This window comes from Mandrillus leucophaeus, unplaced genomic scaffold (assembly GCF_000951045.1).
Source record: "Mandrillus leucophaeus isolate KB7577 unplaced genomic scaffold, Mleu.le_1.0 Scaffold436, whole genome shotgun sequence".
In the NCBI taxonomy this organism is placed as follows: Eukaryota; Metazoa; Chordata; class Mammalia; order Primates; family Cercopithecidae; genus Mandrillus; species Mandrillus leucophaeus.
The window spans coordinates 678,121-731,073 of NW_012104654.1; the positions used below are offsets into that span (position 1 = coordinate 678,121).

The window sequence follows — 52,953 nt, forward strand, 5'->3', positions numbered from 1 at the left end:
AGCACGAAAGGGTTCCCTTTTCTCCACCTCCCCGCTAACACTTGTTACTCTTTGTCTTTTTGATTATAGCCATTCTATCAGGTCTGAGGTGATATCTCATTGTGGTATTAATTTGCATATCCCTGGGGATTCATGATAGTGAACATTTTTTTCATAAACTTGCTGGCCATTTGTTGTCTTCTTCTGAGAAATATTGATTTAGGTCTTTCGCCCATCTTAAAATCAGATTATTTGTTTTCTTGCTATTTAGTTGTTTGCATGTCTTATGTATTTTGAATATTCACCCCTTATTAGAGACATGGTTTGCAAATACTTTCTTCCATTCTGTAGATTGTCTCTTTCTTCTCTTGATTGTTTCCTTTGCTATGCAGAAGCATTTTGGTTGAGGTAATCTCATTTGCCTATTTTTGCTTTTGTTGTCTGTGCTTTTGGGGTCTGCTCCAAAAAGCCATTGCCTAGACTGATGTCATAGAGATTTCCCTTTACCTTTTTCCCATTGTTTTACATCCTCTGTTTCTTATTTCATGACTTTTGCCACAGTTTGCAGAACAGGTGAAACACATAAAAATTACAAAAACAATCCAGTTGGAAAATATAAAAGAAAGATTTAACTCATAATCTGAGAGAAATTTAAAAATATTTAGGTAGAAAGCTAGCAGAGGCTACGATTTCATGGCTGAAACTCTTAAAACTATAGATCAAATTCATCAATGACTTCCATATTGCTAAGTCCAAAGTACATCTTTCTACCTTTATCTTACTAAACTTTATTTTGCAATTTCAAAATATGAAAAAGGTGGAAGAATAGTAAAAAAAAAAAAAAACAAAAAAAAACAAAAAAAAAAACCCTCTCATATGCCCTTCCTCCAGAATCACTAATTGTTACTGTAAAAACGTTTGTACAAATACACACACATCATGATTTTATTCTGAACCATTTAAGAGTAAGTTGCAGACATTTTGGCTTTTTACCCTTAAATACTTCAGTCTGTACTTTTTAAAGATGATTCCCTTACATAGCTACTATATAATTTTTTAAATCAAGAAATTTAAAATTGATATAATGCTATTATCTAACAGACAGTATTTAAATTTTGCAAATAGTGTCCTTTATAGCATTTTATTTCCTGATCCAAGATCCAATCCAACAACATACATTGCCTTTAGTTGTCGTAGTTCTTTAGTACCCTATACTTTGGAACACTTCCTCAACCTTTTCTTGTTTATTGTGACATTGACATTTTTGAATAGTATAGGTCAATTATTCTGTAGAAAATTTCTCCAGTTGAGTTTGTATGTTGTTTCCCCAGGATTATTTTTCAATTTATACATTTCTGGGGAGCAAGGATCCCAGAAGAAACTCTTTGTCCTTCTTAGTGTATCACATGAGGAGGTTCACTGCTATGGGGATGCTACTGTTTGTCTAATTACCGTGTGACATTACGTGTGTATATTTAATTAAGGTGGTGTCCCTGAAAGCTGATGTCTGTGTCCTTCCTTTGAACACATCACATCCAATCTTTTTTTTTTTCATTTTTTTTAGCATTTTCTCATTTTCTAGTTCAATAAGATATTGCAGATTTATCACATATGTTCCCTGCCCCAATGCTAGAACCAACAATTTCTTCAAAAAGGGTTGGTTTCTTTTAGTAGGGAATGGTTTTAGAACTCAAAATTTAGGTGCTAAATGTGTTCATTGTATGGGGATGCCACTGTTTTCTAGGCCTTTTCATAAGTTCATCATGATACCTTCAATTCCAATCTAGCAATCCAATACCACAGTGTTCTTCCTTTCCTTTCCCTTACCCTTTCCCTTTCTCTTTCCTATATTTGTTTTACCCTTCCCCATATTTGTTTTACCCTTCCCCATATTTGTTTTACCCTTCCCCAATCTTGATTATCCTGGCTTCCAAAAACATTGATATATTTGTTCATTTGCTCAACGTTTAGCTTATCTTTTAAAACTTTCCCTTTCCAAACATTGTCTCTTTGCCTCTGTTTTATCACTCTACAGGTTCTCTTCCAGCTGAAGTTTGTCTTGAGTCTTCTTTGTTGGCCTCTCCTTGTAGATCTGGCCCTTAAATATGGGAGTGCCTTCAGAATGGGTTTTGGTCTCCCTTCCTTACCCTTCCCTTCCTACACATGTCACATTGTGCCTAGGTCCCTTACCACCTTTAAGCTGGTGATTCACAAATTGATGACTCTAGGCCTGCCCTCTTCTCTGAACTGCAGACTCATTGATAACTTAGTACGTCCACTTAGATATTAAGCTTGACATGCCCCTGATTTTCTATTCTACCCACAAATCTGTTCCCCTCTCTATTTACATTTTAGGAAATGGCACCATTATCCAGCTGGTTGTTCAAACTGAAACCAGTTAATCTTTGATTTCTCCTTTTTATTTACTCTCCTCACTATATTAATTCCAACTTAAAATCCCATGAATGCGGCTGGGCACAGTCACTCACACCTGTAATCCCAGCACTTTGGGAGGGTGAGGCAGGTGGATCGCTTGAGATCAGGAGTTTGAGGCAATATGGTGAAAGCCTATCTCTACTAAAAATACAAAAATTAGGCAGGTGTGGCGGTGTGCACTTGTAGTCTCCACTACTCCTTCTTGGGAGGCTGAGGTGGGAGGATGGTTTGAGCCTGTGAAGCGGAGGTTGCAGTGAGCCTAGACCATGCCACTGCACTCCAGCCTGCACAACAGTGGTGACATTCTGTCTCAAAAAAAGAAATCCTATGAGTGAGATATATCCCTCCAGAATATATCTCAGTTTTTCTGCTTCTCATCCTTATTACCATCTTCCTAGTCTAAGCCACTAGCATCTCTTGCATGAACTCTCATAATAGCCTCCTAAATGGTATCCTACCATCTATTCTTACATTCCTCTAAATTTTTCTTCAGAATGTACTTGCTAGTGCCTTGAAAATCCAAATTACCTACCAAGATTTTGTGAAAACTTCCAAGACCTGCCTTTTTGTCCAAATATATCCCATACCTCTCTTGCACTTCTACTGGCTAGCTTCTTTCTGCTTTTAAAAAGTAACCCATCTCCTCTTTTACCCCCTACACTGGGCCTTTGCACTTGCTGCTGCCCCTGGTGGGAAAGCTTCCTCCAGCTCATCTCACGACTGCCTCACATTCATCGCCAGGCTCCACTGAGCTCTTCCATGACAACCCTATCTGGAATAGCTTTAACACATCACTCTGTTTTAGTTATTGCTCCCAGCACAGCCTGTGATCATCTCGCTTCATTATATGTTTATTGGCTTAATATTTGCCTTATTCACTAGAAAGCAAACTCTTCAAAAGCAAGAACAAGAGCTATTTTGTCTTATTTGTCCCTGTATATTCAGTGCCTGCCTCCCACACTACATGACTCATCATAAGCACCCAAGAAATGTGTTGAATAAATGATTCAGGAGAGGCTGGTTAGCACTGTGCAGGGAAAGTGCCTTGCCTGTGATCTCTACCAGTAGACACTGGATATGGCTCCCTTGTGAAGATACAAGCTAATTAGCATCTAACACCATCAGATACCCAAATCATGTAAATACTTCTTGTTCTGACTCTGAGCCTTCTGATTATAATTTGTGTTTCCATGTAGCTTGTGCAGGAAGTTAATGGACTTTTAGAGCTGTGGACATCTGGTAACTTTGGTACTTCTATTTTAAGTCTAAGATTGGTAAGCTGGCATTCTTGTTCTATCATTAGTATTGTTGGCTTGGTTATCTGAGGGACGTTAATGGTAGCTGCAAACTATACTTCTAATCCTGCAAAGGTGAAGAATAGATGATGGTGGCGAATTTTACCAAGGTGATATCAGCCTGATAGACAGCCCATTCATGCTGGCAGGGAAGTGCACCCAGGCTGCCGACACCCAGAGTGGGAGGGAATGGACATCCAAAAGGGTGGGCTAAGGACTGGCACCCAGTTGGTGGAATAGGTGCCCAGGGCCCTACAGAGGGCATGGTCAGGGGAGGCACACATGGAGGGCACTCAGGAATGGGGCAAGGTGGAACTCCAGGGGTCGGCCAGTGCATGGTACTCAGGGGTAGGTGCCCAGGGGATTAAGAAAAAAAGAAAAAAAAAAGAATGAGTATTGTTGGAATTTAGAAGAGAGGGATCCAAAGTATGTATTGATCAAAACTGTGTGCTAGGCATTATTCTAGGTGCTTAGAAAACACCACAAAGCAGATAAGTATTACTACTATAGAGCTTTCTTTTTAGTGTGTTAGAAGGACAATGGGCAAAAAGTGTAATACATGGAACTAACAATAATAATGTGAGATTGTAAGCGCTGTGGAATACAACAAAAAGTAGAGCAGGATAAAGGGGGCTGAGATTCCTGAGAGTGGCAGATGGCAGTGTTAAACAGCATGGTATGTATAGGCATTATTAAAAAGGTGAAATTTGAGCAAAGACTTGTAGGAAGTGAAGCGTTGGTCACATATCATTTAACAAAAGAGTGTTCCATGTAGAGGAAATGGCTAGTGCAAGGCTCTGAGGTGGGAGTGTGCCTGGAAGATATAAGGTACAACCAAGAGGCTTATGTGGTGACAGCAGAGTGGTATAAGCATGAAAAATAGTAGTAGGAGAGGAGATCAGAGACATGAAAAGGTGGGGGTGGGAACAGATCATGTGGCCTTCTAGGCCATCATAAGGACTTTGACTTTTATTCTGTAGTGGAGAGCCTCTATGAGCTCCTAAACGTAGTTGAGCTACAATCTGATTCATATTTTTTTTAATAAAGTATCTGTTTAATGGTAAAAGTTAAAAATCATCCGATTCATTTATCCTTTCTGTAGAGATAACCTTACCAAAGGGGTTATACTATGTATAGTGTATTATAGAAAGCTGTTACTCTGTTGGAAACTATTTGGATGAATATCACCAATTTTTGTGATTTTCTTTTTTTCCATGGTTGACACAATCCCTTTTTGATTGATAATTCCTTTTTTTAGATGTGCCAACATTTTAAATTTATAGTCAAGGTTAGCTATTAACTGAAGCCTGGGATTCATTCTGTTGCTTTAAGATGACTGGTCATTTCACCCTCAAAATATAATTCATTACTATCCTATTCTTGGAAGTGAGAAGAAAATTTTTTTTTTCCTTTTTGTATATCTCTCTTGCAATACATTTTGTATGTGATGACTGCAGTTTAATTCCCAAAGGATAATCTTCTTTTCCTAATATATTTTTTATTTTACTTTAAGTTCTGGGATACAAGCAAAGAATATGCAGGTTTGTTACACAGGTATACATATGCCATGGTGGTTTGCTGAACCTATCAACCCATCATTTAGGCTTTAAGTCCTGCATGCATTTCCTGGGATGTGAGACTGGTTCAACATATGCAAATCAGTAAATGTAATCCATCATGTAAACAGAACCAATGACAAAAGCCACATGATTATGTCAATAGATGCAGAAAAGGCCTTCAATAAAATTCAACATCATTCATGTTAAAAACTCTCAATAAACTAGGTATTGATAAAACATATCTCAAAATAATAAGAGCTATTTATGACAAACCCATAGCCAGTATCATACTGAATGGGCAAAAGCTGGAAACACTCCCTTTGGAAACCGGCACAAGACAAGATGCCCTCTCTCACCACTCCTGTTCAACACAGTATTGGAAGTTCTGGCCAGGGCAATCAGGCAAGAGAAAGAAATAAAGAGTATTCAAATAGGAAGAGAAGAAGTCAAACTGTCTCTGTTTGCAGATGACATGATCCTATATCTAGAAAACCCCATCCTCTCAGACCCAAAACTCCTTAAGCTGGTAAGCAACTTCAGCAAAGTCTCAGGATTCAAAATCAATGTGCAAAAAACACAAACATTCTTATATACCAACAATAGACAAGCAGAGAGCCAAACCATGAATGAACTCCCATTCACAATTGCTACAAAGAGAATAAAATACCTAGGAATACAGCTGAAAAGGGACATGAAGGACTCTTCAGGGAGAACTACAAACTACTGCTCAAGGAAATAAGAGAGGACACAAACAAATGGAAAAACATTCCATGTTCATGAATAGGAAGAATAAATGTGAAAATGGCCATACAGCCCAAAGTAATTTATAGATTCAATGCCATTTCCATCAAACTACCATTGACTTTCTTCACAGAATTAGAAAAAAATTACTTTACGTTTCATATGGAACCAAAGAAGAGCCTATATAGCCAAGACAATCCTAAGCAAAAAGAACAAAGCTGGAGGCATCACGCTACCTTACTTAAAATTATACTACAAGGCTACAGTAACCAAAACAGCATGGTACTGGTACCAAAACAGAGATATAGACCAATGGAACAGAACAGAGAACTCAGAAATAACACCACACATCTACAACCATCTGATCTTCATCAAACCTGACAAAAACAAGCAATGGGGAAAGGATCCCCTATTTAATAAATGGTGCTGGGAAAACTGACTAGCCATATAAAGAAAACTGAAACTGGACCCCTTCCTTACACCTGATTTACATTTTAAAAGAGGGTATCACTTTGGCTACCATTTCAGTCCATTTGTGTTTCCATAAAGGAATACCCGAGGCAGGATAATTTATAAAGAAAATAAGTTTATTTGGCTCATAGTTCTTCTGGCTGTACAAGAAGCATGGTGGCAACATCTGTTTCTGATGAGGGCCTCATGAAACTTCTATTCATGGCAGAAGGTGAAGGGAAGTTGGCCTACACAGATCGCACGGTGAGAGACGAAGCAAGAGAATGAAGAGGGAAGTCCAGGATGCTTGTCAACAATCAACTGTCGTGGAAACTAACAGAGTGAGACTCATTCATTGTGAGGATGGCACAAAGCAATTCATGAGGGATCCACTCTCATGACCCAATACCTCCTGTTAGAATCTATATTGGGGATAAAATTTCAACATGACATTTAGAAATTTCAAACAAATATACAAACCACAGTAGCTACTATCCTAAGAATAGTCTGTAAGACGCCAAGGATAAAGAAGGGAGGCTACTTAGGAGGCTCTACAATAATCCAGAAGATAGTAGAGGCTTGGACCCAGAGAGTAATGGTAAAATTTGGCTTCTGGTAAATCCAGAAAACCATTTTGAAGGTAGAGCTATCAGGACTTCCTGTGATTGAGCATGGAGTGTAAAAGAAAAAGAAGGTAAGGATGACTCCAGGAATTTTGGTTTGAGTGAATGGAAAGACGAAATTCCTGTTTATTGAGATTTTGTTGGAGGAGCAGGTAGGAGATATGGGAATTGAGAGATAAGTTTGAAACATGCTAATTCACGCGTCTCAGCCGTTTAAGTGCAAATTGCAAGTAGGATAGGGGAATCTTCAGTTTGGAAGAGATGACTGACCTGGAGATATAAATTAGGGGATTACTTGCATATAGATGGACTGGGTGGAGTCATGAGTAGCTATAGACGACAATCAAGGACAGATCCCTCGTGTACTACAATATTATAAGGGTGTAAGAGGATAAATCAGCACAGAGACTAAAAAATAGTAAAGCACTTCATGGGGATGAAGTAGGAAGAAAACCATGGAAGTCTCATGCCCTAAAAGGCAGGTGAAGTAAGTGTATCAGAGAAAAGGAAATGATTGGCTATGTTGTTATGGACTGAATGTTTGCTCCCCCTACCCAAATTAATATTTTGAAAACTAATCCCCAATGTGATGCTGTCTTAGTTAGCTTTGTGTTGCTATAAAGGAATACCTGAGATAGTTTATAAAGAAAAGAGGTTTATTTGGCTCATAATTCTGCTGGCTGGAAGGTTCAAGATTGGACATCTGGCGAGGGCCCCAGGCAGCTTCTACTCATGGTGGAAGGCAAAAGGGGGCTGGCATATACAGAGATCACATGGTGAGAGAGGAAGCAAGAGAAGTGGGGAGGTGCCAGGCAGTTTTCAACAATCAGCTCTCGCAGGAACTAAGAGCAAGAGAACTCACTCACCCCAAGGGAAGGCATTAATCTATTCATGAGAGATCCACCCTCATGACCCAGATACTTACTAGGCTCCACATCCAACATTAGTACGAAATTTTAACATAAGGTTAAGTTGGGATGAACGTCCAAACCACAGCAGGCTTTAGGAGGTGGGGCCTTTGGGAGGTGATTAGGTCATTAGGGTAGTAACCTCATGAATAGGATTAGTGTCCTTCTAAAAAAAGCATCTGAGAGCTGCCTAGCCCCTTCCACCATGTGGAGATACAGTGAAAAGGCACCATCTACGAACCAAGAAATGTGTTCTTACCTAACACTGAATCTGCTGCCACTTTGATCTTGGACTTCCCAGTTTCTAGAATAGTGATAAATAAATCTCTGTTGTTTCTAAGCTACTACTCAACGGTACTTTGTTATAGTAGCACGAAGGGCCTAAGACGTATGTCAAATGCTACTGATAGGTCAAGTCAGCATGAGGACTGAGGGCTCATCATGGGATTTTGCAAACATGGTGGTAATTTTGGGGACTGTAGATGAAAACGTAATTTTGGTGGCATTGCTAAAGTATGACTTATGTGTGTTGCTCTTGAGCAAGACACACTAGGGTTTGTGGCTGCTTTCCCAGAGATGGGTAGCCCACCTACAAAGGAGGAGGCTGCCAGGACTCTGCAAAACCTTTGCTATGGCCTCTCTGTATAGAAATCATGCTTCTTTGTACCAATAAACTGAGAGACTTGTGATTAGATGTCTCTGTGGGCTCCCTTTTTCTGCCCAGAAGAAATTAATATGAGGGGCAGAACAGCTGCTCACTGTTGGGAGAGTCACCAGTTTGCTTCCAGAAACTCAGCTGCAAGCTTGGGTAACCTTTCTGTGTCCTCTGCAGACTGAGTAAGCTTTCAGCTCTGGGCCAGGACTGTTTTAGAGTTAAAGATGTTAGTTTTAAGGCCAGCAAAGGAGCAAATGGAAGTTACACATTATTTCCCAGTTGCATCTGGTAGGGTGTAGATGGAGGAATAGCTCTTTATCCTATTTCTGTCTCTTGGAGTCTCATAATGTTCATCTCCCTGAAATAAAAAGAAATAAGTAATGGTTTGGCCAAGAGAGGAAAGGCCACCTCACTGTGTAAGATCTATCGAGGCTTCAGTGAGATGAAGTTTGAAGACATAGTGTAGGGCAGTGGTTGTCAAAGTATGGTCCCTAGATCAGTAGCATCAGCCTCACCTGAGAACTTGTTAGAACTAAGACTTACTGAGTCACAAACTCTGGAGATGGTCCCCAGCAATCTTTTTTGTTTGTTGGTTTTGTTTTGTTTTGTTTTGTTTTTTTGAGAGCGTCTTGCTCTGTCACCCCAGCTAGAGTGCAGTGGCACGATCTTGGCTCACTGCAGCCTCTGCTTCCCCTTCCTGGGTTCAAGTGATTCTCTGGCCTCAGCCTCTGGAGTAGCTGGGACCACAGGCAGGTGCCACCATGCCTGGCTAATTTTTGTATTTTTAGTGGAGATGAGATTTCACCATGTTGGCCAGGCTGGTGTCGAACTCCTGACTTCAAGTGATCTGCCCACCTTGGCCTCCCAAGTAGCTGGGATTACAGGTGTGAGCCACCATGCCCGGCCCCAGCAATCTGTTTTAACAAGTGATTCTGATTCATGCTAATGTCAAAAATCATGGTCTAGAATTGAAGTAAGTTGATGGCATTTACTGACTGGAATTGGGGAAGATAGAACAAATATAACAGTCAGTATAGATTTTAAGCCTGGCTGAGTCAGAAAAGTCAGTTTGTCTAGGGGCTGAGTGTGGTTGTTCATGCTTGCAGTCCCAGCTACTCAGGAGGCTGAAGCGGGAGGATCACTTGAGTCCAGGAGTTCAAGACCAGCCTGGGTAACATAGCTAGATCCCATCTACAAAAATAAATTAGCTAGGTGTAGTGGCATGTTCCTGTAGTCCCAGATACTTGAGAGGCTGAGGTGGGAAGGTGGCTTGAGCCCAGGAATTCTAGGTTGCACTGAGCCACAGTTGTGACGCTTCACTCCAGGCTGGGTGCAGAGCGAGAATTTGTCTCTAAAAAACAAATGATCTAAATATATTCCTTATTAATTCACTTAAAACGAATAGTTGAAAGGTATTTCTCTATTAAGTTAAATAGCTGTTAGCTATAAGCATATATAGCCACATATATAAGTATGCAGCCATTGTCTATAAGTAATAGAACCCATCATTAACATGGACTTAAAACCTAGTGTTATTTATTGTTTGTTAGACAGAAGTTCTGGAGTTGATCCAGGGTTGGTTCAGAGGCTCTTTGAAGTCATCAAGGCCTCAGGATTAGGCGCCAGGCTTTTTCTGTCTTTCTTTACTGCTACCCTCCTATGCTGGTGATGTCTCTTCTCATGGCTACAAAATGGTTGCTGAAGCTGTGAGCATTATATCTCAGTAGGACAGCATTTAAGCAGGAAGGAAGTAGGTGGGAGCCAAAGTGCTTTCTCCTTGCATACCATTTATTCTCTCTCTCTCATGCAGACCTCCAGAACACTTATCTATCAGTGTCCAAAATTGGGCCGTATGCCTACCCCTAGACCAATCACTGGCAAATGGGACTAAATTAGATCTCACCATTTATTGGGCCCATCAGCCATCCCAACAAAATCAGACTTCTGTTGGTCACGAGAATGAAGCCGGGCTGTAAGGAGGGCAACTAATAGTGCTTGCTATAGCTACAAAGATTTATAGATGCTTAACTCATATTTCAGTGACCAATTAATTACTTTATACACATAATGCCTTTCTCCAAACAATACTCTAATTTTTCTACAGAATATTCCTCCCTCATGGCTTTACCATGATAGCTTTAACAACATAGAGAAACTACTTACAATAACCTCACATTAAAGTTACTTTTAACGGGAAAATCAGACTTGAGATTTCCCAAGTTGGCCTATTATATATAACAGGCTACCATAAGAACTAGTGCATCAGTCAAAAAAAAACAACAACATAAAAAACACACAAAAAAAACAAAAAAAACTCCCTGTGCCCCATGTATTAGTCCATTTTCATGTTCCTGACAAAGACATACCCGAGGTTGGGCAATTTACAAAAGAAAGAGGTTTAATTGAACTCACAGTTCCACAGGGTGGGGAGGCCTCTCAATCATAGTGGATAGCAAGGAGGAACAAGTCACATCTTATGTGGATGGCGGCAGGCAAAGAGAGAGGTTGGGCAGGCAAACTCATTTTTAAAGCCATCAGATCTTGTGAGACTTATTCACTATCATGAGAACAGCATGAAAGACCCGCCCCCATGATTCCATTATCTCCCACCGGATCCCTCCCACAACACATGGGAATTATGGGAGCTACAAGATGAAATTTGGGTAGAGACACAGAGTCAAACCAGATCACCCTGAAAAATATTTTTGAAGTGGCATCATTATTATTTCTAAATAAATAGCAAACACTTAACACTTTCCTCCCAGTGTAATTCCATATATTAATTTGGGACAAATGTGTGGTAGTAGATATGGTGATTAAAATCAATCCATTCTACTCTCCTATAGGAGTCTATTCTAGAGCATTCTTGTCATCCTATGGTGGTCCAAACATATGGCAGTTCATATTCATGCTGGAAGTACAGACTTCTGGGGATGGGGATGAGTATGTCCCAAAAAGGGACAAAACTCTGTCTAGATCTCCTCTAGCCCTCTCCTAGATGTCCACCAATTGGAGAAGAAGCTCATTATCTCATTGTTCACAACTTGGCACTCATGGGAAGAAAATCACTAAGAGGCAGGCCACTACATTGAAAGATGATGTGTTCGTGGTTGTGTTCTTTGTTCCAGCCTTTCTATCTGGTTATGGGTAACAAGTGAGTCACATGACTGATTCAAGGGATATGGAGCAGGAAGTTTAGCTTAGGCTTCTTGGTCTGAATCACGGTTTCCAATCTTGCTTAGTTTTCTCATAAGAAGCCCTGCATGTTGAGGGGCAAAATCGCCATGTGCTTAGCTCTGTGAGAAGCGCCATTTGATTTTCCATCCAGGTATTGTTCTCTGTGGTCACATTCCTTGGGTTGAGGACCCCACAAAGTCAGGCAATGGTATTGGTAGGATTAGGGCACAAAATCAATGTCCTTAACACAGATATCAAGCTTTCTTCACAATAACATCACATGAAGTGCTGACTTTGGAAACAAGCAAAAGTCAGTAATGGGTTTGAAACTACCCATTGCATTATAATGGTGCAGAAGCAATGCAGAAGATGCATCTGCAATTTCCCTGAATTTTCAGAATATGATTCATATCTTAAGAGTTATTAAGCATACAGAGAAAGCACAGATATCAGCAGCTTTTCACATGACTCCTGGGCTTTCAAAAGTTCCTAATTGGCATTTGTAAAGGGTCTTATTAGCTGGAAAATATCTGAGCATACTGGTTTGGCTATTACTGCTTTAATAAAAGACTGTAATTTTTACTTAAACCATGCAATTATATAGTAAAAATATTATGCTTTTCTTTCAAAATTCATTTTATTCAGGCCATATCTGTTGTCAAGGAGCAGAAACCTATTCAATCTGAGCTTTAAAAAAGTGTGATTTATTATACAGACACTTAAACAAAGCACATCCAGGGAAAAATGGTACAGAGGTAGGTCTTATGAAGGTGGTGAACCCAATCTAGCTCTGAAGAGCTCACAGGCACATAGTTCACTACCATCAACCTGACCCAGTCACCAACTTACTCATTGGTCTCAGTTCAATTTTTTTTTTTTGAGAGAGAGAGAAAATATGATTGGTTATCCTTGAGTGAGGTACATCTGTTTGGCTTAATTAGTTGAGACCAAGGTGGTGAGGACATTTGAGCAAACATGGTCACTTAGGTGCAGGTCTTAGGTATGGCTGGTGGAAGGAAGCAGGTTCTCTCAGAAGATGTATGGGCAGATGCAATGACTGACAACTCTATTTTAATGTAGTATAAAAGATAGCATTTGACACCAAAATATTTCTGAGAAAATGCAATTATTATTAAACAAACATGAGTGGATACAAGTAACACAAAATAACTGAACTCTGACCTTTATGTTGTCACAGTGATTTAATTGCCTTGCATGGTATTATCTAAGACTGACATAAATCTTTCAAATTATTCTTCCTTCAATATAGACATTTATGTAAATTCTTTCTATATTTATTATGCTACCAAGTAATTATGTATTTCATCCAATTTGATCTGTTAGGATTCCACAGTTTTGCCTTCAAAGCCTGTAAAAGGAAAAGAAATGAAAATATATAACTATTTCCAAAACATGTTAGTAGCATATGTTTTTATTAGCTTTTTTGTTTGCTGGATTCCTGTATTCATGATTCAATAGCTGAGAAAGTGCATGCGTGAGAGTGATTCTATGGGGAAATAAAGCCACGAGATCATAGCTAGGTATTTTCATATAGCAAAACTAACTGTGGCCTCTTCCCTGGCCACAAGCTATTTTATGTGCTCTCTCCTGGCACCTTGCTTTTCATTCCAAATCGTGTATGCAGCTATGTTGTCAGCTCCATTTCTGCTCTTGGCTTTGCTGCTCCTCTATGCACCAATTCTAATTCTCCCGATTAGCCCCATTCTTAAGTCCATCATACCATACATTTCAGAATGAAAGGTGCATGAGATTTTGTTCATTTTATTGGACATTTAAATAAAAGGGTGGGGGCTTAGGTGAATATCCTGACTGGTCAACCACAAAGAAACCTACATCAGCTTTGTTTTCAACTCAGTTATATACTTGGGAACTCTGGACATGCAGATTCCTTGTGTCAATTTCCTTACTTATTCATCTTGAGGGAAGGATTAGGTTCTCAAAGGTTTGGTTGCAAAAGTGGGAAGCAGGCCAGGCAGGTGGCTCATGCCTGTAATTCTAGCACTTTAGAAGGCCAAAGTGGATGGTCACTTGGGTCCAGGAGTTTAAGACCAGCCTGGGCAACACTGTGATACCCTAGATCTACAAAAAAAAATTAGTTGGGTGTGGTGGTGCATGCCTGTGGTCCCAATTACCTGAGGGGCTGAGTTGAGAGGATCACAAGTCTAGGAGGCTGAGGTTGCAGTGAGCTGTGACTGTACCACTGCACTTCAGCCTGGGCAACAGAGCAGACCCTGTCTTTAAAAAAAAAAAAAAAAAAAAAAAAAAAAAACAGTAGGAAGCTAGGATCCAGGAGAGTAAGCAACCAAGGCTGGGTCCTTGGGGAATGTGGGAAGTGGGGAGGGTTTGACAAGAATAGTATTGCAAGGAAACTTGATCCTCTACTACCCAGTTCCACTTGTAGAACAAGAAAATATTAGTTAATGTTTTGTCTACCACCTACCATTTAGGAACTCAAGACTCTGTGGCTTTTCAAAGGTGGTTTGAGGAATCTGATTTAGAAAATCTGCTGCAGCAAATAGAGTTAAAGGAATAGTTTTTACTATGTAAAGCACAATAATTTTTGCAGTTATTTTCATTTTCTTCTATCTTGTTCCTTCCACTCTGAAGTTTCTCTGAATGCATTGCTCTCCTAGGAGTTACAAGATGCTAGACCACTGTTATATAAAGTCTCAACCATGATGATGACTTATCCATGTTCTGAGTGGACAATATGAACAAGCAGATGTTCAGTCAACTGCTCAGTATAGCATCTTTCTACCAACATCCCTATGAAGCCTCCTTCCCTGGCCCCCATAAACCACTAGGCAACTTCTCAATGATTGCTAGCTTCCTTCTAAATAGACAGTTTCAGGTGAAGTTGTAAAAATGGAAACAGACTAAATTATTATTTTTTGGATATACAGTTTGTACAGGAAGCTTTAGAAAAAATACAGTCCTCTACATAAATATGTGCAAGCACTCACATTATATGTATACACTTGACCCTTGAACAATGTGGAGATTAGGGACACCATTCCTCTGTGTCATCAATTATCTACATACAACTTTTGACTCCCCCCAAAACTTAACTAATAGCCCACTGTTGACCAGAAGTCTTGCCAATAACAAAACAGTTGATTAACATATATTTTGTATGTTATATGTATCATATACTGCATTCTAACAATAAAAGCTAGAGAAAAGAAAATGTTATTAAGAAAATCATAAGGAAGAGAAAATATATTTACTATTCATTAAGTGGAAATAGATCATGATAAGGTTCTTCATCCTCATTTTCTTTATGTTGACAAGGCTGGGGAGGAGTAGGAGGAAAGAGGAGGCGTTGGTCTTGCTGTCTTAGGGATGGCAGAGGTGGAAGAAAATCTGCGTAATAAGTGGACCTGCACAGTTCAAACTCATGCTGTTCATGGGTCAACAGCATATGTGTGTGTGTGTATTTATGTAATACATTATAAATTATATATATGATGAGATATATATATACACATAATGAGACAAAAATTCCCAGATTTTCGCTGTTAAGGAGAATTCTAACTTGGCCTTCTCAGTCTCTTCCTCTCACCTATCTTCTGAGAAAGATGCTGTCTTGCCATATTGGTTATTTGGGCTTGATAATAAAGAATTGAGAAGAAAAGGGAAAGGTGAGAAGCAACAGACACAAGGGACTGGCGCTGAAGTTAGAGTATTTTGGGAGAGTTTGAGGTGAATATGACAAGGAAGCAGTTTGAGTGATTAAAAAAAAAAAGTTGACATTTTTGTGCCCATTTCAAAGTGTCTGTGAAGCATATGAAGTTATTTAAGACTTGCTTTGGTTGCTAGGCCATAACATTATTCCCTAACAACTGGACAATATGAGTCGTGATTATTAGCAATATAGACACTGTTTATAACCCCACTGACTTACCGTCTGACATAACTGGATTTTTTTCTTCATGAGGGACTAGATCTTTATGTTCTGAAATCAAAATTAAATTAAACATGCTGGATTTAGAATATAACCAACAACCTGACTAGGTCATGAGATGTTCTAAGTCAATGTTTTTCAAACTTCAGTGACTATGACCCACAATAAAAGATGTATTTTACATTATAGTCCAGTGTGCACATTTGTGTACATATTAATGAAACAAAATTACATGAAATAATACTTATCCTTTTCTAATTGTGATGGTTAATACTGAGTGCCAACTTGATTGGATTGAAGGATGCAAAGTATTGATCCTGGGTGTGTCTGTGAGGGTGCTGCCAAAGGAGATTAACATTTGAGTCAGTGGGCTGGGGAAGACAGACCCACCCTTAATCTGGTGGGCACAATCTAATCACCTGTCAGCAAATATAAAGCAGGAAGAAAAATGTGAAAACGTGAGAACTGCCCAGCCTCCCAGCCTTCATTTTTCTCCCATGCTAGATGCTTCCTGCCCTCAAACATTGGACTCCAAGTTTTTCAGTTTTGAGATGTGGACTGGCTCTCCTTGCTCCTCAAGCTTGCAGACAGCCTATTGTGGGACCTTGTGATCATGTAAGTTAATACTTAACAAAGTCCCCTTTATTTATACAGATGTATCCTATTAGTTCTGTCCCTCTAGGGAACCTTGACTATATAGATTTTGGTACCAGGAGTGGTTCTAGAGAAACAGAATATTAAGAATGGAGTTCTTTTGTTGGTTTTTGAGTTTCTGGAGTTGGCTGGTTAGTATGATTAGACCCCCAAATGCTAAGGACTCTACTTCTAATAGTATGGAGAACAGTGATAGTCCTTGGCATGAACTGTTTAACGAGTTACACAAAATAAATGCATTTGACACTCCTGATTCACTGCTCATGAGAGGCAGGGAGTTTAATGACTCTATACATAATACCTTTGACCATATGTGGTGAACAAGGGAACATAATGAAGCTGGTTAGTTGCTCCTAAGTTCAGTAGACAAAGTGATGAAAGAAAATGATGAACTCAGAGATTCTGTCTCCTGGCTACAGAAGCAGATACTGAGCCTCAAATCTGCAAAGATTGCCCTAAGTGAGTCTTATCTCCTGTAGAGAAATAGCTGAAATTGTGGAAAAACAGACACAAGCTCTTATCATGTGAGTGGCTGAAAGGTGCAGTGAAAGGTGCATGCACAGCCTTGCCAATTGTCTCCTGTTAAAATGAGGGCATTAATTGGAAAAGAATGGGACCCTGCAACTTGGGAAGGAGACATGTGGGAGAACCCTGATGAAGCTGGGGATACTGAGTTTGTAAACTCTGATGAACTTTTTTGCCGGAAGGAACAGCTTCCCCATACCAGTAGCAGCAACATCCCCTCCCCGACCCATGCTGTCATCAGTCTTTCCACCTTTGTCTGAGGAGATAAACCCTGTGCTTCCTGAGGCAAGAGTGATGGCCTCCCCTGAGGCAGTTGCCAGGCAAGATAATGTTGATTCTCCTCAGGAGCCACCCCTAACACCCTTGTTTGCTTCTAGACCTATAACTTGACTAAAGTCTCAGTGGGCCTCTAGAGGTGAGATTGAGAGTATGACCCATGAAGAAGTGTGCTACACTCAAAAAGAGCTGCTTGATGTCTCTAATTTTTTTTTTTTTTTTTTCCAGGCTGGAGTGCAGCAAGCTCCGCCTTCTGGGTTCACGCCATTCTCCTGTCTCAGCCTCCTGAGTAGCTGGGACTACAGGTGCCTGCCACCAAGCCCAGTTAATTTTTTTTTTTTTTTTTGTATTTTTAGTAGAGACAGGGTTTCACCATGTTAGCCAGGATGGTCTCGATCTCCTGACCTTGTGATCCGCCTGCCTCGGCCTCCCAAAGTGCTGGGATTACAGGCGTGAGCCACTGCGCCCAGTTGATGTCTCTAATTTATATAAACAGAAATCTGGAGAACAGGCATGGGAATGGATATTAAGGGTATGGGATAATAGTGGAAGGAACATAGAGTTGGATCAGGCTGAATTTATTGACTTGGGACCACTAAGTAGGGACTCTGCATTTAATGTTGCAGCTCAGGAAGTTAAAAAAGGTTCTAGTAGTTTATTTGCTTGGTTAGCTGAAATATGGATTAAAAGATGGCCCACTGTGAGTGAGATGGAAATGCCTGATCTCCCTTGGTTTAATGGAAGGGATCCAAAGGCTTAGGGAGATTGGCATGGTGGAGTGGATTAGTCACTTTAGACCTAGTCATCCCAGCTGGGAGGGTACAGAAGATATACCCTTGACCAATGCCTTGTGAAATAGATTTGTGAGGGTAGCACCTGCATCTTTGAAGAGCCCCATAATTGCTCTACTCTGTATGTCAGATCTAACAGTGGGAACCATAGTCACTCAACTACAAAACTTAAATACATTGGGAATAACTGGATCCCAACGTGGCAGGGGCCAAGTTGTGGCACTTAACTAACCGTCAAAGGCAAGGTGGGGCCAGGCGTGGTGGCTCACACCTGTAATCCCAGCACTTTGGGAGTCCGAGGTGGGTGGATCACAAGGTCAGGAGATTGTGACCAGCCTGGCTAACATGGTGAAACCCTGTCTCTACTAAAAATACAAAACATTAGCTGGGCATGGTGGCAGGCACCTGTAGTCCCAGCTACTTGGTAGGCTGAGGCCGGAGAATGGCGTGAACCTGGGAGGCGGAGCTTGCAGTGAGCTGAAATCATGCCACTGCATTCCAGCCTGGGCAACAGAGCCAGACTCCATCTCAAAAGAAAAAAAAAAAAGGTGGGGTGGGTATAACTGTCATAATGGACAGCAGAGACAAAGCAGCAATCAGAATAGTCTGACTTGTGTAGAGCTCTGGCATTGGCTAATTAATCATGGTGTTCCTAGAAGTGAAATTGACAGGAAGCCTACTGCATTCCTACTTAATTTATATATGGAGAAAACTTCTAGGCTGAATAGATAAAAGACTCATTTGAATTATAAAACAGAGAATCATGGCCCCTCAATCAATTTCCAGATTTGAGCCAGTTTACAGACCCTGAACCCTTTGAATGAAGGGGAGACCGAGCCCCCTTGAGGGAGGACCCCACTACATTACTGACAATTTATGCAGTGAATCTTTCTCCCATCTTTCCCCAAGGAGACCTCTGACCATTTACCAGAGTAACTGTGCAATAGGGAAAGGGATATAATCAGACATTTCAAGGACTACTGGACACTGGCTCTGAGCTGACATTGATTCCAGGGGATCCAAAACATAATTGTGGTCTTCCAGTTAAAGTAGGGGCTTATGGAGGTCAGGTAATTCATGGAATTTCAGCTCAGGTCTGACTTACAGAGGGTCCAGTGGGTCCCTGGACTCATCCTGTGGTCATTTCCCCAGTGCTGGAATGCATAATTGGCATAGACATACTTAGCAGCTGGCAGAAACCCCACATTGGCTCCCTGACTGGTAGGGTGAGGGCTATTATGATGGAAAAGGCCAAATGGAAGCCATCAGGGCTGCCTCTACCTGGAAAAATAGTATATCAAAAACAATAACATATCTCTAGAGGGATCGCAGAGATTAGTGCCACTATCAAGGACTTGAAAGATGCAGGGGTGGTCATTCCCACCACATCCGCGTTCAACTCTACCATTTGGCCTGTGCAGAAGACAGATGGATCTTGGAGAATGACGGTAGATTATCGTAAGCTTAACTAAGTGGTAACTCCAGTTGCAGCTGCCTGTACTAGATGCTCATTGCTTGAGCAAATTAACACATCTCCTGGTATCTGGTATGCAGCCATTGACTCAAAAAATGCCTTTTTCTCCATTCCTGTCCATAAGGCCCACCAGAAGCAATTTGCCTTCAGTTGACAAGGCCAGCAATGTACCTTTACTGTCCTACCTCAGGAGTATATCAACTCCCAGGCTTTGTGTCATAATCTTATTCGGAGCGACCTTGATCACTTTTCACTTCCACAAGATATCGCACTGGTTCATTACACTGATGACATTATGCTGACTAGATCCATTGAGCAAGAAGTAGCAAACACACTGGACTTATTGGTGAGACATTTACATGCCGGAAGATAAGAAATAAATTTGACTAAAATTCAGGGACCTTCTACTTCAGTAAAATTTCTAGGGGTCCAGTGGTGTGGGGTCTATGGAGATATTCCTTCTAAGGTGAAGGATAAGTTGCTGCATTAGGCCCCTCCTACAAACAAGAAAGAGGCATAATGCCCAGTGGTCCTATTTGGATTTTGGAGGCAACACATTCCTCATTTGGGTGTGTTACTTCCACTCATTTATTGAGTGACCTGAAAGGCTGGCTGCCAGTTTTGAGTGGGGTCCAGAACAGGAGACGGCTCTGCAACAGATCCAGGCTGCTGTGCAAGCTGCTCTGCCACTTGGGCCATATGACCCAGCAGATCCAATGGTGCTTGAGATGTCAGTGATAGATAGGGATGCTGTCTGGAGCCTTTGGCAGGCCCCCATAGGTGAATCACAGTAGAGGCCTCTAGGATTTTGGAGCAAGGCTCTGCCATCTTCTGCAGATAACTATTGTCCCTTTGAGAGACAGCTCTTGGCCTGTTACTGGGCTTTGGTGGAAACTGAACATTTGACTATGGGTCATCAAGTCACCATGTGACCTGAACTGCCTGTCGTGAACTGGGTGCTTTCTGACTCATCTAGCAATAAAGTGGGTCATGCTCAGCAGCATTCCATCATCAAATGGAAGTGGTATATATGTGATTGGGCTCAAGTATGTCCTGGAGGCATAAGTATGTTCCACGAGGAAGTGGCTCAAATGCCCATGGTCTCCACTCCTGCCACCCTGCCTTCTCTTCCCCAGCCTGCACTGATGGCCTCATGGGGAGTTCCCTATGATCAGGTGACAGAGGAAGAGAAGACTAGGGCCTGGTTCACAGACGGTTCTGCACGAGATGCAGGCACCACCCGAAAGTGGACAGCTGCAGCACTACAGCCCCTTTTCAGGACATCCCTGAAGGACAGCGGTGAAGGGAAATCTTCCCAGTGGGCAGAACTTCGAGCAGTGTAACGTGCACTTTGCATGGAAGGAAAAATAGCTAGATGTGCAATTATATACTGATTCATGGGCTGTAGCCAGTGGTTTAGCTGGATGGTCAGGGACTTGGAAAAAGCATGACTGGAAAATTGGTGATAAAGAAATTTGGGAAGAGGTATGTGGATGGACCTCTCTGAATGGTCAAAAACTGAAGATATTTGCATCCTATGTGAGTGCTCACCAACGGGTGACCTCAGCAGAGGAGTATTTTGATAATCAAGTGGATAGGATGACCTGTTCTGTGGACACCACTGAGCCTTCTTCCCCAGCCACTTCTGTCATTGCCCGATGGGCCCATGAACAAAGCGGCCATGGTGGCAGGGATGGAGGTTACGCATGGGCTCAGCAACATGGACTTCCACTCACCAAGGCTGATGTGGCTACAGCCACTGCTGAATGCCCCATTTGCCAGCAGCAGAGACCAACACTGAGCCCTCGATATGGCACCATTCCTCGGGGTGATCAGCCAGCTACCTGGTGGCAGGTTGATTATACTGGACCTCTTCCTTCATGGAAAGGGCAGAGGTTTGTCCTCACTGGAATAGATGCTTACACCAAATATAGGTTTGCCTATCCTACACACAATGCTTCTGCCATGACTACCATCCATGGACTAATGGAAAGCCTTATCCACTGGCATGGTATTCCACACAGCATTGCCTCTGACCAAGGCACTCACTTTACAGCTAAAGAAGTGGGGCAGTGTGTTCAGGCTCATGCAATTCGCTGGCCTTACCATGTTCTCCATCATCCTGAAGCAGCTGGATTGATAGAACGGTGGAATGGCCTTTTGAAGTCACAGTTACAATGCCAACTAGGTGACAATACTTTGCAGGGCTGGGGCAAAGTTCTCCAGAAGGCCGTGTATGATCTGAATCAGCGTCCAATATATGATACTGTTTCTCCCATAGCCAGGAATCACAGGTCTAGGAATCAAGGGGTGGAAGTGGAAATGGCACCACTCACTGTCACCTCTAGTGATCCATTAGCAACATTTTTGCTTCCTGTTCCTGTGACATTATGTTCTGCTGGCCTAGAGGTCTTAGTTCCAGAGGGAAGAACACTGTCACCAGGAGATACAACCATTCCATTAAACTGGAAGTTAAGATTGCCACCTGGACACTTCGGGCTCCTCCTACCTTTCAGTCAACAGGCTAAGAAAGGAGTTACAGTGTTAGCTGGGGTGACTGACCCAGACTATCAAGATGAAATCAGTTTACTACTCCATAATGGAGGTAAGGAAGAGTATGCATGGAATACAGGAGATTCATTAGGGCCTATCTTAGTATTACTATGCCCTGTGATTAAGGCCAGTGGGAAACTACAATAGCCCAATCCAGGCAGGACTACAAATGGTCCAGACCCCTCAGGAATGAAGGCTTGGGTCGCTCCACCAGGGAAAAAACTACGACCTGCTGAGGTGCTTGCTGAAGGCAAAGAGAATATAGAATGTGTAGTAGAAGATAGTCATTAATACCAGCTACAACCATGTGAGCAGCTGCAGAAATGAGGACTGTAAATGTCATGAGTGTTTCCTCCTTTTGTTAAAAACATGTTTGTGCATGTATACACTTAGAAAATATCTTCATTTCATTTCCTTTTGTTTTATCATGTGAAATAAGATTTATTGACTTCATATTACCATTTTAAGTATTGTTAACTTTATGTAACAGTATTTGGGTTGGAAATTAGTGCGTTTCCAGTTGTGTGAAGGATAGTTGTATTATGTTAGGCATAATTATGACCTTATTATTGTCTTTATTTGAAGATTATGTATGATCTCAGGAGATGTGTATGGGTTTAAGTTGACAAGGGGTGAATTTGTGATGGTTGATACTGAGTGTCAACTTGACGGGATTGAAGGATGCGAAGTATTCATCCTGGGTGCGTCTGTGAGGGTGTTGCCAAAGGAGATTAACATTTGAGTCAGTGGGCTAGGGAAGACAGACCCACCCTTAATCTGGTGGGCACAATCTAATCAGCTGCCAGCAAATATAAAGCAGGAAGAAAAATGTGAAAAGGTGAGAACTGCCCAGCCTCGCAGCCTACATCTCTCTCCCATGCTGGATGCTTCCTGCCCTCAAACACTGGACTCCAAGTTCTTCAGTTTTGAGACTCGGTCTGGCTCTCCTTGCTCCTCAAGCTTGCAGACAGCCTAATGTGGGACCTTTTGATCATGTAAGTTATTACTTAATAAACTCCCCTTTATATATATATAATATATAATAAATTATAAATTATATAATTATAAATATATAATGTATAATTATATATTATATATATTTATATATCCTATTAGTGCTACCTCTCTAGGGAACCCTGACTAATACACTAATCTAGTCCTACTTACCCTTTTCTTGTTTTTTCTACTTGCCTTTTTCTTTCTATTCTATTCTAGTTCACTGGGAGAAAAAATCTGGTCTCCTTACTGTTTTCTTATCAATTTCATTCTATTTCAGTGAGAAAAATGCTAGTGATTAAATTGATTTCATTAATCACTGTATGTTTTTTACAATCCACCTAAGCATATGGAAATGTTTCTCAAAATGTGGAAAACACTGTAATTGGTTATATTTGATTCTATGCTTATTCAACAAATGGTCTGCAAAACAACCTTAAATCAACCCCATTTTCTCTCTTTTATCACAACTAAAGTTCTTTAATCTGCATAAGCTTTGTTCAGGTAGAGGTCTAAGAACCTAAAACTGTAATTAGCAACTTAAACTGTTCTGATGCGAGTAGTCTCAGGAATACACACTCTACAATTTGGCTTCTCTTCCTCCACCCCGGAAAGCTGCCATCTCCTTTGTGACAGATCTTACAGTTTTCCTCAGTTCTGACAAGGGCCTTGGTGCCCTGAGATCTTAAGTGGTGCTTAACACCAATTGGGCCAATGCAATAATAGTGCTGCCACTCAGATATCTAGAGAGACACTGTCTAGGTGGGACTGAGTTCACCACGCTTGTCAGGACAGTGATTTGGGCTGTTGATAATCCCCTACAGGGCTCATGTTACAGCTGGATTAATTCTCTAAGCCTGACCCCATCTATTGTGTGCTTTGTCCTGAGGACTAAGCTCTGATTTTTTTTATCTTGCCCAAATTCCTTTCTTTTCTTTTTTCTTTCTTTTTTTTTTTTTTGAGACAGAGTTTTGCTCTTGTTGCCCAGGCTGGAGTGCAATGGTGTGATCTCGGCTCACCACAACCTCCGCTTCCCTGGTTCAAGTGATTCTCCTGCCTCAGCCTCCCGGGTAGCTGGGATTACAGGCATGTGCCGCCACACCCAGCTAATTTTTTTGTATTTTTAATAGAGATGGGATTTCTCCATGTTGATCAGGTTGGTCTCAAACTTCCGACCTCAGGTGATCTGTCTGCCTTGGCCTCCCAGAAGTGCTGGAATTATAGGCGTGAGCCACTGTGCCTGGCCACCTAAATTCCTTTCTAAGGGGTCTGAGAGTCATGCCTTATAAACCATAAATTCTCATCAGATATTTAACCCTGTATATCGTGACTTACTTTCCAATCTGACTCTGCCATGACAAGGAAGACAATCAAAATGTTTTACCCCAAAATATATTTCCTTGCCAGACCTTGAAACTGCCCTGCAAAATCTCTTGTGGGAAAATCCACATTCTATAGAGAATCTCCTCTCCCCTTTGTTTTCCTTCCTTTCTCCCCAGATTCAGGAGATAATCAACTAAGAGCCAGGCACCCTTTAAAGTCTCATAAGAAACAATTTATAACCTGCTCTCTCTAAGTCTGCTATCTGAGAGCTTCCTCTGCACAATAAAACTCGATCTCCACAATCCTTTATCTTAACCTAAACATTCCTTTCTACCAATCCCAGGTCTTTAGACAAACTCAACTAATTGTCTGCCAGAAAATGTTTAAATTTACCTATAGCCTGGAGGCGCCCCACCTACATCTTTGACTTGTCCCGCCTTTCTGAATGAAACCAATGTATTTCTTAAATGTATTTGATTGATGTCTCATGCCTTCCTAAAATATATAAAACTGAGCTGTACCCTGACTACCTTGGACATATGTCCTCAGGACCTCCTGAGGACCGTCATGGGCCATGGTCACTCACATTCGGCTCGGAATAAATCTCTTAAAATATCTTACAGAGTTTGACTCTTTTCATCAACAGTGCCATCATCCAGCATTCATCAGTCATATTGCTAACTAACCACTCAGCCAAACAACAGATGTCCCCTACCTACCTTTCCAGCCTCATCCATCCTATATGCATCTGGAAGACATTGTATTCGGAAGACATGCACATTGTTGTACAGAAGATCTCCAGACATTTTTCATATTCTGTGACTGAACTAGCTCAGTTTCTGAAGAAACGCCCATTTTTAGATCTTTAGCCATCTTAGGTCCCAACTAGATTTCAAGATACAATTACATTTTCTCCTCTCTACAGGCTTTCTCCTTTTCATGTGAGCTTTTAGACTACTTATTATGTACTTTCCTTCCTTTTGACCTGTCTTCCCTTGTTTTATTAAGCCATTTAATTCACTGTGTGTCTTGGCATTTACCTTTTCATATTCTCATGACTTCTTTCCCCAGTGAGTGGGGCCATCACTTCCTTATTGTGCCCCCAGTGTTTCTCACAGTGACCAGCAGATAGAAGGTGCACAGTGACTATCTGGTAATTTTCTCCAAAGACTTAAACAGATTTTAAATATAATCCTATTTTGTGAATACAGGATGACTTAAGTCCCACTTTATGGTTGGTGGGTGATCAAATTTCTTTCTTTGCAATGTACTATTAACCCTTGAATAAAAAGGGCAGTTTAAAAAATTGAGTGTAAGTGTACCTACCATCTGAGACCTGTTCTTTCTGGCTGTCATCTGTGATGGGTAAGGAGATCCTTTTATCTTTTTTATGTAGTTCAGTTTCTAAAATCAGGAAATTTATTATTGCATTAATTGAAGAGATTAAACAAGCCTCACACAAGAATAATCTCATTGATATGTTAGTAAGCAGAGATCTCCACACTGTGAGAGTCTCTGATTTTGGAATATCTGGAAGAGTGTTTCTCTGCAGGGGCAAGAGCCAAAGGTGACAGAGTTAAGATCAAACACACACACACATACACACACACACACACACACACACACACACACACACACATACCCCTTGACCTTCGTTAATAAAAACACAGCATAAAATCAAGTCTTTTTTTTGTCTGTCACAAAACTTCTATAATGCAAGTATATATGGGACAGTTAGGACTAACTACAAGTCAATGGAGTCAATTTTAGAATGACTGTTTTGTGGCCCACTCCCATAAAAGGAATTTGAAGCTCTATTCTGCCTAGTATAGGAAGCCACACAGAGGGCCTCTACATTCTGAGAATAAAAGAATTTGAGTTAAAATCAATGGCCAATTGGACTTCTACATATCCCTCTGTGCCTGCACCTCCACCTTCCTGCCTCCTCTGGGCTTTGGTTTGGCCCACTCCTGGTGACTTGGCCATCAGCCAGAACCTCCTCTGAATTCCCAAACCCCACCCTCTCTCTGTCCTTCCTCCCCAACTTCCTGTACTTTCACCTTACTCAACCCTCTATGGTCTGGACCAATGGCACCCACTCTGTCCCCTGCAGTTGATTTTGATGAGTTAGTCCATTCTGAAAGGCAGCAACTGTTTCAATTGGTTGGGATCTGTACCCACACTGATTGTTAAATAGTTTCAATATCCCCTTTGTTTGGATTCTTTTATTTTTTTTCTGTTTATTACTTCCTTCCTTATCCAATCTAGACCCCCATAGTCTATCACTTCATCTGCTTTCTTGCAATGGCCTTCGATTTCTTTGCCTCACCTTCTTCGTTCCCAAATGCTAAGTGAATTGGACTCATTTTCCACTCTCATGTTCAATGTGGATAACCAAAGTCACCTTAGCACCTATTTTAGGCACCAGTAAAGCACGTGCACAAATGTGAGAAAAATAAAAACTTTTTGGAAATAATTTGCTACTCCAAATAAAGTCAACATGGAAGAACTCAAAATTTTGTTGGAATACGTTGTGGGGTTACTTTTACTCTAACTGCATTTATTCTAAGCAGGGGGTAGCAGTATACTCTAATATTTTGGGGTTTACTACAGTCATGCATCTAGGTTTCTGCTCCTGCATCCAGGCAGCTGAGCATCTTTGCAAGGAATCACACAATCATACATTGCAGGCACTACAAATTAATGGTCCCTAACTTCCACTGAGCCCTTAACTCTGAAAAAAATTATATTTTTTTCTGCTTTGTGTCTCTCCCTTCCTCTTAACAGTTGCAGTCATGTGTCAGTTAATAATGGTAGATACATTCTGAGAAATGCATCAGTAGGCAATTTTGTCATTGCATGAACATGAGAGAATGTACTTACACAAACCTAGATAGTATAGGCTACTATACACCTAGGCTACAAACCTGCACTGCATGTTACTGTACTGAATACTGTAGGCAATTGTAACCATAATAGTATTTGTGTATTTAAACATATCTAATACAGAAAAGGTATAGGAAAAGAAAACAGCATAAAAGATTAAAAAATGGTACAACTGTATAGGGCACTTACCATGAATGAAGCTTGTGGGACTGGAAGTCGCTCTGGGTGAGTCAGTGAGTGAGTGGTGAGTGAATGTGAAGGCCTAGGACATTATTGTAGACTACTGCAGACTGATAAATACCATGCACTTAGGCTACACTGAAATTTTTTTTTCTTTCTTTGATAATAACTTAACCTTAGCTTACTGTATTTTTAAGCTTTTATGTTTTTAAAAACCAACTCTTTTGTATTAGCACTCTGCTTAAAACACAAACACCTTGTACAACTATACAAAAATATTTTTTCTTTTATATCCTTTTTCTTTAGATCCTTTATGTCCTTTTATAAGCTTTTTTCTATTTTTAAAAATTACTTTTTTCTTTTCAAATTTTTTTGTTAAAGACAAAGACACAAACACATACATTATTAGCCTAGGCCTACACAACATCAGGATCATTAGGAGGTCACTAGGCGGAAGGAATTGCTCAACTCCATTACGTTATGAGACCATGCCACAGTTTGCCCCAGTTACTACCAGACTGAACAAAGGAGGACGAACATAGAAATGAAGACAAAGAAAAAGGATTTGTTTTAAAGAAAAAGAAGGGGTCAGGGGAAGAAGGAGGCTTCTTGCTTCTAGTGAGCAAAGGCAGCCCTGAGCGTCTACAGCCCTTCGTATTTATTGGGTAGAAAGAGGAGGGAGGAGCTAATGGTTGGTCAGCTGCTTGACTGATCACAGGTTCCCATTATTATAGCTAACAAGCTTCAGATGTGCCTAATCACAAGAAACACTGCACTTGGGGTGCGATAGCCCTCAGCATTCCTTCTGGGCGGCAGATGCAGTTCGTCAGTTTGCTAACATTCTGCATTTATGAGAACAGTTTGCTGTTTACTCATATAGCCTCCACTGAGTTGATCACGACCCTCACTCTGGCCCGCAACAGGACCACTGTGGTATCATGCCATCTGCCATTGACCAAAATGTCGTTATGCACACATGCCTGTATTTCAAACCTTCATGTCTTTCCTTAGAAGCCCAGCCTTTCCCTGAGTCTTTGGCCTTCAGGAACTGGTCCCGCTGCCTGTTTGGTTCCGCATTCCTCCATTCCACACACTGACTTGCATCTGCATCCATCACCTCCCCTTCCTCTGGCCTTAGCAGCAGAGACACTTTCAGTTTGCAGCTGACCCTGTGCTCTGGCACTTGAGTTCTACTTGAGCAGAGAACCCTTCTGCTCACTCCCCCTCTATCTTCACCCTCTCCTCTCTAATAGTAGTTAAACTTTAACATCCAACCATCCAGATATCCATCCATCTCTTTGTATTTTTGGATATGTATATCATGCACATGGAACAAAATCCAAGAGGCACAAGAGACCCTGAACTGCAGAAGTCTTCCCTCCCCCACCACTCAGGTCCTCCTCCAGGAGGTCATGATGGTTATCAGTTTCTTCTCATTACTATCAGTTGCTGACAACTCTGTGTCCCCATGTCCAGCCCAGAGCTCTCTCCTGGGCTCCAGAGATACGTGTCTGTTACCCACCAGAACTTTCACTTAGATGACTCTTGAAAGTCTGCTCCTTCTCCTGTATTCATTACATTAATTGCATCTTCCCAATCATTTTCCTGACTCAGAGCACATAGTAAGTGACAAGGACAGGAGAGGCAACCAGCTTAGGGACTCCAGCTGCCCCAGATTCTGCCCCCAGGACTGAGGAGATCAAGAGTTCTACACATTCAATTCATTTGTGGACCACTGTTTGGGAAGTTCTGCCTCAGATAACACCATCACCACGTGTTGAGATGTTGAAAACATCAGGGGCATTAGAGAGCGCTCTCTTATCCTCAATCTCAGATTGGTCAAGTTCTGTCAATTGTATCTCTTGCAAATATAGCTCTTTCCCTACATCCCCACAGTCACTGCTTGCTTAAGGTCCTCATCATTTCTCTACCTGCAACAGAACTGGTCTTCCTGCTTCTTGTCTCTCCCCCTCCAATTCATTCTTCCCATTGCAGACAGTGATCATTTTAAGTTAGAAGCTGCTCCTGTCTCTCTTCTGCCTAAAGTCCTTCACTGGTTTTAACAAGGCCTCTACTTACCTACTGGCCTCCTGACATTCCTCAAACTCTATTTTCCAGATAAAGCAAATTGGCAGTTCTTCAAAAGTTCTTTCTTTCTTCTTTATCTTTGAATGCGTTGCTTTCTCTGAATTAAACAACTCTCCCATTTACCCCTACCATGCCCCCAACTGTTGGCCTTCCTTCCTCTCATAACTCGGTTTCGATGTTACCTCCTCCCAAAAGCCCTTCTATGAGGTCAGAGCCCTGATGGGGCCCTTCCCACTGCTGTCATGGTGCATAGCACATTCCTCTGGCCCACAGCATTGAGCATGCCAGCTCCAGAGTGACACTCTGGCCCCTAAGGCTAAGGTCCTTCCTTTCTACTCTAGTCTCATTTCTGCCTTCTCCACTCCACAAAATCAGTCTCATCAAAGTCATGAATGACCTTGGTCATACAACCATTGGGTATTTTTCAGGTCTCATTTTATCTAACACACCAGTAGCATCTGACAGTGTAGACCAGTCCTTGTTCTTGAAACACCCTCTGCCTTCAGGTCTTTTACATCATCAGATTTCAGGGGCTTATCCTGACTCTCTGACCACCCCTTTCTCATGGTCTTCTGTCAGTTAACCATGACAGGCTAAGTTCCTCCAGGCTTTCTTCTCTTACCTTCTCTCTAGACAATCTCCATCATACAGATAGCTTCATCTCTATTTATGAGTCAACAACTCCCCATTTGGCAACTGTAGTCCAGATCTTTCTGAGCTCCAAGAAGTATGCAGTTTTCCATGTGACATTTCCATTTTAGATATCACACAGGTATTTCAGAATCAAAATTTAAGAAATGAAACTCATGCTTTTTCTACTCTGGCACCATGCTTCTTCCTCTTCCATCCACAGGCATGCATGCACACACACACCTCCCACATTCTCATATTTTCTCTCTCTCTCGTTCTTTTATCATTTTCCCCTTATCAATAGTAAATCTGCCCAGTTGCTCAGTACCATTTTCCCCTTATCAATAGTAAATCTGCCCAGTTGCCAGTTGGGATTCACCAGAGCCAATCAGATTCATCAGCAAGTCTTGATAATTCTACCTCCTAAATATCTCTGAAATTTCTACTGCCTCTGGTCTTGGCTGTATGCACTATCCCCCAATACCAGTCTTTCTGCAAACAGTCTTGCTTTATTCCAGGATGTTTTTCAAACTAATCCCACACATGACCAGGTTCTCTCCATCTAGAAATCTTCTGTAGCTCTCACATCTCCTCATGGCTGTATCTCTCAGCTCCATCTCTTCTGGCTTTGGCCACATAAGCTTTTCCACAGTTTTTCCAAACAAGTTGATATATACTTTCCTGCTTCAGGTTCTTCCCTTCTATCCACAAGCATGAGCTCTGACAGCATGGCAGCCAGCAGTTACTCCTCCAATGCACCACAACTGCAGTCATCTATATAATGTGTGGCCAGCCCCTTGATGGACTGCAGGTTCCGAGAGGGCAAGATCAGGTCTATCTCATTCACCTCTGTATTTCTAGCTCCTAGCACTAGCTTATAGTTGGTACTGCACACACATTAGCAGAAGGAAGGAATGTTGGGCTCCAAGACACTTGACTAAAGCCCTTTGCATAAATAAATTGCTTTATTTCTAGATGTATATAACCATACCTAAGATGAGATCATCTTTAAGGCAAAGAAAAGATGTCAGCCCTCCCTTATTTCTCATGAGTGGAGAAAATACCAATAAGAAATATAAGCTTATTGAAATTTGTTGGCTTTTAATAAAGTTATCTAAAAATAAATCTGGTGTTGTAGATTGAATTGTGTTTCCAAAAAGATATGTTGAAGTTGGCCAGGCGTGGTGGCTCATGCCTGTAATCCCAGTACTTTGGGGGGCCGAGGTAGGTGGATCATGAGGTCAGGAGTTCAAGACCAGCCTGGCCAATATAGTGAAACCCTGTCTCTACTAAAAATACAAAAATTAGCCAGGCATGGTGGTGTGCACCTGTAGTTCCAGCTACTCAGGAGGCTAAGACAGGAGCATCACTTGAACCCGGGAGGCGTGAGTTGTGGTGAGCTGAGATGGCATCACCGCAGCCTGGGCAACAGAGTGAGACTCTGTCTCAAAAAAAAAAAAAAAAAAAAAAAGATATGTTGACATCCTAATGCCTGGTACCTGTGAATGTGATCTTATGGGAAATAGAGTTTTGGTGGACATAATCAATTTAAGATGGGATCATACTGGTTTAGGGTGGGTCCTGAATGCAATGACTGGTATCCTTATAAAGAGAGAGAGAGAGATTTGGAAACATAGCCATATACAGAGGAAAGACAGACATGTGAAGAGAGAAGCAGAGGTTGGAGTGATGCAGCAACGAGCTAAGAATGCAAGCACTGTAACCCAAAGCTAGAAAAAGCAAGAAAGAATTCTTTCTGGAGCCTTCAGAGAGAGTGTGGCCCTGCCAATACCTCACATCAGGTCTTCTAGTCTCCTGAGCTGTGAACAAGTAAATTTCTGTTGTTTTTAAGCCATTCAATTTGTGGTAATTTGTTATGGTAGTCCTAGGAAATTAATAAATATGATACCTACAACATTTATAAGATCACAGTGTTCTTAAGTTGTGTTTTCTTTAACATTCTTATGAGATGTTTTATTTCAAAGGATACATTGAACTTAACAGTTTATTTTGTCATGAATTTAGTTTAGAAATGATAAAATACAAATGGGAGTTATTCATATTAACAGTGATTCAGTTATAATAAATATGTTAATACTCTTTTAATAGCAGTCCAATAAAACGTCACATCTAAGAGCTTACCTGATTGGTATGGCTGAAAATGTATCTTGTCTCCAAGTGCAACAAGTTTCTCCTGTTGAAAAATTTTATAATCACAGAATTAAATGACCACAATTCCTAACTTAATTATTCTTTTTTTTTTTTTTTTTTTTTAGATGGAGTTTTGCTCTTGTTGCCCAGGCTGGAGTGCAGTGGTGTAATCTTGGCTCACTGCAACCTCTGCCTTCTGGGTTCAAGTGATTCTCCTGCCTCAGCCTCCCAAGTAGCTGGGATTACAGGCCTGCACCACCATGCCCGCCTAATTTTTGTATTTTTAATAGAGACAAGGTTTCTCCATGTTGGTCAGGCTGGTCTCAAACTCCCGACCTCAGGTGATCCACCCACCTCGGCCTCCCAAAGTATTACAGGTGTGAGCCACTGCATCTGGCAACTTAACTATTCTTTAATAGAAAAACACTTTGATTCTTCATTTTTAAATAACGAACAAATATTTTTAACATACCAGAAATTGTATAACCAAATGAGTAATGTTCTTTCACTGATGTTTTTCAAACTTTTATTATCTCATTACTTTTAGGAATTAAAAAAAAATTTGAATCCATAGAAAAACCAATATATGCCTTGGCCTAGGGGAATCAGTTTAAGATCATTATCAAGGTCAGTCCCCTTGCATCTATTCTGACATTACCTGAATTAGATCACTTGTCATTCTGGTCATTATTTGTTCACTTATTTCAATATCTTTGAGATCCGTAAGAACCACCCAAGTTCCATTCTCAAATTTCACAGGCATAGAAAAGACGATCCCTTTAGGAATACCAAACTGGCCTGCAGTGAGCAAACACAAAGCAGAGCAAACACAAAGCAAAGCAACACCGCAGAACTTAGAAACATGCACCTTTTCTGTTAAGCACTGTAGAAAAGCACAAACATAATACAGGATTTTTAATGATAATGATGGAATTAAATTTCTGGGAGTTCTTCTCCAAGGAGGACAGAAACACTCCCTCTAGGATTGACTAAGCAACTATCTAAGTTCTAACAATTCTGCCATCTGTATTTCTCTCTCATCCAGAGGCTAGTGCAGTCTTTCTCTTTTGAACCTTGTCTGTATTCTTTTTGTCTGTCTGCATGGCTTTTCTCTGGACCCCTATGCAGCCCATGAGCCTAAGTCATTTGTCCATCTGGCCTTCCACTCTTCTCGCCTGCTATGGCACTCACACAGCCAGAGTATGAGGAACTGGGAAGGGAAAGGAGAGGAGGCAGGAAATTTGGTTATTCCTTTGCAGCCTCTAGTTTGCCATGTGTTTTGGTGTGTGTTTGCTTCATGTGGGATGATTTCCTTTACATGTTTCTACATCTTAAGCAGAAGCCATCCTTCATTTAATAACACATTTAATTTCTTTAAGATATACAGAAATACTTATATTTGGATGTGCTCTAAATAAAAAGATTGACCGTATGTATTACTAACTGAGCACCATTCCGACAAAACTGTCCCCGTTTCTGGTGCCTCAATCACATAAGAAAATTATTTCTGCCATTCTAAACAACAAAAATGTCACCAGGGCAAAAAACAAACAAACAAACAAAAAAGCAACAACAACAAAAAACATTGAGGACATTCAAGAAACCGAGATCTAAAAGACTTTTCCTTAGAGGGCTTCCCAGGTCCTCAAGTAATGCTGTACTTTGTTTAATGTGTGAAGAGCTAGCCTTATGGGCAGACAAGGTCTGAGGGTTTACCTGTTTGGTATGGTTTCACAGAGACAGACAACAATCATCTACCCCTCTCCCCCAAGTACTGCATTGTTTATTTCTGAATATAATTCCTACAGAGATTAATTAAACTTTCTTTCTACAAATAAAGGTAAGGTTTTAAATGCCTGTTTCCCTAAGGAGATAATTTGCTGATCTGAATTCACACTATGGCAATGTTCATGCACCTTAACTTCAGTTGAACAAGATTCACTGAGTGTCTGGATATAAAATACTTCTCCCATGAAGAGGCAAAGAGGTGGCCCAGAAAAAGCCTTTGCCCTCAGGGTGCCACAATGAAGGGGACATATGCAACTAATCACACTATCAAAAATAGGCAGACTATAATATTCTCTGTGACAGGGGAACAAAATGCTATGTGGGGATACAGAGGAGAGACAGAGATTCATTCTGACATGAGGGATTTGGGGAGATTTCCTTAACCTGCACTGGTGTCACTGAAACAATAGGGAAGATCATGGTTCTACTTATAACGTAAAGAATACAAGAGATGGAACCAATTGGGAAGGAAGACAGTACATACAGTTTGGTATATGTTGGATGGAAGTGACAACATGACATCCAGGTGACAATGTTTCAGAAGCTAGAGGCAGAGAGGCCCGAGTCTGCAGCTCTGGGAGTGGACAAGCTTGCTAAGGGAGAAAGTAGAACCCAAAGGGAAGAGATGCTTAAGATAGACCTTACAGATGACAGAACAGCAGCTATTCTCTTTCCTGTTGTGTAAAAATGGTAGAAGTCAGCCAGGCGTGGTGGCTCACGCCTGTGATCCCAGCACTTTGGGAAACCGAAACAGGCAGATCACAAGGTCAGGAGATTGAGACCATTCTAGCCAACATGGTGAAACCCCGTCTCTACTAAAAATACAAAAATTAGCTGGGTATAGTGGCGTGCACCTGTGGTCCCAGCTACCCAGGAGGCTGGGGCAGGAGAATCACTTGAACCCGGAAGGCGGGGGTTGCAGTGAGCTGAGATGGCGCCATTGCACTCCAGCCTGAGTGTCACAGCAAGACTCCATGTCAAGCAAACAAACAAAAATGTAGAAGTCTTCTGCATAGTTTTTAGCAGATTAAAACATTAGGGCTGTAAAAGTTTATATGCAGTATTTGTGGATGGAGAGCAACCTTTCCACATCACCAGTGTTGCCTGGTACCCTGAGATCTGGGTCCTTAAGTGTCCCTCTCTATCCTGCCTTTGTGTCTGTGCTCCTATGGCTCCCTGTGCCCAGCGTTCTTTCCACACTTGTCTTCCAGGTCAACACTCCTTATACTTTAGGCTTACTGGAGTGTCGCCTTCTTTATGAAGCCTGTACTGGTTCCCCCTGCTTCCTGCCTAGAATAGAACTTGCTTTCCCCTTATCTCATGCTAGGAAAACCTAACAACAGATTTTGTTTATGTATCTGGCTCTTGTTTATTCCACCGTAGGTTTCCTGAAGGCAGAGGCCACATCTTAACTCCTATGTGTATTTCCAATGCATTCATACAAAATATTGTTGACTTTCTGAATGAATAATTGAATGAATGAATTATTATGAAATTGTAAAAGTCCAGGCAGCTTATGGACCACGTTAAGAGCTAGATGGGTGGGGACACAGAATTAGGAGCACAAGGCATAGACATAGGATTTAAGATTTTACAAGACACGAAAAACCCAGATTTACCTTCACTCAATATTCCTAAAGATACAATCTCCCCAGGCGGTGAGCCATGATACCAGTATTTCAATGTAGTGGCTATACTGTGTGCAGCCAAAATGCCTCCAAATTGTCTTCCTGTGGCGGTCAAGTGTTTAAGAGTTGCCACAAATTCTCTTTTTATCCACTCACTGTAAGGAGAGAAAGAAACAATTTTACAATGGAGAGAGGAATTAAAGTGAAAAAGAGTATTCCCTGGCTCAATGGAACTAAGTATCAGAAACCTAATACACAGTCAAAATAGAAATATGACTTTATTTCTAGTGTCTTGCCTCAAGTGTCTTCAATCCCCATAAAAAAGTCAATTGAAAAATAGTGAAAGGTAGTAGAAAGGAGTCCCAAGATGTCAAACTAAAAATATGATACTATAAACATGGAACACAGAAATGTGGCTAAAAATGGCAAGAACCATTATTTTCATTACAAAGAATTGATCCTGTGTAGACACTACCTTGGAACCAGTAGTACCCTACACATTAAACAAAATAATTTCATAAGACATTGAATTACAGGGTGAGTATCCCTTAGCCTAAATGCTTAGGACCACAGTGTTTCAGATTTTGGAATATTTGCAAACACACAATGAAATATCATGGGAATGGAACTCAGGTCTAAACACAAAGTTCATTTATGTTTCACATATACCTTATACACATAGCCTGAAGGTAACTTTATACAACGTATTTAATAATTTTGTGCACAAAGCAAAGATTGTGTAAATTAAACCACCAGAAAGCAAAGGTGCCGAGTGTAGAATTTTCCACTAGTGGCATCATGTTGGTGCTCAAAAAGTTTTAGTTTTTGGTGCATTTCAGATCAGATTTCTGATTTTTGGATTGGGGTGCTCAAGCTGGATTCACGTTGAGAATTAGGAAAATAATTATATTTTTATGATCTGAAGTCTAAACTCAGAGAATAGTCCAGCTGGTCAGTCTCTGCTAACCCTGCACGACACAGCTCTATGCAACACTGGTCCTGCCCAGGCAGCAAATGTAGAGGAATCACGCTTCAAAATAGCGAACTTCAGACACATCCTCCCTAGGCAGGGGTGAAGTTCCTATGGTCTGAGGAAGAAAAGGAAAGCAACGGGCAGTGGAAAGAAAATGCTACCACTGGGAAAGTGCTGCAAAGTTTAGAAAAAATGCTTCAGAGGTGCTCCTTCCTGCTTCTCCTCTGCCTCATCATAATTGCTAGGGCTTATCATGCAGACACAGCTCTAAGTCCTTTATTGGGAGTAATCCATTTCATCTTCCCCAAGACCCTATAGGGAGGGCCCTTATTATGTTACCATTTCCACTTTGCAGATGAAAACTGAGTCATAGAGAGGCTAAGCAGCTTCTCTAAAGTCACACGGCTACTAAGTGGCTAAGTGAGAATCGCAGCCTGGGTGGCTTGGTCCTGGGACCGTGTTCCTCACAACCTCTTGCTTCGGCCTCCTGCCACACAATGCCCAGCCTGGCCTGTGCCTGCTCATCATCTTAATTCCTTGCTTGAAAACATTTCAATTAATTTCAACCTGGATAGATAGCTCTGTCTTTACACTTAGTAAGATTCCCTTATACACGCTTGCTTTAGAGATAACCTTACTTGAATATATGAGCTACTGAAGGATCTGAAATATAATAATTCATAATTTCAAAATCAAATCAATTACCTAGTTGATATTCTGTGGAATTTTCTGTGGTAGACAGCATGAACAAATACGAGTGTGAACAATGCAAGTTATTTTTGTACAAAGATTTATAAGATGATTTAAAAGATTACAACCATTAAACATTTATTTTAACGCTGTCAGTATGCTTCACTTAAAAATACACCATACCTGTCAAAAATCAAGTTTAAAAGAGGGCGTGAATAATGAAGAGGTCCCCAAATGGCACTCTCATATCTGTACACCCTTGTTTTTCTCAGATCAACGTAATTATTTCCACTGATATTACCCCAAATGATCACATCTTTAATGTCTGTGAAGAACGGAAAGTTAAAAAAAAATGTATATTAATATAAAAATTACTTGAACCCTATTTTTTGTTTGTGTGCATGTTTGTTTTAGGATTTGTTCTTTTGTTATAAAATGAATCTAAGTTTATGATTCCTAAAATTGTGCAAAATGTGTGGATCACCTCCCTAATTATCATAGTTTGGCAGTACCTAATAATGTTCTGTGAATGGTATGGTGTATAATTAAATTAAAGAAATAATGAAATGTTCCCTGAAAGAAACTGCTACTGAAAATGATTTCACTGGTGTTTGTCCTGACTTTGCTTGCCACTGAGAGAGAGAGAGGTGGAGAGAGAGTGAGTGAGAGGTCAAGAGAGGTGAGGGAGACAGGACTTTTTAATATGCTTTGATTTTTGACAAGGAGTTCTTGCTTCTAGACTAGAATAGAAATTAGGACAAATCACTTAACTCTCTGATGGGTTTCATCTCTGGCAAAATGAGGATATTGTAAGAGGACCCTGGGCAACATCTTAGTCAACAAATTGTTATGAATTCTATTCTATGTGTGAGGCACCTCTAAGGTACTAGGTTTAGAAGAAAACAAATCGGCTCAAATCCTTGCAACATTCTAGAGGTGGTGGAAATTGGATGAGAAAACAACTGTTATACAAAGTGATACATGCTAAGAAGTAAAATAAGACCACAGTGGTTAGAGAGAAATAGGCATTAGCATTCAATATGATTTTATCATTGTGAACTGTCTAGGAAGGTTGTATGAAAACTGCAAATAAATAATTTTATTTATTTACTTATTTAACTTATTTATTTGCCTAAAAACTTAATCACTTTTAAGTCCACACCACTTCTTACTGTGGAGATTAACTTCTTCCCTGTTCTTCTGTATAAGATTGCTTTTGTCTTCAACTAACAGAACATCCTACTGACTTGTCTTAACTAGAAGGACTACTTTTCTCAGGTAGGTCATGGTAGGCAGTGACATGTGCTGGTTCAGCAGCTCAGAGATGTGATTCTCTTGGCCTTCCCCTCATGGTCATAAAATGGCTGCAGCAGCTCCAACTATCACCCTCTCTCACACAGTTGTGTTCAGGTATCACCCTCACACAGTTGTGTTCAAGGGCAGGCAATAGGGAAAAGGATAGGGTAGAAGCTTCCTCTTTGGCCTTTTCTCTTTTCAAAAAGTGAAATATTCTTCCCAGGGGACCCCAAATAGACTATATCACTCAACCATTCCTAGTTGCAATGAAGCTAAGGGGTGACTGTTTGAGCCTCTATAGTAGAGAGAGGCTAGCAGGAGAAGAGGGTGGGAAACAGATTTTGGGTAGCCCACCGCCACTGTCTACCTTCATCCTGGGAGAGTCCCGCCCCCATCAGAATGACTCATGCAGTAGGAATAGCTAGTTCTCCCTCCACCACCCAACTCTCAGAGAAGTTAGTGATGGCTCCCGGGTCCCTATGTAGGAGCTCATAGGATCCCACATAGGATTCCCCACTTGGAGAAAATAATTCTTCGGCCAGGTAAGCATATGGTAGGCTTCCTTCCTACAGCCTAAAGAAGCCTTTTAATCTTGCTGGGTTTCATTTTGCTTACCAGTTTTGAGGACCTTGATAGCTCTAAACACCCTAAATTACGCTACAGAAAATGATAGTGGACATCTGCTTTCTTCCCTCTTGGCATGAATTCCCCCTCCTTCTTCTTCTTCTTTTTTTTTTTTCATTAAGAGCATGCTGATTTTTCTTTAAATAACTACTCCTTCTCCAATGTCAGTCCCTATCTATGTGTCGGGTGGGACTGTCCTCACGCCTTAGGTCCACCTATAGGCATTAGATGCAGATTCCACCCACCCCCCATCCGCCCCTGGCCGTGATGGTTGATTTAGAGATGGGCAAGCGGTCCAAGTCTGGACGATAAGTTTGTACTCCTTTTTGCACAAACAACTAGGAAAGAAAACCCTCATTCTCCTGGGGTATGTAAACTACAAGCATGTGAGTCTGGGATGCCAGTGACCACTCTGCCACCTTTTAGGGCTGAACTGCGAAGGAGACCAACACGGAGAGCACAGCAGAGTGATAGGCCAGCAGAGAGAGCACAGGTATGTCCTGGCACCACCGTTTGAGCTCCAACATCCAGCTATGTCTGAAATAAGAACTACCTCCTGTGCTTTTCAGTTATGTGGGGAAAAAAGTTCTCTATTTGACTTCAATCACTTTTTGTATTTTTTTGAGTCAAGGGCTTGCTCTGTTGCCCAGGCTCATTGCAGCCTCATGGCTTACTTGTAGCCTCAAACTCCTGGGCTCAAGCGATCCTCCCACTTCAGCCTCCCAAGTAGCTGGAATTACAGGTGTGAGCCATGGTACCTGATGACTTCAGTCACTTCGAGTTGACTTTTTTTGCAACAGAAGGAGTCCTGACGAGCCAATACATACGGTCTGATAAATAGTGCGATTTATGAACTGAACTTAGGGGGTTATCATGAATCTTGCTTTTCTGAAAAGGTTTGCCACCCTCTTGGAATCTCAAATAATCCCTGAATAATTTCCTTGGTGGTTTTTCTCTTTCATGATGTTTTGCTGAACTTTGGTCATTGCTGGCTGTCTCCTTGCTGCCTCACTGACAATTCTACTTGGACTACTGTCCCTCTAATGCCTTTTTCCTTTTACCAACTTTCCTCCATTTTTCTTTTTTCTGCTTCTCACATGCTTATTGGATTTGAGTAGAGTGGAGCTTAGAGTCATGGCACCAGCAGACCCACAAGACAGCAGCTTTCTGGCTGAAAGCCCCTAACCCCCTGAACCCCCTAACCCACACATACACCTTGTTTTAGATTCTTCTTGATACTTTTCAGTAGTGTATCATAGACTTTCTGTGATAAGTCACTGTCTACACATGTAATTATAAGGTTGATGACATAGATAATATAGAAAAAAGTTTTCGTTTCCTTTTGAATAATTTTAGCATCAATTTGGTTGAGTGTTTTAGTGATTGTGGGGATAAAATACTAAAGATATGTATGCAAGAATACCAGAAATTATTATTCACAGAGTTTCATTGTAACAAAAAAGAAAATACAGCTCTGGCTATAATGTTAGGGGTTCACTGAAGCCTTTTTTGTCCTAACTGGGAACATTCTAGGCTCACATTTCATTGTCTTTCCAATTTTGCTTGAGAGAATGCCTAGCATCTCCTTCCCTTCTCAATGGACACTGTTGTACCTGCTCCATCTAAGGGCAAAAGTAGCTAAAATATGTCCAAAATTATCTCCCTTTTCAAATGCAACGATCAATTTTCTGATCTAGTCTCATCTTCTCATCTTCATATGATTCTGATATTTACCAGTTCAAAGATTAATAGGAGCAGAAACTGATCAGATATCGTAATCCTATTAATAAGCTTAACATCCTTGGAAATGTTTATTATGTGCCATACACTCTTCTAAGCACTTTAGGAATACATCTCACCGAATCCTCACATCAATTCTAGGAGACAGGCACTGTTAATGTCCTCATTTTACTGATGAGGAAACCGACGCACCGAAAAGACTAAATGACAGCTCAAGGTCATACGGGTGGGAAGCGGGGCAGAGCCACTTGCACATAGCTTTGATTTTCTTTTAAACACTGGTTACCTTAATTGACTATTATTATGGGAAAAAATGGAATACGATGTGTCAAATTATCACCTGCATAATATAAATCGTATTGTATTAAACATTTATTGACTTTTATAATGATGGAAAAAGCCAGACACAAAAGCCAGTAAAAAAACAACAACAACAACAACAACAACATTTGCACAGTAGTCAAATCACAAAATAACTTCTTTGTGCCTGTTTTATACTTCCTATTCCAGATACTCAGAATATTCCTAGAGGGGACAGTGTTCTTCCTAGCTGCTTTGAAATCATGTTGCTTCAAAATAAAAACAAAAACATAAAGAGACGTTCACTCACATGAAGGAGCTGTCTTCAGTTTTCTGGCCAGTATGGCTTTCGCTTCACCTTCCACCCCCAGTGCCACGGCAATAATGTTGTGTGCGATGCGTGGGGCATATCTCATGAGTAAAACTGTCTTCAGGTTCACAAAGGTTTTCCCTCCCACGATGACTCTGACGGACTCATGAGCATTTTTCTCTATCAGGTACCCGTAGAGCCTGCACAGAGGCACCCTGCTTCGGAGGCAGTCCTCCAGAGTGAACACCTCCTTGTCGGTGCTATCGTCCAGCACCACAATGACGTGGGCCTGGCAGAAGGCCTCCTCCACCTTCGTGCAGATGGAGACACTGCGCAGGACAGGTGACGCCAGGTCCTGGGTCTCCATCACAAGGCTTTTGAGATATTCTTCTGCCTGCTTGTTGTCAAATAGAGTTATGCTAATTTCTGTATGCATCCCAAACACTTCGCCACTCGTCAATATGGGAATTAGGTTGTAGCAGGCAGGAGCAGAGGCACTGATAAAAATGCAAAGCTGGACTGTGAATAGTTACATCCTTTGTCCCTTTTAAGTCTTTATTCTTAATAGATATTTCTGCATGTGCATCAATAGGGTGGTTTAATACTTAAATAAGCACACACACAGCTGCATTGACATTTTAAGGCTAGAAGTCAAAAGTAGAACAAAAACTTCTCACTACCAATCCCTTGCTCTGACCATCTGAAATCAGTCCCCAAATAATAAATACACCTGTTCATTAGTTTTTTCAAAGAAAACAGAATTCCCCCTATACAGAAATCAAAAGAAAAAAACTGTATTATATTGCTGTAATTACGTGTTTATATTTCCTCCTAAAAAGATAAAGATAAAAGTTTCAGTTAGCCATAGCTCTTTTTAAAAAAATACAACCTCATCTACACAATAATGACATTTTTTTTTTTTTTTGGAAAGGGCTACCTTTTCCAAATTCTTACACAGAAAAATCCTTACAAAGATGGCTGGGATCAACATAGGCTATGTAAGGTGTATCTGTAGCCACAATTCTGCAGTTGTCTACAGCTGTGACTATCAACTGTGAACTGTAATGCCCACCACGGGAAGTTCAGAAACGTATCTGGGCATTTCTGGTATTCACAGTGGGTTTCCGGAGGTGTACAACGGGGGTTTCAACAGTATCTGTACCGATTTAATCCTTTGAAACATCTAAAGAAGATGTGATAGTTATTAAATCTGGGTGATAGGATCATGGATGTTTATTATATCATTCTCAATTCCTTTCTGTATTTAAAATATTTCATAATAACAATTTTAAAAATGAGTGTATATATTAGGATACATACGTACGTATGAGCAGGAAAGTGCAAAAGACAAACTGAGGGGTGAGGAAAGGAGAGGGGGTGGGAGAGAGAGAGCAAGAGAGACAGAGTGACAGTGCAGAGAAAGAAAGAGAGTGTGACAACAAGGACTGCATGTACCCAGACTGGGAGCAAAGAGGAGCACACATGAGAAGGAGAAAAGCAAAAGGGAGCAAGGTGAGGGGAGTGGGGTTACAGAGAGGGAGTGGGTGCATAGAGAAAAGCCAAACAAAGCTCTAGCAAGTGGGAAAGAGGGAGAGAGCAACAGTCAGAAAGGGTGAGCTTCTGCAAAGCAGCCATGCTATAGAGTTGTTTTTAGACCAAGTATATGCATGTGTGTGTGTCTGTAAAACCTAAAACTCATTTATGAGTTATATGGAGAATACAAACACACACACACATACACACACACACAGAGGCATATGTATATGTGTATACATATAAGTATACACACACATTCAGCTATTCTTCCATCATGAAATTAATCCCACCTCATTGTCCTTTCTAAATATAAAAAGTCAATCTCGTGAATCCTGGGATTTGACTGTCCTACCTGGTGATCCAGACCTGCAAGGGGTTGATGCAAGTTTTCAGGCCTTCTTCCTCCTGCTCTTTTTCTATATGTGCCCCCAGGTTCTCTTGAGCAATTACCATCATCAACTCAGTCGTCATGCTAGAGGTGACATCATAGTAAAGCTAAATATTGGGAGAGAAAAAGTCAACATGAGAGAATAGATAACTAGTTGAAATTGGCTATAATGGAAAGTTTTTGTTTAAAGTCAAAATACAATAAAAAGAGACATGAGAGAATGTCTCAGAAAGCAAGATAATTGAAAAATAAAATAATGTAAGAGAATTATCATTGTTAGAACAGATAAGTTAACTTATATACCTGGGCATGCTCCAGGAACTCATTATATCCTCCCAAAAGCAAACCCTTTCCTCCACGATCCAACAGCTCTCTCCATATGATAGGGGAATTCTTGTGACTCCACTTATTCTTTTCACACACATCTTTTAGCCAATCCTGTTGAATGATATTCCAAGTGAAGTCATATATTAACTCTGCCTGGGAATTCAATTTAATACTTTAGAATTCAAACATTAAAATACCAGGTTGTTTTTAATGTCACTACATATATATAATATAATTTAGATATCTTTAAAGACCAAAATGTAAATATAGAAAATAGTGATGATGTTAGTAGCAGATTAATTAGCTAAAAAAGCATATTCTTCAAATTAATTGACCAAATAAAGGTACTGAAAGTTGCTCTTTTTGCTGAGGAGATCTGGAATGCAAGTGTTTAGCTTAAAGAGAGGTTACATGTTCCAACTCAACTGATTTTTTACAAAATTCAACTAGTTTTGCCCTTATTCTTCTACACATGCAATATTTCCAGTCTTAGGGGCATATAACATTTGATACTGTTTTTCAAATCTGTGAATGTGGTTTATGTAGTTCAGACTAAATTAACAAGCTAAAAGTTATTTGGAGATTTCCGATAATATTTATCAGAAAAAGTTTAAATTATCATTATCTGGTTTGTATAGGCTAGGCCTTCCAATGACAAGATCTGAGTAGAGTCAAACAGCAACATTTTTATCAGCAAAGTACATGGCAGCAGTCTTAAAAACCATGTCATTGGAGGCACGGGTAATGAGGCCACCTTACCAATAAAATCCTGGAAACGAATTTCCTTGCTGATATTGAAGATATGCCTGCCTTTATCTCACTTAAAGGGAACAGTGCTGCTATGAGGATTCCAGCATGGCCCCTCTAGCCACAGCATAGCCAGACCAATGAAGTACTGGGCCTATGAAGGAAAGAAACATTACCCCAAAAAACCTTCCGCACCCTGCAGAGCATGTTAATGTCCCAGCAGGAGCTGCGAGTGTGTGTAAAGGACTGGACCCTTACAGTGCTGAATCAAGAGTGGAACATGAAGTTAGACAAGGGAGAATTCATTAGTATGAATCACTTTTCTGCAGTTCAAGAGTGTATACCCTGGCAAGGACCTCAGAAGACAGGGACAACATGTTGCCAGACTGGCTCTTAGAAACTTGGAGAAGGTAATTAAATAAAATAGAAATGCCAGACTTCATGGAAGACAGTAGAAGAATGGATCAAAAGACTAGTGATTCCGGGTGCGGTGGCTCACGCCTGTAATCCCAGCACTTTGGGAGGCCGAGGCGGAGGGAACATCTGAGGTCAGAAGTTCGAGACAAGCCTGGTCAACATGGTGAAACTCCGTCTCTACTAAAAATATAAAAATTAGCCGGGCGTGGTGGTGGGCGCCTGTAATCCCAGCTACTCAGGAGGCCGAGGCAGGAGAATTGCTTGAACCTGGGAGGCAGAGGTTGCAGAGAGCTGAGATTGCACCACTGCACTCTAGCCTGGGTGACAAGAGCAAAACTCTGCCTCAAAAAAAATTAATTAATTAAAAAAAAAAAAAAAAACAAGACTAGTGAACGTGATACTACAGAAGGCTAGAAAGCCCACCATTCAACCATGTTCTCTGGAAGGGACTGCAGGATACGACATGCACCTAAGTGATAAGGAATGCACTGGTGAGAGGGGTCCCAGTGTCACTGAGAAGCCCAGTGTGGCTGTCCGTTCTAAGCCAAGGCTGTTTTTTTTTTTAAACTTCTATTTTAAGTTCAGGGGTACAAGCGCAGGTTTGTTACATAGGTAAATTTGTGTCATGGGATTTGTTGTACAAATTATTTCATCACCCAGGTATTCAGCCTAGTGCCGATTAGTTATTTTTCCTGATCCTCTCCCTCCTCCCACTCTCTACCTTCCGATTGGCCTTAGTGTGTGTTTTTTCTCTCCCTGTGTCCAGATGTTCTCCTCATTTAGCCCCCACTTATAAGTGAGAATATGTGGTATTTGGTTTTCTGTTCCTGTATTACTTTGCTAAGGATAATGATCTCCAGCTCCATCCATGTCCCCGCAAAGGACATGATCTCATTCCTTTTTATGGCTGTGTAGTATTTCATGATGTATATGTACCACATTTGCTTTCTCCAGTCTATCATTGATAGGCATTTAGGTTGATTGCATGTCTTTGCTATTGTGAATAGTGTTGCAATGAACATATGTGTGTATGTGTCTTTATAAAAGAATGATTTATATTCTGGGGGGTATATACACAGTAATGGGATTTCTGGGTTGATTGTTATTTCTATCTTTCTATGCTTCCACCAATAGTGTATAAGTGTTCCTTTTTCTCCACAACTTCACCAGCATCTGTTATTTTTTGACTTTTAAATAACAGTCATTCTGACTGGTATGAGATGGAATCTCATTGTGGTTTTGATTTGCATTTCTCTAATAACCCTGTAATGTTGAGCATTTTTTCATATGATTGTGGCCAAGGCTGTTAAAGGACATGCTGCTACACACCTGAACTCCCTGGCAATTGAGATGATAAAATCCTGAAATAATAGAGGTCAGTGGGCAGTGCCAACCAGAGAACATTTATTGTGACAGAAGCACTAAACAACCCAGCAAACAAGATAACTTAGCTGAAGACCAGACCAGCAGAGAGTGAGGGAAATCTACAATGGATGGTAGAGAAGAGAGGGAGAGAAAAGAGGTGATGACTGTCAGTTTGTCCCTGAAATTATGAGCAGTGGAGACTATAGTTCATTTGACTAACCTTTCTCTTGTAAAGTTTCCCCAGGGAAAGATGGCAACCAGAATCCAAGGAGCTGTTCCAAGACGGTGTGAACTGATTATAGGGAGCATGTGGATCCAAAAGGCACAACAGGTGGACTGTAGCCAGTGCTGTCATGTACACTCCAGGTTCCCCCTTCACAAATGAGGCACTCACTCTCTCAGGCACCCGGCGTATTAGAGGCTGATAACTTAAAGTCTGACTCCACTCTCTCTCTAGGAATTGACTTCAGCCAAAGAAAATTGCCTTGCCTAAGGTTAAGTTCCTTCTCAGGGGCAGCTGATATCCAATGGCTGGTTGAGGAGGGAGCACAAAAGCTCAATTACCTTGCCTCAGTTTGGAGTACCTCTGAAAGGCCATCAAGAGTTCATTGTGGGATCCACTGAGGCCTCTGTTGCAGCTATGTCGAAGTTTAACTTCTTCCTTTACCCAATCCTGCCACCCTCATTCCGTTTCAGGATGCTGTTCCCAAGACCACTTCCCAGCAAAGACCCTTCACCAAAATCTACATCTCAAAGTCTGTTTCTGGGGAAACAGAGTCCCAAAGAAGGGTATCCCGAAGAAGGGTATCCCAAAGAAGTCATTGGAAATCAATACCAAGGAGAATGAAAAGTTAGCAAGTGCAGTGTAAGCTACCTGGATTCTTCAGGGGGTACGGCCAAACTCATCCACTTATTGATTAGAGTCTCATTTGTACTATTAGGTATTAGGGAAAACCATAAATATTATTTTGAGACTGGTAAGTAGGGACTGGTTTTACTAGTATTCAAATATCACTTGTACATGAACAGTCATTACTAGAAGCCAATCTAATACACCAGCTAATAGTTAATCAAATTAAAACACATTTTGTACATGAGTGAGTTCAACAAACTATAAAGGCTTCTTACCTCCCAAACCTCAGGACGTTGTGTGATTTTATGTATCCGAAAATCAGGAAGATTCTTTTGTAAATAGTCTGCCAGAAGTTCTGTTTTAGCATAATATGGACAATCTGCTCTACCTAAAAGAGTTCAAATTAGCAATGTTTTCTTTCATCATGCATAAATTATTATGTAGTTCTAAGTATTTGCTATGTAATTACAGAATTAGTCATAGTTATGATATAATTTAGTAACATAAAGTTGTAGTATAAACTGAAACTGCTATGACATAAACTTCTGATGTTTATTAGATTAATACAAATAAAATAAACTTCATAGGAGGTCAGAATCTTAAGTAATAAAATGTGGAAAGGAAAAAAAAACCCTACTGAATATTTATTCTCTTCTAGTAATATGCTGGACCTCACTTCCTCTAGGAGGCTGCTAACTACTACTAATTCAGCGTGAATTAGTGCTGATAATGAACTACTCACTAATGGCCACCAAAAGGTAAAGTTTGAAGTAAGGAGTGGTGGTAAAATCACTTTTGGATTTGATGCGTGTCAGGAAGTTGTGGGGACGGGAAAGATGAATCTGGGATAACTTCTATTTTCTGGCTTGGGCAGATGATACTGACCTTAACTAGAGAGAAATCATGAATGAGAAATTTAACTTTAGTCAAGTGCAGTTGGAGGTATGTGTAGTATGTCTAAGTGGATATGATCAGCAAGTAGCCATATATATATATATATGTAGGTGCAGGTGCCATGTAAGGGTTTCAGACACACAGTTTGTAGCCATCAACACCCAGGAAGTTAAAGCCACTACACCAGATGGAATTGGGCATCCTATAGAGCAGGAGGGATGGGGCAAAATGCAGAGCCCTCTCTGTAGCATTCTTCCTCAGTAACTCCTAGTCACCAGTTCCTTGGCCTCATGGAAACTCCTAAGTTATCAACCTGTCTGAAGCGACCCCTGTCTATCAGCCGCCCTGTCCAGTTCAAATCTATGGTTCATTTCTTCAAACCACTTTCTGGTCGATTTCTTAAATTATCTCTCCCCACTATCCTTTTGGGAAATGAGCCTGATAAAAGCCCCTCATCTTGGATGAACTCAATTACTTGCCTTTTCTGTAGCTGGGTCCTACCTGCTAGGCACCACTACAGAAACATGGTAGAACCAAGCACAGGGCACCTTTAAAATTCATCGTCACCAGCTTTAATTGGCCCTCAACCCTGCGTGGAGATCCCTTTGTTTCCCTTATCAGCATTCTCTTCTGTTCTCTACAATTACTATTCCAAACTTTTTCCTCTTCCTGCAAATCTTTTCCTTCTCCCCAACATTCTTCTGTATTATCAGAACACAACAAACAACTTTGCTTTCTACTTTACGAAAACCAATCCAAACAAAACAAAACGGCATTAGTTTGGAAAACCTCCAACCTCCTCCATCACACCTACATGCCTGTCTGCTTTTGGACTCATCCTTTCCTCCTTTCTTCATTTCAATGGAAAAGGAGTTCCATCTCCTGTCTAATCTAATCCCACCACTTATGCTCTGAATCCCACCCTCATCTGCCTTCTCAGGAGCCTTGCTTAATTATCCTCTCTTTCTAGAGTCTTGTATCTGTTTCCAATAGTCCCTTTCTGTCATATTTAAATATACTCATTATGTTCCTCCTGTCCTAAGAGACAAAAAACTCATCTCCCCCTCTAGCTATTGCCTTTCATATGTCCTTTTTGATCAAACTATCTTGAAAGAGTTCTCTATACTTGCCATCCTCAGTTCTTCACTTCCATTTATTTCTCATCCACTGCAATGTAGCACACCCCACAATTCTCTTGAAGGTCACCAAGGACTTCCATGCCACTAAATCCAACAGATACTTTCTGATCCTTTTCTTGTTGACCCTTGGCAGCATCTGCCACTACTGCCCCCTTCCAACCTTTTGAAACACCTGCTATGGTGGGGGCATTCTTCAGGTTCTCCTACTTCTCTGGTTACTCCTTTCTATCCTTTGTAGTTTTCCATTCCTTTAACAACCCATTAAAAGGTATCATTCTGAGAAGCATCTTGTCTTTATGTCTTATATATTCTTTTTGGCCAATCTGCTTCATTCCCTTGGCTTTAAGTAGCAATCTATATTTCCAGCTCAGATCTATCTCCTTATCTAGATGCCTACACCCTCCTGTATTTTCCCATCTCCTTCAAAATGTCTCATACACACTCAGATGGTCTATGATGTATTTTTTCACCATTCCCGTACTAAATTTACTTAGTCGCTTATATTTTTTATGTTCATTTCCCTAATTATCTAAGAGTAGTAAGAGTATCTAGAGTATTAAGCCTACTCTTCCACTTTTTTGTTTTTTTCAGTGACTCCTAATCTCTGCAGTTATTCAAACATCTGCTTGGGAACAATGTTTAACTCATTTTTCTCCCTTATTTGCATTCCTCCACTCAATCAGACATCCAGTTCTATAGATTCTGCCTCCCTAATATCTCTCCAATCCATTCACTTCTCCCCATCTCCATTGTTTGCCACTCTAGGCGAGGTCACCATCAACTCCCTCCTGGACTATAGCACTATTCTTCTAACTGGTCTCTTGGCATCCAGTCTTTTTCCCCCACACTATAGTCATAACATTCAGATAAAATTCAAATTTGATTAGGCCCTCCTCCCCTTCCAAAAACATTTCATGTACTCTGAATAAAGTCTAAACTACTGAATGTGACTCAAAAGAATCTATATTATCTAACTCTAGCCTCACCTTATGACATTCTCTTCCTTGTACTATTTGCTTCAGTCCTAATAAACTTATTTCAATTTTATGCTTATTTTATATTCTCAATTATCACCAAACCAGTTCTCCTTGCTGGAACCCCACTCCCAGTTACCCATACCTAAATTGCTCCCCTCCTTTCTACCTCTTCTCTGTTAGGTAATTCATTATCATCTTTCAGGTATCTGCTTAAAATCTCTCCCTCTGGGAAGCCCTTACCTAATTAAGTAAGGTCCCCTGCTATCGTTCCTATAGAACCCTGCCCTGCCAATGTCATACATGCAACATTCTCTGTAAGTGTGTTTTCCACTGACTTCCCACCATACAGTTAGTCAGTGTTCAAAAACATTCTTCTGGGCCAGGTGCGGTGGCGCGTGCCTGTAATCTTGGCACTTTGGGAGGTCAAGGCGGGCAAATCGCTTGAGTGTAGGAGTTCAAGACCAGCGTGGGCAACATGACAAAATGTCTACAAAAATACAAAAATTAGCTGGGCATGCTGGTGCATGCCTGTAGTCCCAGCTACTTGGGAGGCTGAGGTGGGAGGATCACTTGAGCCCAGGAGGTCAAAGCTGCAGTGAGCCATGATTGTGCCATTGCAGTCCAGCCTGGGTGACAAAGTGAGATCCGGTATCAAAAAAAACACAAAAAACAAAAAAAACAAAAAAAAAAAACAAAAAAAAACAAAAAAAACTTCTGCGGATGGTAGATGTCAATTGTGTTCAATGTATCAAAGAGATCAAATAAGTCAAAGACCAAACAGCTTCTATAAAACTCAGTGGTGACTTTGGTGACAGAGTTTCTGCCAGGAAGCAGAAGTAGAAGCCTTCTTCCAAGATTGACTGGAAGGCATAACTGGAGATGGAAGAGCACTCTACTCTTTTAAGAAACTTTATGAGGAGAGGAGGCAGGTACCACGGATTGCTGTAATAAAAGCCTTCTCAGTTGAGTCCTTGCTGTCAACCAGCACTTTCAATCATTCTCTCCATTGCTGCCAAGACAGGCTTCCTAAAATGCAAACTCATTAAGACTACTCTCCTGCTTAAAATTTTTCTATAATTCCTCATTGCTTTCAGGATACAGTTCAAACACCTTTGCTTGATGTACACGAAATGCAAGGACCTGGCTCCCGCTCCTGTTGTAGCCCCTGCTCCTGTCACGCCCCACATATCCAGATCTTCTGTTAGGCCAGGAGGCTTCCAGCCTCTCTGCTTTTATCTGGAATAGCCTCCTCAGCTCACACCTTCACAACTCAGCTCCTACGTTCCCCAGCCAGTTCCTTGTGTCCACCTCTCCCTCATCCCCCAAACCCAGATTAGGAGTCTACTCTCCCAGAGGCCTGTGCAGGTCTCCTTCATTGCATTAATCACACCGTATCAAAAGTACATGTTCTGTGCCCCATGAGATTGAAAGCTCCTCGAAGGCAGGGATATGTTTCCCTGCATTGCATCCCCAGTGTCCCACAGTGCTTGGCGCACCGTGACGGGCCAGTAAATAACTTTGAATAAATCCACAGCAACGCACGGAGCTGTACGTATAGAGGCTGCCACGCCAAGTGGCCATGGGAGGTGAGCTGTTGTCGGCGTTTTGAGCAATCTGCGGGCGGACGCGGGGATTACTCACCCGCAATGACGAATTTGGCCATGGTCAAGAGAGACTCGGAGGCAGGGACCGCGGCTTCGCGGTTTCCTGGCAACCACGCAGCCAAGGGCAAGGCGCAGGCGCACTACGAAGTCTGGAGCCCAGCAGAAGTTAGGTGTTTATAAAGTTAGGACTTGAATGAGTTACCTTGCGATACACGATCAAACATCGCCCTTATAAGCTCTGTGGTATCGCCGATCCCCCTAGTCATTCTCTTTTGTAAACTTTCTTCTAAGTATGTCCTTCAGCTACAGCCGCGAACGTATGCTTTTTGACCTTTGAGGGAATCCGTAAGATCTCGTGAGACGCGCAGCTTCTCGGGGACGCTGTCATGGCCGCTTCTGTACGTAGCCACGGGGTTGTACTCTAAGGTGAGTGGGGGACGAGCATGGGCTGAGCGGCTGCCCGTATCACATCCTAGACTTTTTACTTCGCGGAGAAAGATCTCAGGAGTTGTCCCGAAATTAAGTTTAAAGGAGGTGGGTTAATGCTGGGCGGCCCAGCTGCGGAAGGAAAGGCTCTTGAAGTTGGTTCTGGGGTCTGGTGAGGCTGGCTGGTTGTACAAGATCTTGGTCCTGAGCGCAGGCCACATGCAGACATCGCTTTCGTTTTCTGCTTCTTCTACTGAGCCGTTCTACCTGCCCAAGCCCCTATCCTTGATAATCTGGGTTCGGCCGTTGCTAAATCGTCATGTTGAAAATGATCTATCGCCGGTCGCGGTGACTCACGCCTGTAATCCCAGCACTTTGGGAGGCCGAGGCGGGTGGATCACCTGAGGTCAGGAGTTCAGGACCAGCCTGACCAACATGGTGAAACTGCGTCTCTACAAAAAATACAAAAATTAGCCGGACGTGGTGGCACACGCCTGTAATCCCAGCTTACTTGGGAGGCTGAGACAGGAGAATTGCTTGCACCTGGGAGGTGCAGGTTGCAGTGAGCCAAGATCGCGCCACTGCACTCCAGCCTGGGCAACAGAGCAAGACTCTGTCTCAAAAAAAAAAAGAAAAGAAAGAAAAAGAAAAAAGAA

General features: G+C 41.2%; 1 protein-coding gene across 1 annotated transcript; it reads right to left on the reverse strand.

Moving 5' to 3' along the window:
• Positions 1-12,441: 12,441 nt before the first annotated feature.
• On the reverse strand, positions 12,442-52,192 carry MDH1B (malate dehydrogenase 1B, NAD (soluble)). Its single transcript, XM_011993880.1, has 12 exons — positions 51,909-52,192; positions 47,533-47,645; positions 43,852-43,986; positions 43,513-43,655; positions 41,625-42,121; positions 37,538-37,679; positions 35,683-35,846; positions 32,934-33,073; positions 32,267-32,318; positions 15,749-15,799; positions 14,285-14,350; positions 12,442-13,192 (listed from the first exon to the last, which is right to left on the reverse strand). The coding sequence occupies exons 1-12, from the start codon at positions 51,928-51,930 to the stop codon at positions 13,164-13,166; spliced, it is 1,554 nt and encodes a 517-aa protein (XP_011849270.1). The 5' UTR covers positions 51,931-52,192; the 3' UTR covers positions 12,442-13,163.
• Between the last annotated feature and the right edge of the window lie 761 nt (positions 52,193-52,953).

Coding starts and splice junctions, on each gene's coding strand:
- MDH1B (XM_011993880.1), bottom strand. CDS start 51,930: ATGGCCAAATTCGTCATTGCGG. Junction 15,800..32,266: donor TTTTCAGCCATACCAATCAG/GTAAGCTCTTAG, acceptor TTTTGATTTCAG/AACATAAAGATCTAGTCCCT. Junction 14,351..15,748: donor AAATCCAGTTATGTCAGACG/GTAAGTCAGTGG, acceptor TATTTGCTGCAG/CAGATTTTCTAAATCAGATT.